A 71,079-nucleotide genomic window follows, 5' to 3' on the forward strand; every position below is an offset into this window, starting at 1 on the left:
AAGAACATGCTTCCCTGAAAGGAAAACTATCAGTCTCCCCATGCGTGGCCACAGGAGAGTGTTCAGTGTATTGTAGTGCACACTCCTGGCTCACCTGTGGTGAACCTTAGCCTCAGAAAGCCAGAAAGGTGTGTATGAGCCTTCAGTGCCTATCTGCCATGACCACGGGTTGCATGGGAGGTCGGGTTGCCAGCCCCCAGGTCCGGGCGGGGGTTCCCTTGCATCTGGGGGTGTCAATCCGCCCCCAGCCAGCTGGCCACTGAATAGCTGGAGAGCTCTTTAAATCTAGCAGAAGGGAGGAAGAGGGGCAGTCGCAGGCCGCACGTTCGGCTTGCTAAAAGACCCTTTAAAGGGTCTTTTTGTGAGCAGGGTAGGGCCGTGGCGCACGGGGCAGGAGGGGAGGGAGAGGGGTGGCCAGGCAAATGGTTGTTCAAATGGTTGTTCTTGGGGGTGGGGCTTGGGGGGCATCCCCCCACCCCCAGAACACCACCCCCCAAATCTGCCCACCCCAGAGCAAGGTGGGGACCTGGCAACCCTAATGAGAGGTGTGAAGTGGGTCCTTGCTACAGACCTGCAAAGAGCTCCCTGAAGATTGAAACGTTTGAAAACAATTGCTCTGGAGTGCTCTTTTTTTTTATTCTCTTTCAAACACACTTATCTTATTTCCTTTCCCATGTACTTTGGAGGGCCTATTGCTGAATGGAGAGCTTGTGTTGTATATACAAGAAAGTCCTAGATTTATATTCCTAGTATCTCCAGTTAAAGGAAGTGCTGGTAGCTGGGCTGAGAAAGACCTTTGCCTAACACCTTGAAAGAATTGCTGCTAAAAGGTGTTGGGCTAGCTGGACCACTGCTCTGACTCTGTAAAAGGCAGCTTCATTTGTGCTTTCTTATTATTGTAATCGGAGCTAAATATCCATGGTAGGCTATAACCTCCCCACCCTGCCCCTGCTCTGAAATGTATCTGAACTGTCTGACAAGCCGAATATGCCATATGTCAGTGCTGACACATCAATATCAAATATTTATATCTCTTTGAGAGTAATATGAAGGGGTGCAGCAGTCGACACAATAAACAAAATATAATCTGTTTAAAACAGCCACTAATATCCTCACATAATTATACAGGTGTGGACTCATCCTTTCTTCTGGTTCTTTAGCCAAGTAGAACATTGAGACCCCGAGTTCTTAATATTGTAGAGGTATCACTTTCAAGCAGTGTCTGTCTTTTTCTTCCCTCCCTTTTTTAAAGAGGGGGAAATGGTGGAAGCAGATTGTTTAAAGAGGCCTTGCTGTCCTTCCTTTTGCCAGCTGCAGGGTGGGATAGCCACTGAGAGGCCCTGGTCTGGGAGAAGACATGCCCCAGTAGACTTGTGGAGGGAGCATTATTGGGTGTCTGTAACACACTGCCTTCCACCACCGGCATTCTTTTCCTTCCCCATCTTTAATCCCGGTGTGGTGTGCAGAAGAGATATCTGCCTTTTGAAGCACAAATTATTTTGTGGAGTGTTGTGACACTGGCTCTCTCTCCTCAACCCCAGTGCAAGGAGAAGTTCCCAGAACAGTGTCATAAGGTTTTGTCTCCTTTTAGGTGAGAGAGTCTTGCAATTACCTTGTTTTCCCCTTTCCCTTTTGTCTTTCTAGTGCCTGATGATGAGTCGTGGATATTCTGAAAACAATAATTTCCCATATGACAATAATCAAATGGTTTTGGACATGATCCTCTGCTCTTTAATTGGGGTTCCTCAGCCTATAAACTGGGACAGCGTGGCAAGGCTAGTGCCGGGCTATTCATCCAAAGAAGTAAGTTTTCTTTGTCTTTTCCTGGCTCCAAATTCTTACACAGAACAGTAGAAAGTTGCTATGACGCTGAATGGGGTAACCAAAGAAGACAACTCCATGATATCCCCAACATACTTATTACGTTGCCAAAGTTCTACCAGAGTTGGAAGGTTTTGCTTAACTTGAATCTGTCATCCTGAACCTTAAACATACTGCTTGAATGTGAACTTGAGGTAGAAATCTAATCGGACAAGATACTATTATCACATCAACAGTTAGGCGATATTTTGATACTTGGACAAGATACTATTATCACAACATCAACAGTTAGGCGATATTTTGATACTTGAGGTTTAAGATTAAGAAGTTCTGACTTATGGCTGGGCTGTCAAGCATGCACCCTGCTCTCAAAGGCTTTTTGCAGAGCAAAGTTGCACAGTAATTAACGCAAGGGTGGAAGATGAGATGAAGACTCTGCAAATGAAAGCCAGTTTCAGTTGAGCTCAAACTATGTACCACTTGTGAAGAGAATACCCTGCCTTCTTCCTATCTAATGTCGTCTCCATCAGAACATTGTTTCTGATTTTTAAGACTTTTGTGTTGCACAGGAATGCATGAGAGCAGTGTTCCCTCTAAGCTGAGTTAGTGTGAGCTAACTCACAGTTTTTTAGCCTCTGGCTCACACATTTTTGTCTTAGCTCAGGAAGGAGGCTCCAGAGCAAACTAATTTATGCAGTAGCCAAATCGCTCGCTCACATCTTTAATGCCAGTAGCTCACAAAGTAGAATTTTTGCTTGCAAGACTCCACAGCTTAAAGGGCACTGCATGAGAGTGAATCAAATGTACATTGCAGCCAGGGCAGAGTTTATATTCATGTTAGGAACTAATTGAAAACAAATTTTAAGCATTGCTTTGTGACAGTGAGCTTACATTGACCCTTCTTCAGCACTGAGTTTCTGTAGTTACCAGGCTGTTGTTGTGATTTCTAAAGGGAGAGAACTAGATGAGTAGGGAGGCGGCGTAAGCCATCCACTGTGACATCACTGGGCTGCCTTGTCTACTTCTAGAGCTGACGTTTATGGAGTGCTGTGATGTCATGGTGCTATAGAAGGATGAATTGAGCTCGTGCTCCTTCTCTGCTAATGTGCTTCCCCAGCAACACTGAAGGAGACTTTGGGTTACATTACTTTTGCTAAATCCTCATTGGTGGTGGGTACCTGTTATTCCGGCTTCCTGTGAGCCTGTGAATTTGTGGTAAGAATACTGCTTAGACATCTGACAGGGTCCTGGTTTTCTAGCTGTCACCGCAGATTTGGGCCTCTTTCTGTGACTACAGCCCTTTCTTCCCACCTGCCTTTTCATAACAAAGTGAAAAGAAGAGAAAGACTGATGCCTCACAGGATCCTGGAAGTGAAAGATTCTCTGCCCTTGCCTGGCAATCTATGGGAAAATTGGTGTCGGTGTGCATTTGCAGAGAGTGTGCTGGGAAGGACGATTGCCACTGAAGGATTTCGCTCTGTGTACTCTTCTGTATAAATGCTCAAGTGCCCTCCAGGGATTCTGATATATATTTGACTTGGCATAACTAGGACATAGTTATCAGATGGTTCCAATTTGCAAACTTGTAGTAAGACCTGAAGGAATGGTACAGAGTGCTTACCTTTGTTGCCTGAACGTAATATTTCAAATTATGATGTTACACTTTGGACTTTGGGCAGGACCGTAGCTTAGAGATGTGCTGAATTTGTGTGCTGAAGGTTTTGGTTTCCTCCTCTGCACTGACATTTTCTTTTAGAAGGATCTTGTGTTGTATGGATGGGGAAGACCTTTCCTTGGGAGATTTGAAAGCTGTTGCCAGAAAATAGCAGGCTTGAGGTACCGGTTGTTTGGTGGGTTAGCACAACTCCCTTACTGCCAGTACTGCGGGTACATAGGCTGGTGCAAATATTGTGGATTAGCATGTTCGTGTCACAGAAGCAAAATGCGCTTACAGATTTTGTGTGCAGATTTTGAAACAGTTTTCAGATTGGATTAGCATGTTCGTGTCACAGAAGGAAAACGTGCTTACAGGTTTTGCTTGTGTGCAGATTTTGAAACAGTTTTCAGAATCTCAGTTGCAGGTTACATGAAAATCTTGTAACCTGTGTCAGACAGTCCCAGCATCAGGATGAGAATGGTTTTACAGCACTAGAATGGAGGTCCAAACCATAGCTGGAGGTGGGTGGGTTCAGCCTTGTTTTGGGCTGCCGGATCAAGCACTGAGCGCTTCCCATGTCTTATCTTTTGACAGTGTGCAAAAAGGTTTGATGAACTGAAAAGCAGTGGAAATTCTCCAGTTGATAACCATTATAACCCACTAATGGCCAGTGGTGGAAGCCCTGTTGAAATGCTAGCCACTTACATAAAATCCTCGCTTCTTGATGCCCAGGGAGAGTTACAGGACCCTCCTAGTGAACAAGATGCCATTTCCACGAATGGTAGGTTTTCAGATGGTTCTTCTCTGGAACATATCAGATGAAAAAAATGGTATAAGCAATGCTATGGCAAACCTCCTCCCAGCAACTTCAGTTGCTCATCCTCAAAATGCAGGTATTCATTTTTTAAAATATTGATCCATCTAGATATCTTGATTTTTATTAGTTGGCCTGGTTGGTGTTCAAAGTACCGAAATGTGGTTGCGTGTCTTTATCCCTCCCACTGTTGTTTTGATTCCCTTGTAATTCTGTTAATAAGGGTTACTTTAGAAAGTTCTGACAGCTTTATAATCCAGAGGGGTTTCTTTTAATAATTCAGAACTTCAAAGGCTTTTTTTTAATAAAAGAAGCAAGTTGGTGTTTGTGCATAAACTTAGCAGCTGCTGGTGCTATCATCCTGCAGAGACCTCTATATATAGTTTAAGTGAATGAAATGTCATGTGACGTCTTCAAGATTAATGGGTTTCTTGTAGCCTGAGGATTTATGGCTTGTGCAAGCTGTTTGTGAGGATTAAGCCTGCAGTAATAAATCATAAGCCAGTTAAAACTGCTATAAGGGTGCTTCATTTTGGTACATGTGAGAAGGGCGATAACGACTCTGATAGAGCACATGCTTTGCGTCTCAAAGGTTCAGTCTCAAGTTAAAGCCGCTCAGGCTGGACTAGGGAAGACCTCTGCTTGAGACCCCGAATGGGTGTGAAGCTGTCTTCCACTGAGGGACAAACTGCACAAGATGTTCCATGGACACGGCTTGCTTCCCCTGCTGCCTCACAGAAGCGGTAGGCAAAATCCAGTTAAAACCCTGCAGGGTCCCAGTTCGGCCTCTGGACTGGGGGGGGAGGCTCCTGCGCCCTCCCCCCCCGTGTGCTGTTATCCTTAAACTGAAACAGCCTCAGGGGAAATTATTTGCCCCTTGTTGTTGGAGCTGCATGTTCAAATCTGACTTTGAGCCTGACCTTTGGCCAGTCTAAATATTGCTCTCCTCTGTCTGGCAGCGAGTATCCTCAGTTTCAGGCAGAGACAGACCTCTCTGGGCTTTTGCTACCCAAGTTACTTTAAGTGGAAATGTCATGAAGAGCATATGTATTGGCCTAGAAAAGCAGAGAAAAGAATGAAAAAGTGACGGGTGGCAGTATTTATTCATTCGTTTGAAATGAATATCCTGCCTTACCTCTGTGGACTCAAGGTTATTAAAGAGAACAACAGTTGCAAGGATACCAAAACACTAGAATGCGATAAAACAATGTACAGGTTAAAAACTCAGTCATATCTATTTTTTTTTTAAGTTTACCCCCCCACCACCACCAGATTGGCACCAGATACCTTCCTGTATGCAGGGAGTGAAGGTTTCTTCTGTGCCTATTCTTGGTAGGCCATTCTAGAGGATGGGACTGACCAGAGAGAAAGACAAAGCCTAACTTTTGCCATACACAGACCATCTTAAGAGCAGTATAAGATAGAGACATGGCTGTTGACACAGCACTTGTGCTGTATCAGACCACTGGTTTGCCTAGCTCAGCGTTATGTGCTGTCATTGGCAGGAACTCTTTAGGATCTGAGGCAGAGAAACCTGCTGTCTGAGAGCTTTAACTGGAGATACCAAGGATGGAACCTGGGATTACAGAGAAACCTGCTGTCTGAGAGCTTTAGCTGGAGATACCAAGGATGGAACCTGGGATTTTGCATGTAGAATGTGCTCTACCATGGAGCCGTGGCCCCCTGCCCAAGAGACCAAGAGAAGACAGATGGACGGTGTTAAGGTGAGGTAGCTAGGATGGCAGATGCTGGGAGAGGAGGAGATGAGTGATATTGAGAACATGTAGTAAAGGGGCTTCCAGGGCAGGAGAAAAGACACAAAAGAGAGAATGAGATTCTCTTACAACCTGCTGAATAGGTAACTAGGTAACACAGGATTTGTTGTAAAGTTGCTGGCCAAAAGGAGCTGCGGTGGCTCAAGTGGTTAAGACGCTGAACTGTGGGCTGTGGAAGGTCAGTAGTTCAGCAGTTCGAGACCCGGGTGCCGCATGATGGAGTGAGCTCCCATCTCTAGTTCCAGCTTCTGCCAACCTAGCAGTTCGAAAGCAAGAAATTGCAAGTAGATAAATAGGTACCACTTCGGTGGGAAGGTAACAGCGTTCCGTGCACCTTGGTGTTTAGTCATGCCGGCCACATGGCCACGGAAATGTCTTCGGACAGCGCTGGCTCTTCGGCTTGGAAACGGAGATGAGCACCGCAACCCTAGAGTCGGATTCGACTGGCTTTCAAGCAAGGGAACCTTTACCTTCTGGCCAAAAGGTTGGCTGCAGGTTTTTAGCTATAGTGGTAGTTCCTGGGCAGGTCCTAATATATAGCTCTAGTAATAAGGAGCCCTGACCTGGATGGCCCAGGCTAGCCTGATTTCATCAGATCCCAGAAGCTAAGCAGGGTCGACCCTGGGTAGTATTTGGATGGGAGACCACCAAGAAAGTCCCAGGCTGCTCTGCAGAGGCAGGCCATGGCAAACCAACTCTGAACGTCTCTTGCCGTGAAAAGCCCATGGAGGGTCTCCATAAGTCAGCTGTTGCTTGACAGCACTTTCCACCATCGATAATAGGGAGCTAGCTCAAGGTTTTTTTGTTTGTTTGCTGTAGATATCTTGTTGACCTAATAGATCCTGGACTTTGTCTCAGTGCTGTCAAAGAGATCCCATCACTATTTATTTGGAACAGGAGGGACGTTTTGAATAGTAAAGGGAGCATAAACTGGTTTGTTCATGCCACATTTAAGGGCAAGTCTACCAGATAGGAATTTCCTTGCCTACCCCCCCCCCCCTTTAAGCAAGAAATAGGCAGTGCATGGAATTATATTTGGGGAGGAAAAAAGGTAGACAACCAGGCTGAACGGAGTTAACTGATAGAGCATGCGTGCGTGTGATTCTTTCTCTGTGTGCTGTGGGCAGAATGCATGGACATTGTGCTTGGAGGCAGGGGTTTGCCAGTGTTAGAAGGTGCAGCAGCCTATTTTCATCTTCCCATAGAGAGGATAGTTCAGGAGAGAGAATGTACTTAATAGGTAGCTAAGATGTTTCCTGTGGTGCTTTTATTTCTCCCTACCTTTTTCTTTTTAAGACAAGCCACTTGAAAATGATTTGGTTTCGTGTTATTTTTTCCCCTGGAGTGGATTCAATTGCCTTTGAAAAAGTGTGCAAAAGGTTTCCTTCTGGCAGTGTCTCCCTTGCCTCTGGGCATGGGACCACCAGTTGCAGACACATATGAGAAACACCATCTCGCTGTCACGATGTCCTAATGCTTTTTCTCCCCCCTTGTATTTAAGGAAGGCCAAGTGTAGCTTCCTCAAGGAATTGCTCTTCAGAAAGTGAGAAATGCCCTGCACATAAAGGTGGAGAAAATGCTGATGAAACACAAGGGTAGGAGGATGGTTGTTTGCTTTTGGGAAAGCTAGGTAACGCTGAGATCTGTGAAATTCTGGTTGTTATACACATATCCCCCCCCCCCTTTGGGATTTAGCATAGGCATATTTGGTGGGTTGGGGATATGTGGGTGCTTGTGGAAGGAGTGGGTGTTGTTGGCCTTAAGGGAAGAAAAGGCAGTGTATAAGCGCATTCCCTAATTAGTTCCTTGAAAACAAATGTACAAATCCGGGGAAAGCCTAACTATTCAAGAATTTGCAGATTCCTCCTTATTGTTGCAATTTGCTCCAGCTCTGAAAATCTGGGAGTCTTCAAGTGTCCCATACTTCTCCCATCTTTAAACAGTCAACATAAATGGTCTGGAGAGGACTGAGATCTCTGAACACAGTTTGGGGGTCTCCCCACAATCTGGGGGGGGGGAGAGTTTAGTTGTGATTGGCTGGCACAGCATTCTTTTATTGCAGCTCTACATTTACACTGAGGAAAGAGGGGCATGTTTCCATATCAATTTGCTACTTTTTGCAGTTTCAGTAAGGACAACCTTTTACTTTTTATTAACAGACCAAAGAACCGCACCATGTTTCGGAGGAAGGGGGTAAAATGCCCTTATAAGGGTGTCTGTCTCCCCCCCCCCCCCCGTGCCCCATGTACATTGTGCCAAGCTTTTTAAGATGTTGCTTATGGGAAGGATATGATCAGTGATATCACTTCTACCTTTGTCCTGCTGACATTTGTACTTTGAACCCTGAGAAAGCCAGTCAAGAGTTCACAGACCTTTTGTAGAGCAGTAATGTTCAGATTTTCCAGGCTGTTCCTCAGTAAAAAGGCATGTTATGGCTATCCTTCCTTGCTGAAAAGCTGCTTGTTTACCAAACTAGGCCATGGAGAAGTATGGAATAAGTAGTTTTGCTTTTGGTTCATGGGATAAGGGCCAGTGCTTCCCGCACAGACTGTGTTTATATGCGAAAGGTGCCCAAGCATCCTCTGTGACAGGCATGGGGTATGTAACAGAAAGGCAGGAATTCCTGAGCATGCGTATAGAGTTCTTTTTCTTGCAAAACATTTCCAGGGAAAGGGTCTATATTGTAAAAGCATCCTCTTTTGCCTGTGTAAAACTTTTGGATTTTGGTTCCCTCCCCAACCTCTTCTGAAATCAGAGACAATATGCATTTCCATGCCAATAAAGGCTACTTAACTTAAACATGCACAGGATATCTGTGTGCGAATTGCATTGAGTCCAGGACATTGTTGGGGTTAATGAACACAGGAGTTTTATCTCAGGGGTGACTCTCTGCAAGAAAGAGTAGCGTGAATTTACCCAACGTCCTCTGTCTTGGAGCAAAAGCCTCTTGCAGCCTGTCTTTATATCCTGCTATCAAAGGAAACAAAATCCAGAACTTGCACAAAGTTGCATTCCTCAAAATGTGGATGAGGTTACATTTTGTAGCAAATAGTTGCTCATGATTTGTTGAGGACAATTACAGTGAAATGGAGATGAAGCAGCTCCTAAAATAATATATTGTTAGTACACACATTGTCTTCACATTGATACCAGGGCTGGGTATAATCCATGCTAAAGGAATTTAAACAATTTGCACCCCTGCAATCCAAATTCTCCACCAACAAAAACCAGATTTTTAATCTGTTTAATATATACAATTTAAGCGCATTTTATATAGCTCATACTGTAATTTTTTAATTGTTGTTTTGCATATATTTTGTATTTTTGCCAACTATGGTGATGGGCAAACAGTTATGCTAAAGCTGCCCGCCAACAGTGGACTGTATATCCAGTCATTCCTTTGGCTCTGGAGAACTCAGCATGCATTTCCCATGCATTATGAAGTGCATCCTTCTAGACTAGACTAGAATTATGAAGTGCATCCTTCTAGACTAGGACTAGAAACATAGCAATGTTTGTAAAACTTGGAGCCAAAATATACATTACAGAAAGTACATGTAACAGTGTCCTGAATCTTTTTTAAAAAAACCCTGAAATGCTGCTTCCAGTGACTGGGAGCTGAAGTGGCAATATGGCAGCGGGTTTTTGTGTTGTTTTGCACTTAACCCTTTGGCTCACAATTGTCTCTTCCAGGTGGGTTTCCACCAGCAGCTGATAGAGAAGCTGGATAACAGTTCAAGAGTAAAGAGTTAATCGGCCCTCCTTCCTTTCATTCCTCCACTCAGACCTGCACCTTCTTTTGGCTGCTTTTCATTAAAAAGAAGAAAAAGCAAACAAACTGGGAAACTCTTACATGGCAGACTTGTAGGATCTAGTTTGGCTCTCATTCTCAGAAAGTGGAAGTTTGCACCTGTGGTCATATTCTTCCTGCTTTCTGTTGTTTTTGTGAAACTGTTGCATATGTACAGTCCTGATGAATGCCCCCCATTATTAGCTGGAGATGCCAAAACTGAGAGACAGGGACTTGCCCAAAGCCTTTCTTTCGCTGTGAGTTTTTGGAGAAGCTGAGATCTGATACCAAATTTTGCAAATTCACCTAGCACGCTATCCCACCATGTCAAAATTATTCCAATTTAGTCTGCATTCTTGTCATATTTTAATCTTCCTCCTGCAAACATACTTAATTGAAGTCTTAGTTACATCTTCAGATATCTATATAATTACCACACAAATGTATGCCGAAGACACCATCTGTTTGATTTTTTTCTCTTCTGGATGTATGTTTCACATAGACTTAAAACCTAATTGAGGGGTAATAGAACCATTCCTGACAATAAAGTTAAAATAACGTTCTTCCTTGTGACTTTTGTTTCTTTTCAAACAAAGGCCAAATATGGTGATCCATGTATGTGATGAAGCAAAAAATCTGAAGGAAGATTTTGTTTGCCCACGCGATCTTTTGATTTCTGAAATGAAGTACTTTGCTGAATATCTGTCAATGGATGCCCAGCGCTGGGAAGAGGTGGACATTTCTGTTCACTGTGACGTTCACATCTTTAACTGGTTGATAAGATATGTTAAAAGGAACACTAAGGAGTATGAGGTGCATGAAATCCCCGCCTTAGGTAAAAGAAAATCTATTCATTTTTGCTGCAAGATTCCCTTTCTGAAAAGCCTGACTTCTTATTCAGACTAAAAGTCTGTAAGCCAAATTATTTTGCAAGGTAAATTTCCCTGCCCTGTTCTCTGCTGGATAGTAAAAGCCCAGTGTGTAGCAGCTGGGGAATCTGATGTTGGCTGGAAATATTGGGTTTGTTAGCCTGGTGGAGGAGAAGCACACTGTCTGATCTCCTAAGGATGGTTAGGAGATCAGGGATGCCATGTATGTTTGCACGTACCAGAATTTGCAGTCTGGTTCTCACCATGGTTGCAAGTGCTGATTTGCAGCTAACCATGGTTTATGCAAAACAAACAAAATGTTCCTGTGTAATGCTAACCATGCTTAACTCTGAAAAGAAAGGGGAAAATCCAAATTCTGGAAGGTAGAAGGAAGGCAGTTAACTATGGTTGAAAGACTGAGGAGTTTCTGTCCAGCAGCCTGTTATGAAAATGATGCAGTCCTTTGGACTCACAGTAGCATGCAAACTAGAGAAGGTTCAGAGGAAAACAGCAATGTTTATAAAAACCAATTAGATATATAAGAAAAGATTAAAAGAAATGGACACATGTAGATAAAGAGATATAGGTTATAGCCTGAATGCTGGATGCTTCATTTTATCCAAGTTTGGGATTATTGTAAAATAATCTAGAAAGCCTTCTTGAGTGAGAATGTAAATAGGTTTACGTTTTGAAGGATTACACAAAATCATCTGAAGCAGTGAGCAGTGACTCATGAAAGCTCATACCCTGCCACAGATTTTGTTATTAAGTTGCTACTAGACTAGTGCTCTTTTCTACGTAAAATCTTAGTGTTGACACTTGGTTGCAATCCTGAAAATACTAGAGGCTTGTATTTCTTACATTGATTTCAGTGGAGAAGAACATGCTGAAATCAATGGCATTTCCAAGCGCTCAAGGCTGGGTAAAAATCTGAATGAATGAATAAATAAATTTTCAGTTGCTTCCAATCCTGTACTTACTGTTCTTCAAAAGTTACATTGTTCCATAGTGAGTTCTTGACATCTCATGGCCAAACTAGGTGAGACGGGCACACTTGCTGCCGCTGTGTTGAGATCCCAGTCTGCCCCAATTGTGTATAAGTCGTGTTTGTCACTAGATGGACCATCAGCCTGATCCAGCAGGGCTCTTCTTAAGTATGGATGTAATAGCATGCTAAGTATTAAAATGGTCCAGTGTGTTCTCTGCTATGCTGATTTCCTACTGGCAGGAAGATTTTGATGAGGGCAGCACTAAAAGTAGGATTTCCCTCCATCACCCCAGCCTATCATTCAATATGAAGTGGTTTATCCGTTCTGATGCCTCAGAAGTCTTTCACATCATTGTGCTGTGTATGTGGCTTGATTTGCCTCCAGGAAGTGAGTTTTTAGAACAGGTTTTATGTTAATCCCCTTTGGATGACTAGGGATGGTAGGGGGGGAAATAAGGAGGCAGAGAGCTATTAGGGCTCAGATGTGGCCTGAATGCAAAGGACTGCTTTCCTTTTCAGAAAACACCATGTCAAGATATATACTAGTTCTATAGAAGGGACCGAATCCAATACCCACTCCCTCTCTCTCTTGCCTATTCCTGATTTATGGAATGTGGATTTTGCGATGCAAAGAATCTCTTGTAGTGTTTCTTTTTACAAATCATGCAAGTAAACCTTAATTACTCTTAACAAACTTTTTACCTTGTTCTTTTGATTCACTTTTTAGAGCCAAGCAATGTTATTTCAATTCTCATTTCCTCGGAATTCCTGAAGATGGATTCCTTGGTGAGTATATGCAGACAGACTGGGAATTCTGAGGCTCAGAAGCGCCACTTAACATTGCGGAAGGCAGTGCATTCCCCCTATGGCCCTAGTCCAAGTGATCCAGTGTTTCCTTTAGCATCCATGTATGTTACCTCTGCGATGGTGCTGTCCTTAAAGGGACACTCATTTCAGAAATGATGGGCACTTTTTTTTAAAAAAGAGTATTCCTGTCTGGTTGACTTTCTTTTAATAGCAGCATTGTTGCAACTGAGATATGCCAAACAAAACCCCAAAACCTAAGGGAAAAAAATTAATAATATGGGAATAGTTTGAATGTATGTGTACTTAAGAATTGTAGCTGGAGGACTGAACCTATCTGTTCTGGCTTCAGGGGTGCTTTAGCGCCCCCCCCCCGCCCCCCGTGTTGACATTCCGTGTAACAGACATTCAAAAGAATGTTAGAGGAGCCCTGCTAGATCAGCCAGTTGGTCAGTCTAGTCCAGCATCCTGTATTGCACAAGGGGAAGGGCAACAAACAAGGCACAGAGGCCCAAGGCTTTCTCCTTAATGTTGCCTCCTGGCCCTGGGTATTCGGAGATTTTATGCCTCTATTTTAAAAGGTTTTTTATTAATCATTTCAACAAATACAACAATAATACAATAATAGTAGAACAAAAACAAACTTTCACTACATAACACTGAGTTTTGTCATTATATAGTTCTCTGAGATTTTATGCCTCTTGATGTGGAAGTTCTGCTTAGTTAATCTGGCTAGTAGCCATTGATGCACCACTCCTCCGTTAATCTGTCTAAACCTGTTTTAAAGCCATCTATGCTAAGGGGAGAGGGAGAAGAAGTTCTCTTCACTTTCTCTGTTCCATGCAACATTTGATAAATCTGTATCATAATTCAGGTTCAGTCCTTACAAATAAGCCTGTTCAAACTTGAAGATAATCTGCTCAGTTTCTTCACACATGACTGTGCTGATTATTTGTGAACGAAACGAGGGATCAATTTGTGTAGCTATTCTTTGCCAGGCTGTGTGTGGATTCTAACCCAAGTTAATAGTTTTTTACAAACCTCCTTTGCAGCACTTGAATTCCAGGCTTTTGAGCCCCTGCCACTTGTGAAGGCCTCCCTCCTCTATTCAATGCTTCCCCCCCTCCCCCCGTGGTTATGCCCATATGAATATCGCCATCATGTGTTTCTGTGGCTGTGTGCCTGGCTGAGGAGGGCATCTTTGCACTGCTTTCGTTTACTTTATCCAGATCCACCCATGTTATGATCTCAGGCCGGGTCTCACTTTAGGCCACTACCTTGTGTCATCCACAATTTTGTTTGTCTGTTTTTCACAGGTGGAAAAATGTATTCACTATTGCCACAAAAATATGAGTGCTATTGTAGCCACACCATGCAACATGAACTGTATCAATGCTAATCTCGTGACATGCATAGCTGATCTCTTCACGCATAATGAAGTGGAGGAGGTGAAGGACAAGAGAGATAAATTTAAGAGGTGGTACTTTTTAATTCCATTGCTGTGTACTTTTTCACACAGCAGCTTGTCACCTGCCCTTTTGTATTCCATTAGCATCGTTCACAGCCACCTGTTGATTAAGTCTTATGATGGATTGGTGACCAAAATGTGGATTTTGAATCCTTGTGATATTAAACTGATCTGTGAAAGTGTTTGTAACAATAATGGTTGCAACATATAGAGGTGCAGCTTGGCTTTGGACTTGAATGTCTGAAAAAAGCAGACGCCTTCCTCCATGCTGTATGACCGCCAGAATGGTGTAGTGGTTAGAGCGTTGGACCAGGGTCTAGGAGGCCCAGGTTCAAATCCTCGTTCCCCAATGGGGAAAAAAAGGGGTATAAACATCATATGCCAATAAAGGCTTGTCAAAGTAAGGTATAAATGTCTCAATAATTGCTCTTGAAGCTGTTGTACCCAGATCACGTATGAAGAGCATAAGAAGAGCTCTGCTGAGTCAGACCAATGGTCCATCTAGTCCCACATTCTGTCTCAAACAGTGGCCAACCAGTTCTTCTGGTGGGCCAACCACAGAGCACAGAAGCTGAGGCCTCCCCTGATGTTGCCTCCTGGCACTGGGATTCAGAGGCTGGCTTCCTCCAAATGTGGAGGTTCCCTTTAGTCACCATGACTTGTAGCAACTGATGGACCTGTCCCTCCATGAACCTATCTGATCCCCTTTTAAAGCTGTCTATGCCTGTGCCCATCACTACTACTACTACTACTACTACTACTACTACTACTACAATTCTAGTAGTAGTAGTTGGAAAAGGAGGAGGCCGAAGTGGGCAGGGTAGGAGTGAAGGGGAGGGTGCCAGCTATGATGGAAACCGTTGCTGTCCTCAAACCAAAAGCCTGGTGGAACATCTCTGCCTTGCAGGCCCTGTGGAATTGCATTAAGTCCCGCAGGCCCCTGATGGAGGTTGGCAGAGAGTTCCACCAGGTCAGAGCCAGGGCTGAAAAAGCCCGAGCTCTGGTTGAGGACAGCCAGATACCTTTGGGGCCAGGGATCACCAGCAGATTATTCTCAGCAGAGCACAATGCTCTCCTGGGGACATACCAGAGGAGACGGTCCCAGAGATACGCAGACCGCTCAAGGCCTTAAAGGTCAATATCAACACCTCGAATCTGACTCAGTACTCCACTGGAAGCCAGTGTAGCTGGCACACCACAGGTTGTATATGTGCCGTCGTTGGCGTTCCTGTCAGGACTCGTGCAGCTGCATCCTCTGGCAGCGAATTCCACATTTTAATCACTCTCTGTGTAAAGAAGTGTCTCCTTCTGATTAAAGTCCGCAACACTTCATACATTCTGTTGTGCAGGTGTTTTTCCTTCTCCCTCACCCTTTTCATTTTTGGATGTCTCTTTGAACCAGCATTTCTGGCCCATCCAGTGTTGTTTACTCTGACCGGCAGTGGCTGTCTGGGATCTTGGGGTAGAGAAGAGCACGCGCACACAGACATGCTCACCTGCCGTCCGAGATGTTTTATCGAGAGGTGGCAGAGACGAAACTTGGGACCTTCAGCATGCTACGAGTTGAATCCAGACTAAGTTTACTGGCCGTGGAATGGAACTTTCCTGCCTCTCCCCCCTCAGCCCACTGATCTCTACAAAGTGGCACACCTGGGGGATAGGGCCCCTGAAGGGGTAACATGAGGGTGTCTGCAGTGAGAAGGGGGATCTGGTGGAAGCTGCCAGTGGGCTGCAGTGGGAAGGGGGATTGGTGGAAATTGCCAGTTTTAGTCTGGATCCAGCCCCAGACATGTGCTTCACCACTAAGCCAAAATCTTCCCCCAGACAGCCGGAGAACTGGTGGGTGAGTGGGAAAGAAATACTATGTTGGTCATCCCCGAGCCCATGGTTAGTAACTGTTTTTTCAATTCGTCCAATGGCCACAACATGTCTCTTACTTCCCTGAGGCACTAGGACTTATGTCTTTAATTTCATAACTGCCCCATATTTTGGGAACTGAGAAGAGACCAGAATCTCTGCAGAGACTCAACGTTTAAAATTCTCTTATTTTTAGTTTTATTTATTTATTTTACTTTATTTATAGCCCACCTTTCTCCCCAGTGGGGACTCAGAACTGTTTATATCATTCTTCTCTCCTCCATTTTATCCTCACAACAACCCTGTGAGGTAGGTTAGGCAGGGAGTGCATGGCCGGCCCAAGGTCACCCAGTGAGCTTCCATGGCACAAGTAGGGATTTGAACCTGGATTTCCCATATCCTAGTCTGACACTGTAACCACTACACCACTCTCGCTCTCTTACTTGTAGAGAAGTGCTTCCTTTCTATTTTCTATATAAAGCAACACTTTAATTTTGAGCAACTTGTGTTTTCCATTTTTTAAAAAATCTTTCTTCTCTTGTTTGTTACTGACAGCAAACTTTTTTGCAAGAAGATAGAAAGGTTGTTTGATCCCGAGTACCAGAACCCAGATTCTCAGGGCAGCGCAGCAACACTATATAGGTACAGTGCTGTCCCCCCTGTTTCGTCTAGGCTTGGCATGCTCCTCTTTTCCATGGTAAAATCTTTAGTTCCAACTTCATGCAGTAATCTCGTATTTTTGAATAGGTGCTGTTTATGTAAGAAACTTCTGATTAAGGAAACTGAAAGAAGAATCCCATGTATTCCTGGAAAGATCAACGTGGATCAGCATGGAAATATTATCTATGTCCACATAAGGTGCAGCATAAAACACATTGGGATACTGTATAGGATTATGGCATTCTGCTTTTTAATTTATGTTGGAGTAGATTCTTTAACTTGTAAACTCTTCAAGCTCTCTGTGTCAGATATTCTAGAGACCTCAAAGACACCTGCCATCCCCCCCCATCCACTGGGTGTTACTGGCTTTAAAAACATAACTGATTATTTCTTGAAGGCATTTAATATCCAGTCTTTCATTTACCACTTAAAGCAGTTTCCAACAATAATGCAAGACAGTGTACCCTAAGCTATTTAAACTCTAAAACAACCATTAAAACTAATAGCCCATCGGAACAGCTGTGTTACAGACTCTCCTAAAAGAAAGCAGAGATGGAACAGTGCTTCCCTTATTGGGCAAATTGTTGCAAAAAAGTGGAATTGCCCCCCCCCCAAGCCTTTGTTAATGACTGAGCCATCTAATTTCCCTCAAGCAGTGTAGGTATTGCTGGTCAGGAGTGGATTTGTTATGTGGGCGGAGGGAGAGGCGGTCTCTCAGGTATGTGGGTTGTAAATTGTGAAGGAAGATCAAAGCCAGTTCTGTGAATCGAACTGACTTCAGAGACATATTGGCAGCCTATGTGACTGATCTAAAACTGGTATACTTATGAGTGCTGTAAGAGATTATTTGCTCCAGTGAGTAAACGGGGTACTATACTTCGTACCAATTGCTGTTTTCAAGGGCAGCCTCATGTAGTTGAGTCCCAGAATTAGAACAGTTTATGAGCCAGATGTAATGGGGAAAAGCACTCCTAGTAATAGCACCAACTTGCTCGTCCGGTAGCAAAGTCAGGTCCAGGAGTACTCCCAGGTACTTGAAAAGCTAGGAGGCAGTGCATCGAAAGCTGGCAAAGCAGCCCCCTCCAAAAATCAACCTTACCAAGCAGTGTCACCTCCATGTAATCTGGCTTCAGTTTTAGCTTGTTTTCCTTTAAGCACCTGATGGTAGCATCCAGGCATCAGCCCAGGACTGAAACAGCTGCTTCCAGAGGCTTCAACGAAAATATATAGCTGGGAGTCATGAACATATTGATGATGCTGAATTCCACAGCTGATGTCTGTCTTGCTAGGTAGTATTATATAGATATTAAATAAGCTGGGGGAGAGTACAGAAATGTCAATTCCCAAGGTACTGATTTAGCTTCTCCCCCCACTGCTCTCTACAAAAAGGACTGAAACCAAGTGTAGAAAGACTCCTTTCCCCTATTTGGTACCCTCCAGTGGTCGAGACAATGGAGTGATCTCCCACTCCTCTGCTTTGGAAGGACGTTCTTTACAGAAGAAAGAATTGACTGGGGCTAGACTAGGAGGCACCTCTCGCTTTATCCTTAGATCAAGATGGGCAGTCATGTTAGTCTGTCTGTAGCAGTAGAAAAGAGCAAGAGACCAGTAGCACCTTAAAGACTAACAAAAATTTGTGGCAGGGTATGAGCTTTCATGAGTCACTGCTCACTTCTTCAGATACAGCTAGAATGTGTCCATCTGTCCTATATTTTGAAGTGGAGTGATTTCAGATGCTGAATGACATTAGCAGGCAAATGACAATAGCAGGTGAATTATAATAGCAGGCGTGATTGGATTAAGTGTGATATGCTGAGGGGTAGTTGGTGTGGAGAAATCAGTATTGGTAATGAGACAGGAAACCTAGGTCTCGATTAAGTCCAGGAGAATGCATTGTCTTGAGCTTCTTTATAAGTTGCAATTCAGCAGTTTCTCTTTCTGATCTCCCTTTGAAATGTCTTTGTAAGAGAACTGCTACTCTTAGGTCAGCAACTGAAAGTTCTGCAAGGTTAAAATGTCCCCCCACTGGTTTTTGAATGTTGTAGTTTCTAATGTCAGACTTATGTCCATTTATTCTTTATCCTTAGAGGCAGTCTTTTCTTTCCTGCCTCTTGTCAGTTCATGGTTACAGATTTCTCCTGGTCTGTCCCCCTCTGGCTTTAGCCAGCTGTCAGGGACTATTACTTTCTGTAGGCCAGGATTTCTAAGGAGGACGGGATAAGTTATTTGCTGCTTAAAGCTGTCTGGGGCAACGAGACAGCCTCATATGGTTGTGTCTTACCTTTCCCCCTCAGTCTTAAAATCTGAGGAGTGAGTTCTGGGCAGTCACATGACCCTCCTTGGCAGCTGACGCTTGGATTTGCAGAACAATGGAGTTCTGTAGAAGAAGACAGTATTAAGGTCTGTTGTTAGGGAATGGTTGGCACTTGGGGACCCTATTTGTATCTGTGGGACAACCCCTGGTTCCATTTTGAGGGGTTAGACATTAGTTGCTTTAGCAGTGGAGCATTTGGTGCTAGCTACTTGCGCGTTCCCTAGGTAGGCATGGCCTCTTCTACCTCCTATGTTTGGGGAAGTTTCTTCAGACTATTGGGATGTTTTTGAGGGGAACTTGTTAGTCAAGTTTTTCCCCCAAGCTCTGCATAGCTTCTCCCCTGTTCCTCATGGCAGCAGATGGGGCTTCTGACATTTTCTGACTTTACCTGTCTATCATCCGAGGCCTAGAATGGATTTTCTCATTTTCTTTCTGCCTCTTTTTTCTGCGTACAAGAAACTCACCATAAGAGGGCAGCAAAATGCAGTTTTCCCAAAGAGCTTTTCTGAGCCCGCCTTCTTTAAGTATGCAGAAAAGATCTGGAGAAATTAATGCTTATGAGGCTGAGCAGAAGAGGTGACATGGAATACTCTGCTCTCCTCACCACATTTACTTTCCTTCAAGAGATATCAAGCTGGGAAATGGATGCCCTTCATCATCAGTCTCTCTCTTTTCCCTCTGGTTTGTATTTTCTCCCTTGCTCTGTGTTTTTTTTCCCTTCCTCTTCACAGAGACAGGATAAAGAAAAATTCTAAGATGAAGAATGCGATACCTCAGAAAGGTATGGATCTGTGATCATACCCTGAAGGCATAATTCAGTCTACTTTGATGAGAGAAGCATTCACAGCTTCTGTCAGGGCATTGAGACACCCCAGCCTGTCTGTCATTTACCACAATGGGGTTTCTTCACATTGTTGGCAAGACCAAAAAGGTGGTTCCTCCTCCTTGCAAATAGCCATCTGCAGCCTTTAGAGCAGGAAGATGTCAGTTTCTCCATTTTCCTCATCACCAGGCACACAGTAGATTTCGGTCACACAAATTACATGTCCAAATACGTGTCTAGGCTGAAGGCCTCCGAGCAGTTAAACTCAAGGCACAGTTTTCTAGCAAATATTCTAGCTCATTCCTGCCTAAAGGAAGTTCTGAAAACAATCTTTCTGACTGCGCTTTTAAATAGTTGTTGCTTATCAGAATTGGGCGTTAGTTACGGGAAGTGTCTGTAGCCTGACCATACCAGATCAGTGGTAGGGAAGACAGTCTTGGATACTCTCCAGAGAGTGCCAGGAGAGAGGTTGGTGGCCTCTCCCTGCTCAGCAACCACACTGAAACACCCATTGGACTGAAGCAATCCAGAGGCTGTTCTGGATAGGTTCTAATGGAGCCTGTGTCTCCCAACCAGTGATGGCAGGATGTATATTTTCATATTTTCTTGACTCTAGAAGAGAATAGAAGGACAAGACCCATTCTTGAAGAGCATCATCAAGTTCCTCATCTGTCATTTCCATGTGGAAACCATAGTGCATCTTCACTGGCTGTCTCCCCTACTAGGATGACCTCTCTTGAGCTCAAGGATCCCCTGTCTACGTGTCCTGGCTCAGGACCCTCCACAACAAGTTGTTGATGTTCCTTTGTTGTGGCAAATGCTGTCTTTTTATGGACTGCTCTCAATTCACAAGGTGTAATCTTTGAGAAAGGCAAACGATAGATACAGTGAGGAAAGTGGATTATAAAGAAATATGAGTACTCTGTGTCGTCATTGGACTTGTCTAATTGCCCATATCTTTTTCTGTGGCTCTGGTACTGGTGGTGGTACCCCCCCACCCCATTTACATGGAGTTGGGGGCAATCCTGTGTAGATGACAAGCTATTTTGGGAGGCCCAAGGGGATGTGGGAGGTGCCTCCTAGTGCAGCCCCAGCCAGTTTTTCCTTCTATAAAAAACCCCCTTTGCCTCTTAAGGGAATTCACGACACAAGCAGATTCTCCCATCAGGACCATCTTAGGCAGGTCCATTAAGAATCCTACTCATGTTCTGTGGGGCTTCCTCTCTGGAGAGGATTCTTAGGGACGGCGTTGTTCAGACTATTTTGTCTTAACTCCCCCATGTGTGTAACTTTGGTAAAAGGGAAGGAGGGCAGAGAACTGTTACTACTGACAATTTGAGGCAGTCTGGTCCATCTGACTGGTTGCTTGTCTCTGTACACAGAGACAAATCTTGGGATGTCCACGAATACTTGCTGAGTCTTTTTGAAGAGTTGAAATCTTGGCGAGACGTGTATTGGCGTCTCTGGGGAACTATCAATTGGCTGACCTGTTCGAGATGCAATCAAGTGAGTACTGGGGTGTGTGTGTGGGGGGGGGGGGCCTTCCCCTCCTGATTCTCCTCCTCCCAAAACTGTAGAAAATGGCACTTCTTAAATTTTGTAGAATTAAACTTTTGAACACTTGGCAGGATTGAATAACAGACAGTGTAACCAGTTTAATTTTGCAAAACTGTTCTGTGATCGTACAGACTATGGTTTCACCGATATTGCATTTTCCTCCATTTTAAGAGCTACTGCTCTTAATATGTACATCGGGGTGTCCAGTCATTAGCCACCGCCAGTGTTCCCTCTAAGCTGAGTTAGTGTGAGCTAGCTCATAGTTTTTTAGCCTCTGGCTCACCCATTTTTGTCTTAGCTCAGGAAGGAGGGCTCCAGAGTCAACTAATTTATACAGTAGCCAAATCGCTCGCTCACCACTTTAATACCAGTAGCTAACAAAGTAGAATTTTTGCTCACAGGACTCCACAGCTTAGAGGGAACATTGGCCACCGCATATCTCCATGATTAGGTGCACTGCATTTCATGTTTAAGCAGGAAAAGTAGAGCTCTTGAGAGTGGTGCTGATGTTTTTCTTAATGCATCTCTCTTACAGACATTCCTGTGTACTGAATTCTCACATTGCCAGTATCACACTCAACCAGTCCTCTACCCAGGCATTGCAAGTGCTCTTGGTTCCCCCGGCATTGGAGTCTATGCCTGCTGTAACCAAAAGGTTCTTAGGTTTGATCCTGCTCCACTTCCAAAAGTAGGTGTTTGGGAGAAGACTGTCAAGACTTGCATTTTGCACTATGTAGAGGGAACTGCCAGAGCCAAGTTCCAGCAAAGAGGGGGTGGTGTTAATGCTTTGATGCCTGTCATTGAATGAGTTGGAGCAGATCTCAGCATTTTTTCCTCCTGTGAAGCTAATCAAAGAAAGTAGTAATATGTGGTGATTTCATCAGATCTTAATTTTACTGTCCTAAGAACATTAAGACGAGTTCTGATAGATCAGACCCAGCCTTCTACTTGTATTAATAGCTAGCCAGAGGATGACTAAGATGCAGGTGAGGGTCACACCAAGGAAATATTTTAGGGAGAGAAGTTGTCCCAAGTTGTGCTCAGGGTCCTCTTGCCAGTCTTCTTGGCCGGCATTTCATGGTACCAGGACAATGCCATTGCTATGTTTTGTTGGCAGGGCAGATGCAGCCTCCGTGCTGCTATCAGTTTCTGGTGCTGGTGTCACTGAGGTCCCTGGTCTGGAATTGTGCACCCTGCTCCTCTGTTCCAGTTGATGAGCCACTTGCTTGTAAAGGTAGTGGGGGCTGTCGAAGGCGACAGCCTCCTCTTCCACTGGTGGGTTCAAAATTTGCAAGCAATGATTTCAGAATAATGTGGTCCGTACAACATGCCTGCCAGCTGTGTCTGTCTTGACACTTTCCAAGGCCCATTTAAAATGATATGCAAACCTGTATGTAAAGTAACTGTACTTGCTTCTTCTGTATGAAGCTAGAACATAACCATGGTTAGGTGTTGCTTCCAAATGTTCAAACCGGGATTGGCTGCCTTGAGCCCAAAGGAAAAGCGGGGTACATGTTCTAATAAGTAAAAGAATGTGAAACCGTGATTTGGGTTAACCGTGGTTAGTGATTATGCCGGTATTAAGCAAAGCTGTGTAACCTGGTACCTCTCTTGTCTCTCTTGTCTAAATGAAAGGGGTGTAAAGTGAGGGATCATGTGATTGGCATCCCTGCTGGAGGCGAAGGTGGGGATGCAGTGCCCTATCAGACCGCCAAGATACTGAATGACCTGTGTCAGCACAGAAGTGTCATAGTAGTGCCTTTTGAAAAAGATCTAAACAGGTAAGATGTAGATGTATATTAGGGTTTCTCATGCAATTTTAATCTCTCGGATGAAATAATTCCCAGACTGAGACATCGGCAGCTGTGCAAGCTTCTGTGGTATCCATACAACTGTGGTCCATAACCTTCCTAAACCGTTGCTTCTTTTAAGTGATTCTGGAATTGGGCTGTGTGAAGAGAAGAGTATTGACTGTGATGTGCTTTTGGAGCCAAATTCACCGTGGGGTCCTAAAACAGGAGAAATTAATGCGGTGAGTAACTCTTCCCCCCACTTTCTTTTATCCTTGTCACTTCCCAGTAGTTCCAGCACTTGATTATGGGGGGGACCCAGGCATTTGCCTGTATTTATTCATATGCTACTTTTCTCCCCATTTTGAACTCAAGGCAGCTTGTACAACATCTTTTTCCCCTCCCCCATTTTCTCACAACAGCCCTGTGAAGTAGGCCAGGCTGAGAGTTTGTGGTGGGCCCAAGGTCACCCAGTGAGCTTTCATGGTAGAGGTGGGGATTCAAACTCGGGTCACCGAGGCTCCTAGTCCATCGTGCCATCCGCCACACACAACACTGGCTCTCAAGCCCCCATAAATGGAGGAGGTCTGTGGAAAGGGACCTTTCTTTCCTTCTCCAGCAGCTCCCCAGCATCTCGAAAGCTGCTGCTGAGAGTTAAGGGGCAACATATTGATTTATTTACAAAATTTATATCCTGTCTTTCTGCCCTCACAGGGCCCTCCAAGGTGGCTAACAAATTTAGTAAACAAGTATAAAGCCAACAGTCGTGATAGTCTGACCCACAAATCAGTCATTAAGACTTATAAAGAATGCTATCTATGTATTGCAATTTGAAGCACTACAACATGATAAACAAATCATAAGAAAATCCTTGAACCAAGGTACATAATCTACGTAGTCTCCGGATTATATAACAACTTTTCAAAAAATGGATCTTCTTCCGGAGATATTCTGTAGTGTACAAAAATACAATTTTTAGAATACATGCTACACCAATAACAAGAGACAATACAATAATCTTAGTGCTTACTTACATAATGGTGCAAAAGCTCTCTGTTTCATAAGTGTTAGACAACAAGTTTTAAGAAATCTGTAATATAGTAATATTCCCTTTGTTATGAAAACATACAAGATATTTCAAATTACAAAGTATTTACAACTAATCAACCTAGTAGTAACTTACATTAAATTCAGATAGGACGCTGATCTCAGTTAACATTCAGGCTCAAAATATGCTGCTATGTTTCTAATGGATCCCAGGCGTCTCTCTCTGGTGATTGCTACCAGAATGCAATTAAAGGGATCTTGCCGATTGCTGACAGGTGGTGGGTAGCACCTCGAATTGTGCCCAGAAACAGATTGGGAGCCAGTACAGATGAGCCAAGACTGGAATGATTTAGTCCCTACGACACACTGCAGAACATCTCAGCTGCAGTTGAAGGTTCCCAAATGTTTTTCAAGGGCAGCACCATGTAGAGTGAACCGCAGTAATCTAATCTAGCAGTAGTAGCAAGAAGTGGCATTTGGGCCAAATAAATACACACAGAGACTTGTGTGAGTGAAGCAGCCTCTGAACAGAGACAAATTTGCACACGTGTGTTTGTGTGTGGGGGTACCTGATTTCTTGATGCAGGCCCCCAACCCGAGCCTTGATAACATGGACACAGTTGGTTCTAGGCACAGCACTGAGATTGCAGGCCGTGCTGTGTCCACTTCTGGACAGCCTTGCATAGGTCACACTGTAGTAACTTAACCTCAGTGTGGTCAGATCATAGATAACCGTGGCCAGATCTTAGTTTTCAAGGAAAGGCTACAGTTAGCACACCCGCTGAAGGTGGTTAAAGGCGCAGCATGACAGAGAAAAGCCCCAAGCCTCCGGTCAGTAGACGCACAGGTAATAAGTCCCCTGAGCTGCAGACTTGCTTGTTGATGGATGGCTGTGTGTGCATAAAGCCACTCAGGCTGACTCCTGGATTTTCCAGCAGCAGCTCATATGTATTTATTTGTAGGCTTTCTATCCCACCTTTTTTACTAGAGTCCCAAAGCGGCTTGCAATAGTCATAAAATGCAATATTAAAAAAGAACACTTCCCCTTTAAAAAAAATTAAAACCATGAAACAAACAGACCTGTATCTGTGCCTGTTTCCACCCACCTGGCTCTCGATCATGGGGAATCCATCTTACATGGTTACTGTGGTTGAGAAGGGAACAGTTTAGCCGGGCCAGGGGCAGACATGTTGCAGTGTGACCCCTGTCTGGATTGAGCTTCAGTTTATTCAGTAAAGCTCATTTACTGCTCAGTCAGTCTTTGAGCCATCCTTCTATTGTGATGAGTTTTTAAATCAAAGAGAAGGGAGATGGGTGAGTGGTGGATGCCGCTTTACTGCAAACCAGTTGGCCAAAGGAAATCCACTGCCTTGATCTGGTGGCCTGTTGCATTAGAGGAACTGGCTACATTCAGTAGTGCTCACTTTCATTCTTTTTTTTCCTTTCAGTTTCTTTCTCTGAAAAACTGGACTCTGCAGCTGGTATGTTTATCCCAGTTAACCATATTCTATAGGGTGTGTGTGTGGGGTGTGTGTGGATCCTGCAGATCTCTTCCACTAGCGGTGTCCCCTTCCCCAGTTCTAGGAGTCTTCCCTTGACACAAGAAATGGCACCAAGAGAAGACTCCTTGCGCCAGGGGGAAGGCCCTGCCATAGGCAAGAAAGAGCTATGGGATCCAAACCACTGCCCTTTTCAATTTTAAGAAGAAGAAAAAGAAGAGATTATATTTATACTCCACCCTTCACTACCCGAAGGAGTCTCAGAGTGGCTTACAATCGCCTTTCCCTTTCCCTCTACACAACAAACACCCTGTGAGGTAGGTGGGGCTGAGAGAGCTCTTTCGAGGACTGCTCTTGAGAAAACAGCTCTGAGAGAACTTGTGACTGACCCAAGGTCACACCAGCAACTGCATGTGAAGGAGGAGGAGGAGGAGAAAGAAGAGCAGGAGGAGGAGGAGATTATATTTATACCCCACTCTTCACTCGGAGTTTCAGAGCGGCTTACAATCTCCTTTCCCTTCCCCTCCCCACAACAGACAGCCTGTGAGGTAGGTGGGGCTGAGAGAGCTCTTTCGAGGACTGCTCTTGAGAAAACAGCTCTGAGAGAACTTGTGACTGACCCAAGGTCACACAAGCAGCTGCATGTGGAGGAGAGTGGAATCAAACCCAGTTCTCCCAGATTAAAGTCCACCCTCCTAACCACTACACCAAACTGGCTCTCATTGTAGCATATTAATTGATCATTTGCATCACACTGATTTTTGTCCTGGGTCTCTGGCTTCTCTTCTTCTGATACAGCAGCTCTCAGGGCTGTGTGTTGTGTGGATGGTGGTGTGTGCCTGTACCAGGCCAGGGGGCTTGAGCCTGACGGGAAAGGCAGCCCATAAAGTAGTAAGGAAGCACTTCTGCAGCCCTGGAGCCGTGCATAAATGCCAAGTGGGAACCCAGCTGGTAGTCTGAAGGTGCATGATGCGGGGAGTTGTTTCTGCAGAAACAGTTCCGTTCCCAAACGTGCAGGTCCAGGTCTGAGCTGAAACGGCTCTGAGCTCTCCGGAGGAACGACAGGCTCTGTGTATGATAGACAGCACCTTGTGTGGCGTTTGCAGGATCGGGGCGGGGTCCTATCCAGCCTTTTGGTGAGGCATCCTTCTGGGTTTTTGGAGTCCATCAGAGATGACTGCAGCTCTGAAGAGGCTTCAGGAGAGGTTCCCTTCCGCTTTTATTTGCAGCTTTTAAGTCCTTGTTTAGTCTATGTGTTCAGTTTATGCCCCACTCCAACCTAAAAGCCCTGAACAGCTTGCGCGATATTTTATTTCCTGTAAAAACAAAGTTTAATCTGCACAATAATTATGATCCTAAGATTGTCTGGCAGCTAGAAGTTCTACTTCTTCTAGCAGTAGGCACCACTAGGTGGCGAGCCGGACTTAGTTTTTAAGGCAAGAGAGGTTTCAGAGTTGGTTTTGCCACTGCTTTCCTCTGCGTCATGATGACCCTGGTATTCCTTGGAGGTTGCCCTTCCAAGTACTAGCCGAGGAATAGATTGGAAATAATGGAAATATACATGGAAATATATTATGCTGAAGTATTATCTTACCATATTTTGATTTGTTATGATATTCTTTGCTATGATACTCTTTCATGTTTTATATTCTTATATTATGCAGCGTCTTTAAAATGTGTTTAACGAATAAAAACAAATACTAGTTGAGGCTGACCCTGCTTAGCTTCCTAGATCTGATGAGATTGGGCTAGCCTGGGCTATCCAGGTCAACACCAGCACCTTAATCTGCACAAAGAAGTGGGAATTTCCTTTTCTAAATATCCGTCTTTAAAAAAGATCTGTTGCCCAGGCGGCAGCAGCAGCAACTTTGATGGCTAGACTCGGAAGATTTGTGATGTGGATCTCTCCCTGCCCCCGCCCCTTTGGGTCTCTTGTTAATTAGCAGTTGCAATTACTTACACTGTGTGTTTTTTTTTTCCTGTTACAATAAGATAAGGAAAAAGTTTCAATAAAATATATTTTTTAAAAAATTAATTAGCAGTTTGGTGTGGCTGCTTTGGAGATCGGTGAGGTAGTTGAGGGTGGGGAGTAGGGGAAGCGCATAACCTTTCCCCCAGTTTCAATTACCTTCTGCTAGGGCAGGTACCGTTGCTGTGCCTGCCTGCCTTTGTCTTCTGCTGAGCTAGTTGCAGCTTGGAAGGCGGGGGCAATGGAGTTTGGGAGGAAAAGTTCAGCCGGGGGCGGGGGGGGCAATCTTTTTTGGCCCAAGGGCTGAAAAATGCAACATCTGCCTGTCTGAAGATGTTGGGGTGCTGGCACACAAAATTGGGGGGGGGGGACAGGGGACAATGAGGGTTATACTTGTCCAGGCACCAAGCCCCAGTGGTGCTGCCAGCATCTCAAATCTGGGCGGTGATGACTGGCCTAAGCCACGCCTGTTGCCTTCTCCCAGCTGCCTCATTTGCTTGGGCGGAGATCTGCCCCTGGGTGCCAAGCAGAATGGTCTGGCTTGCTGCGGTGAGCATATGCCTACCGGGATTGCCCTTCCCTTTACAATGCTCTTTCCTTACCTGTAGCCACTTCCTGGATCTTCAAAGCCAGCCATGTGACCTGCCAATTAGTAAATCCAGGAAAATCTTCCGAGTCCACCCGAACTACAGATCCTTTGAATTGCATCTGATTTGGCTACAAAAAAAACTATTTTGTGCAACATCGTCTTGCGACCCCAGGCCCGAAAGAGGCCAGGCTTGCCGCCACAAGGGCCAGGTCCTTCTCGGTGGCGGCTCCTATCTGGTGGAATGAGCTCCCAGAGGAGATCAGGGCCCTGCGGGACCTGTTGCAGTTCCGCAGGGCCTGCAAGACGCAGGGCCTGCAAGGCTTTCGAATAGGAGCCGCCGCCGGCACCACTACCACCAATGAGGACCGTTCAGCAGCACCGCCGGAGGCTGAGTGGCAGAGTAACATCAGGGGGCCACAGCAACCTCCCCTGGAAAGAAAGGGCATGTGCAATACGGAGAGAGTGTTTTAGTCACGCGAGATCCTTGGGCGTTGCCCATGTACTAACTGTTTTAAATTGTTTTTATTATGTTTTACTGCACTGAGTGCCATACTGCTGTAAGCCGCCCTGAGCCCACACGTGGGGAGGGCGGAGTATAAATACAATTAATTAATTAATTAATTAATTAATTAATTAAATCTTTGCGCTTGGAGTTGATCAGCCAGTGGCAGGGTCCCTTTTTCTCTGGTGCCAGCAGGAAACTTAACCAAAGCAGCAACATTCTTTCTGGGAAGTGGGGGGGGGGGGGGGTGCAGAAAGCTACATTAGAAATGTATCATATTTCCCCCCCCCATATTTTGGATCCCTAAAAGCTACATTAGAAATGTATCATATTTCCCCCCCCCATAATCTGGAATCCTGATATTTTTCAGCCAAGTATGTTTGGCTAAACTTTAGGAAGAACTTCCTGACAGTTAGAACGGTTCCTCAGTGGAACAGGCTTCCTTGGGAGGTGGTGGGCTCTCCTTCTTTGGAGGTTTTCAAACAGAGGCCGGATGGCCACCTGACAGCAATACTGAAGAAGAAGAAGAGGAGAGATTGGATTTATACCCCGCCCTTCACTACCCAAAGGTGTCTCAGAGCAATTTACAAACTCCTTTCCCTTCCCCTCCCCACAAGAGACACCCTGTGAGGTGGGTGGGGCTGAGAGAGCTCTTGACAGAAACTGCTCTTTTTCAAGGACAGCTGTGCCGGAGCTTGTGACAGACCCAAGGTCACATCAGCAGGTGCAAGTGGAGGAGTGGGGAATCAAACCCGGTTCTCCCAGATTAGAGTCCACGCACTTAACCACTACACCAAACTGGCTCCTTCACACTGATTGTGTGAATTTAGGCAGATCATGAGAGGGAGGGCAGGAAGTGTTGCTTCAGTGCTTAGTTCTCGTGGCCCTTTCTTGCACGCCTTTCTTACCACTTTATTTATTTATTAGATTTATTAATCGCCCCATCTGGGCGATGTACAGGACATAATGTCATAAAATACAAAACATTAAAATTTATGTGCAACATTAGTAAAAATTTCAGTATAGATAAAAAGATCCAGATGGCGATTTCCCTGTATTATTAATATGTCCAATTCCGGACTGCCATCCCCCCCCTTTTTTTTTCCTGGGCTGGGGGAAGGGAGCTCAGAACATGGAGGGAAGAAGAGGGGAGGAAGGAGGGTTGCCAGCTTTGGGGGTCAGGCAGCAGTTTTTCTCCAGGCCAGTTTGGCCGGGAATCCTGGAGGGTTTTTGTCATCTTCTGGGCATGGAAAAGGGGTCACTGGGTGTGTGGAGGGGGGGTATTTGTGAATTTCAATTTCCTGCCTCGTGCAGGGGGTTGAACTAGATGACCGTGGAGGTCCTTTGCAACTCTATGATTCTAGTGAAACTACATGAGTTCTGACGACATTGGCTAATGAAGAGACAGGTTTTTTAAATTGTTTGAATATTGCCTGCTTTAAAAAGCCAAGCTGTCTGGCAAGCCTGAAAATATTTAATGGTGGGCAGCAGAGAAGAAGAAAGAAAGGGTCTCTCACATTTAACGCTTCCTCCTTTATGATGATAGAAACAGCAGTTGTTGCTCTCGGAAGATGATGAATATACAACTGGGTCTGAGGTCACGGAGGATGAAGTAGGCGATGAAGAAGAAGTGTACAAGAAACCAGGTGCGTCCTTCCCTCTTTGTGGTGGTGCAAGTGGTTTCTGCCAGCCACTGAAGAAGACGGGTGAGAGAGGGGGGAGGTTTACCTTCCTTGAAAACAAACCCCATCACAGATTGGTTTCACAAAGTCCAAGTGGGCCATAGGGTTAACAGGCCTGCTGGATAGAACTATTTAGTATTTAAATTGGCATCGATCTGCACAGAGTGCAGAGAGCATGAAAAGTGCTGATCTATATAAGGACTGTGTGTAGTTTGGTGTGCTGTTTCTGCATGTTTGAGATCCAAAGCACAAGATGCCCGTGTGGCTTCCCTCTGGGACGCTTGTGGCTGGTGTGTGAATGTTGCATACAGAGGATCAGTCCACTTAAACTTAAATTATCTAGGGTAGGCCAAAATGCCTAAAGTGACCCCCCCAAGGTCATATCTGCTCAAACACTGCCATCCTAACAACACTTTCATGAGAACAAGCCCATTGAGGAGACTTTAGTAGGACTTTGAGTAAACCTGCTAGGATTGACTGGATAACTGGGTAAACCTGCTAACCCTGTGGAACACTCTCCGCTTTGTGCCGTAAGTCCTGAAATGATGTTGCCAGAAGCACTCCCCGCTATGATGTTTAAAACTGCTGGTTAGTTCTCAGCCTCCTTTGCCAGAATGCCAGTGTGGTGTAATGATCGGAATGGTGGTCTAGCACCAGAGAGACCAAAGTGCAAAGCCTTATTTGGCCTAGAAGCTCTAACTGAGTGATGCTGGGTTCTCCGTTTAACCTGATTTGCTGTGCAGCTCCATGAAGATGACAAATAAAAATTGCAGCATGTCCTTTCAATTCCAGCATAAATTTAAGTTGGCAGACAGCGTTGTTTTGTGGGACAAAATAGGAAATGGAGGAGAGAGGAGGATTGTCTTTGCCCAAGTTTTTACAGTGGCTACCTTTTCATGTTAACTCAAAAACATTCTTCTCATTAGCAGGAAGAAAAGAGAGGCCAAAGAAGTTAATCAAACAGCCAAAGAAGCAGGGGTCTTCTCCCAGCATCCAAAAGAAGGAAAAAGTATTGGAGAAGGTAAATTGGAGGCATTAAATGATTTTCCCCAAGTTATCAGTGAAGACTGAGGCCTCTCAACTGCATCTGAAAATACATTCATCTTTGGACTTTGCTCAGTACTACATGAAAGCCTATTTAATTTAGCTTTGAATCTGATCGTATATATGCTTAAAAAGGTAAAGGTTCCCTTGTTCGAACCAGTCAAATCCAACTCTAGGGTTGCGGTGCTCATCTCCGTTTCAAAGCCGAAGAGCCAGCGCTGTCCGAAGACGTTTCCGTGGTCATGTGGCCGGCATGACTAAACACCAAGGCGCACGGAACGCTGTTACCTTCCCACCAAAGTGGTACCTATTTATCTACTTCTTGCTTTCGAACTGCTAGGTTGGCAGGAGCTGGAACTAGAGACGGGAGCTCACTCTGTCATGCGGCACACTCGGATCTTGAACTGCTGAACTACCAACCTTCCACAGCCTGCAGTTCAGCGTCTTAACCACTTGAGCCACCGGAGCTCTTCAGCTTACTCAGAAGTAATTCCTTTGGCATCGGAGGAGTTTTAATCCTTAGTAAAGTGCATAGAATTGTAGCAGCTTTCTCTGTTGAAATTTTGTGATAACATGGCCTTGTGATATAATGTCTATACAATCCATTCCCCCCCCCTTCCCATTCTGTCTCAGGAAGAACTTTCGAGTGATTAAACACCCTGCAAATTTTAAACAAGTAGCACTGAGCCATGAAAGCTTTAAAAATATTTTACCTTATTTTGCGTTTCTCTCTCTTTTTTCTTTTGGCAGTCTAACTCTCGAGATGCATCTCCTTTTGTGTAAGTATTAACCCCAAATATCTTTAAAAAGCACACGGGATGTCAAAGTGAATTTTAAACATTTTGGTTGGCTTAAAAAAAGTGAACCTCCATGTTCAGGGGCAGCAAAATTTGAACCATACAACTGGGGAGTGTTGTTGCCTTCCTGCCCTCCTTGTAAGCTCCCTGGAAGGCATTTGGACAGCAAGTCTGTAGTTAGATCTTCGGAGATCTTATCTTATCATGCAGTGGTGGTATTATCCTCAACGAAGTTTATTTGAAAATCTGCAAATGTGAAAGTTATATACATTTCAGAATTTGGGGTAGATAATAAAGCTCAGAGCCCAAATTTTACATGAGAGGTATATATGTCCATATATAGTTGTCATAATCAAAATCTGAGTTTTGGCCAAAAATAATCAAAATCTTTCTGGCCAAAAATACATTTTGTATTAATTGTGGTTTCTGAATAGCCCCACATAGAGCACATTGTAGTAGTCAGGTGTGAACGTTAATCCGTGCACAGATAACCATGGCTGAGTACTGCCTCTAAAAGAAAGGCTGTAGCCGGCTCCCCAGCCATAGCTTGGCAAAGGGACAGAGGACATTTAAAGTCTCCGTCTGCAGACCTGATCTAATGGTGCCCCCCCTCCCTCCACCCCAGTCTATGAGCCTGCTCTTTTCTGGGATTTAAACTGCATTCATAAGAGGCTGACTAAGTAGTCTTCCATTTCGCCCTATTGTTGACCAATGGCTATCTTTCTTGAGTTTTGGTTTATTGGTCCTTATTCAGCTGATTTCCAGCTGCTTGTTCAGCAGTCCAGTTTGTCCAGTCCATTTGTTCAGAACACCCACTGCCTCATCTTTGTTTCATTAGTGTGAGCATGCAACAGAGTAAATGGGATGCTTCCAGATCACTGAGGTTCAACCAAGATGCTCAGAGAGAAGAAGGTAAGACTATTTAAAAAAACCTTTTTCTTGGCTTTATATGTGTGTGTGCGCGTGCAATTTTAAAAGTTTATTTGTATATTCTTTTAAGTATTTGCTGCCTTGAGGGCGCTAATTGGGCGTGAAGGTGGGATTCAGATGTTTTATATCGGGGGGCACCCAGCATGGTTCCTGTGGGTGCATGGTGCTCACCAAGAGTTTGTAGAAAGTGGGTGGGGCCAGGTGAGGCACTTGCCTAGCAGCTACTGGAGAGCCAATCAGATAGGCAGATTAAAATAATGTTGTTTCAGTGGCTGTTGCCACCACAGTGTTGCTTTTATTCTCCCTCACTCCTCTTTCCCAGTGTATTTTTAAAATAACCCCTCTTCTCCCCAGCACTTGGGCTTCCCCTGTGTGCGTGTTGCTCCGCCTCCTGTGGTAGCCACTTTGTGGTTGCCTTTACCTCCCGTGGCAGCCATTTTGTGGTTGGGCCCACCATCCTGTACCAGAATTCCAGAGGAGCCCACAGGCTCAAAAAGGTTGGGGACCCCTGCTTTAAATGAATACCCAGACAGCCCTTGATGTGTGCTGCATGCTGGCTAATGCACTTAATCATAACATCCTTACTGTACAAAAGAGTGCTGAACAGTTATGTTTTTGGTATAGATACAATCTTTCCCTTTCCTCTGGTAGCTTGGAATTGTTCAGGTTAGGGCTTTCATCCCAGCATCCTCAACAGTCTGCAATTTGCAGGATTCTTTGGGGGAAGCCATGACGGTTTAACTGGTGGGTGGGGCAGCGGGGGGGGGGGGGGGAAGTATGTGTTAGGTCCTGTGTGCAATTGTGCTGTGAGAATAGACGTGGCCATGGCTTTTAGCAGAAGTGAAGGGTGTAGCCATTTGTCTTCCTCTTATAGGGAGAGTCTAAGGTGTTAATTTGGTACAGGAATCGCCTTTTTTCCAAAATGGCAGTTTTGTGTTTCTTGCAGATCAACGGAGAATGGCTGAGATAACGGGGCACCTAATAAAAATGAGGCTGGGAGAACTTGACCGAGCAAAATCGAAAGAGAACAAAGAAGTGAGTTTTACTCATTAATGTTACAGATGGATTTTGGCCCAGGATGGGGAGCCTCTGGTCTTTCCTCTTCACCCCCTGCAGTTCTGTGACGTAAGGATGTGTTGCACAGGCCTGAGTCTTGGTCCAGTTGAGTAAATCACAAAAGGTGCACTCCACGAAACTCGTTTGCTCCAAGGAAGAGCTTGTGGTGTACTATAACATAATTTAATAGTGGATCCCTGTATGCATCCCTGCGTGATATTTTGCCTCTGGCTGCCTGACACTCTTCCTTCCTGAGCTGCTTTGGGCATTTGGTGCTGAAATCCCCCCTCCCAGAACTATCAGCCTAAGGATCTCCAGTGTCTATGCAAAGGTCTTGCTTTCTGATGCTGCTCAGGACTTCATGGCCACCATGGCAACCACAGGGCTGTCTTGGGTAACGTCTGATCCTTGAACACAGCCAGGCATACCTTCAATTTGGTGTTCTGTTCAGGGTGCGTGTGTGTGTGTGTGTGTGTGTTATCTGATTTGGCATGGAGAAGATTAATTTAACTCTATTGTGGGCAGACCATTACCTGGTGGCATTGAGACTAAACTGAAGGAGGCTCAGAATCCCTGCAGGAACGGGAGACCAGTTAGGCTGCACTGACTGCTGAGGGAGCCTAGATGGAACAGGCCTCTTGCGACCCTGAACAGCATCGTTGCCTGGCACTGTGCAGATGGCCATAGCAGCTGAGATGCTGGTTTTCTTCACTGCCACAAAAAAGGGCTCTCAGATGGGCTCTAACGTGTTGGGCTCGGCCAGAGTCGTCTTCATTGTCTCCCCAACCCCAAGAGTGACTGTGTCTGGGTGTGGGTGTGTGGGGTTGGGGGGTCAGGATTTAGGAGTAGCACAACTGTTTAAAAGTGCAGAGTAGTAAGCACCCAAGAATGGGGCTAAGACTCATCCCTATGTTGTTCCTGTTCCACTGTTTGCTAGCCTGGTGGTGGTGGAGGAAGGTGCCATTAAGTTGCAGCCAAATTACGGGTGATCCTGTTGGGTTTTCCAAGACAAGAGACGTTCAGAGGCGGTTTGCCATTACCTTCCTCTGCTTAGTGACTCTGGACTTCTGTGGTAGTCTCCCATCCAAATACTAGCCAGGGCTGACTCTGCCTAGCTTCGGAGATCTAGCAAGATTAGGGCCATTCAGGTTGGGAGATCTGCTGGCCCAGAGAAGAAATAAAGGAATCTTCTCTCCTCTTCATACCCGACTTGGGGCCAAAATGGATGGAACACAGAGAGATCTGTGAACAGGTCTTGCCAGTGGCTTTAAATAGAAATCTCTTCTGTGTCGAGTGCCAATTTGGATTGGTTCTAAGATGCAAGGGAGGGGTTTGTTTGGATTTCCACCTGCAGTTACCCTACTACCCTTTGCCCCAAACCTGACGTGCTGAAATGTGGAGGGGTATGTGTGTGAGAGAAATCAAATATAGATGATATTCGTATTGGATGTACTACCCCTTGTTCTAGAGCCGCACACTGGGTTTGACCTGCTCTTCTGCACCCTGTCCCTTGCCAGCAAGGCTGTATCTCCTCCCCACCCACCTGCCTCTGTGCTGTGCAGTAAGAACAAAGTGCTTGTTGGTAGCTGATTTCCCTGACTTGGCTTCTGTGGCTTACAGTCTGCAGCTGGGATTTATGCAAGGCTCGAGGCTCAGATCAGGGCAGCGGCACAAGCCAACACCCGCCAGAACATCCCAGAAAAAAATACAAGGTAAGCCATCACTGAGACAGAGGAGGCGAGAGAAATACGTTTTAATGACTGCTGATCGGAATGTTCCTTGTGAGACAGAGCACGCACAGATTTTTCTACAGTTAAGAGTGAATTGCACCGGCATGCTGTGTTCCTGGGCATCTGGGGAAGCGACACAGATGCATTCTGTGCAACTGGTGTAGTAAACTGGCATAAATCTGCACTGCACAGCATCTTTAAGCACCTTTAGTCCCATCAAAACCTTTTCCTGCCACTCCCTTCACATACTGGTTGTTCTAGGATTTCATCTGCCCAGTTAAAGTTTAAGAAGAACCATATTTAGTTCTGTACTGAGCTACATTTGACTCTAGAGCTAAGTTGTTGTGGATAACTTAGCACCAATTGCCGTAAGTTAATTGTGCATTGGTGGTAGTTTTTCTGTCCCATTCTAAATGTAGCTGTCAATTTTGTTAGATCTCTCAGTGCCCCAGGGTTGGCAGGGTTTTTTTGCCTGTTTCTCCATGATCCTCTTGCCAGTTTCTTATTCTGTGTGATTATGGCAAAGGACTAGTCTGCTAGGACTCATAACTTTTTTTCTTTCTTTGCTTTTTATGTTGTTTTTCGCATGGGGGTGAGACTTACTATGCGTTTTGCAAAAGTTGACCTTCCTTATCCATCCTGAGGATTCAGTGCTGGTAAAGTGCCAACATCCATAAGCAAATGTCCGTCTCCACCTTGTGTGAGCTGTTTTCATGCAGTCAAGTGGGCTTGGCTATCATTGGCGGTAATGGCCTCTTCAAGGATGATGATGGCTGCTCAGAATGTGTTATGTTTTCTCTGAATTCAGGACTAAAAACCGCTTTGGCCCAGGCCGTCCAACGTAACAAACAAACTTGCTCCAGAACAGAAGCCAAAGCACTTTTCTGCCTCCTCAGACCGCAGCGGACTTCTGCTCCTGGGGACCCATCTTCCGAAAACTTTTACTTATTTATTACCATATGCCATGTAAATTTATTATTCTGTTTCAGTGGGTGAATGCTGATTTTCTTGTATGCTTAAGTTGTAAATACACCATTTGTTTGAAATAGAATGCATTTTTTTGCTAAGCAATGGTACATTTATAAAATCCTGCGAAATGATTTTTAAACCCTCAAGTTATTGAGGAGAGCTGGGAGTGACACTAAGGGTGGTGATTATTGTATGCTGCTGTGTTTTGAGTTACACGGCTGATACTTGCTTACATCGGTCTGCATTACGTCTTGTGTTTGTATTGAAGGGCTAGCCCCTGAATTGGCTGTGCTGGAGCTCCGTTCAGGTCAATGCTCGTGCAATCTAGTTAAAAGTTTACACCGAGTTGGACTTCTCGGCCTCTGCTCTTTTTCTCAGCCTGGGGAGATATTCTAGACTCTGATAAGCAAACTTCTTTGCCACTTTATGCTGTATTTTCCTTGAAACTTGATTTATTTTGGCAATAAGCTGTGTCCACTGTATGATGCATGGGTGTTGCCGCACCTAGGCCTTGGGGGATCATGTTAGTGATGTTGCAATTGCCAGCTTTGGCATCTGTAGAGCTCAAAACAAAGAACATTTCTGGAAAAACGGAAGCTGCAGTCTCCAAGGCAACATGCAATGTAACGGAGCCCTGTGCAGGTCCTGGACCAAGCAGTGTGGACCAAGTTTAGGTGGAATGTTGAATATGCACATTTTATGCACTTCCAACCACTGAAAACTGGCCTGTTTTTTTAGGTATAGGACATTTTTTGTAGCTCAAGGTGGTACATGAAGTCTTTTATGATGTATTCTATACTTACCATACAAGGTTAAAACAAATCAGCTCAGCACGCAGAGACCAGATTAGCATGCCCAATTAGCTTCAAATCCTGAGCCAATAAAAATGTCTCGCGGCTTCCTCCCCCCCCCCCTTGCGAAAGAAAACCTGAATTTTCTTGGTTGAGTTGTTCTGTAGACCACTGAAATGGTGGATCTTATCCTTGCTGCGCATTCCTACACAACAAGGGTATTATCAAAACAATGGCTGCAAAGGGAGCAGCAGTCAGGCTGGTACATCCTAAACAAGTTTAAACTTGGAAAGCAAACACTGGACTTATCTGTGTGAGCTTCTCCGTGGGAGACTGTTTCTGAGTGAATGATTGTCAGTGGAAGGACAGGCTTGAGTTACTCTTCCCACTTGCTCCAAGGGGCGTGGCCAGGACCAGAAAAGTATTGACAGAATTTTGATAGGCGTAGTGGGAGACGTTCTCCAGTTTTGGGATGCATCAAAGTTTAAACAGACCTGAACAACAGTCTGCTTGTAAAATGATATTTAAAATTGCATCTCAAACACTTAGCCTGAACTTGCTGAAACTCAGGGAGCTGCCTGTGGACAGTGAGATCCTGGGAGAGAAGGGGTGCTCCCCTCGCTGTCAGTCTGCATTGCTGTAGGAAGGTGCTCCCAAATGGGATGCGTTGTAGCTGTATGGATGTTTTATGAAAGTCACCTGTCCAGTGCCTAAGAAGGAACATGATGATAAACTGGCCTCCTGAATATTGCATCTGAGGATGCCTAGGTATCCAGTGGACACCGTACCTCACAAATAAGGAGGCAGCCCTACGATTTTCATGCAGTGGGGTGGTGACAGGGATATGCAGTTACTCCCAAAGGAGGGGAGGATGCTGCATTTTGTAAGCTAAGAAGATGAGGCCTTTGCTCAGTCTGCTTATTCTCGGGTGGATACTTTTCTGCCCATTGGGAAAGGAGGAAAAGAGAGCCAGCTGACAGAATATGGTTTGCTGCCTGAGCCCTTGGAAAGCTACTGCTAGTCAGAGTAGCTAATACTGAACTAGGTGGACCAATAGTGCCTCTCAGAAGGTAATTTCACATATTCACAAGGGAAGAGCTGCAGTGTAACTCTCTGGATGAATGTGCCAAATACAAGCAAGATGCAGTTGTCCAACTCTGGCATATCTCCTCATGCTACCAGAGTGAAAAGTTGGTGGCAGAGCAAAAAAATTGTGGTGCATTTTCATGGGCATGTGGAAATTTTTTTCCAGTGGGCATTTAATTTTGCTCAGCCACTGCGACTGCAGAACATGCATGCATACACTTTGCAACTTAAGTGAAAATCAACCCTTGATCCTGTAGTCACAATACTAAGGGAAGTGCTAATGTTACATACCAAAATCATCACTCAGTTTGACATGTGCTTTTTAAAATATCTGTACATCTCCCATGTAGCAGAAAGTCCTAATTACTAATGGGCCTTTCCACACCTAATGTTTTACTTTATCCTTTATTAACTGCTCTTTGAATTCCTGTCTCTTTGAAATAAATGCCTGATAAATAAATATTTTGCATATGTGTAGCTACAAAAAAGCGTCTCAAAAATATTGCGTTGGAGCTGATGTGGGGACATCATTAGTTACGTGCTTTTTAAATCCATAGGTCCACTGGAGGCTTATTTTAGGGACTCCCCCCTTCTGGTGTGTTTTTCATGTCATGCTGGAAATCTCCCCCAAAATACAGATTACAGAAGACCTATATAAATTGACTGATTTCTGAGTAAGCTGCTGTTCAGAAACAACGACTAATAATCACTCAGCCTACCCAATGGCTGTCTCACAGGAGAGTGCTTTATTTGCCTATGAACAGGTAGAAGTAGGCTGTTAGCTGCGTGTCGTTCCCCCCCCCCCCACAATAACCAGTGATAGTATTCTCACTTATTTTCCCCATTAAGAGAGATTTCCCCACTGCTGTGTATGCTCAGCTGGAAGGAAGAGGGACAGTAAAGTTGACAAGGGCATGAAGAGTTGGGTGGCAGGAACAGGTGCTGGTGGAAAGGCCTACAGAATGTGGAGGCCACTGCGGTCTGGTAGCCACTGCCAAGTAGGACTGATGCAAGGTCACAGAGCAGCTATAGAAACTAGGGACGTGCGAGGGGGGGGAATTGGTGTTTTGAGGTGTTTGGACCCTTAAAAATTCAGTGTTGCCTTGAAAACCCAAATTCCAGTATCAGTATTTGTAATGGCTGAGGTGGGGTATCACCTGACGCTGCCACCACTCTGGTTCCAGGCTCCCTTGAGAAGGCCCAGAGCACCCTCCCAAAACCTTCTGACCTCCCTTTTGGACAAATAATAGGCGTGAGGACCAGGCAAAGTGAACAATGAAAATAATTTATTTTATAGGAGGTTAAACAAACGAGGTGCAGAATTATATCAGTAAGTGGGAGAAAGGAAATCAAATGCCCTAACGTGTCTGAATATATACTGTCCCTAGCTCCAATTGGCACTAGACCACTTACCCTTCCCTCAGGATGAGGGTCTCTTCCCCGCAGCAGCCTCTCCTGGCCCTGTTCCCTGGGAAGAACAGCTTTTCCTGCTGCACCAGATCTTTTATTCCAAGCCCTCCTCTTTTCCTATTGGTCAATTTTGATTCCAAAACCTCTCAGGGGCTTCTGGGAGTTGTAGGCCCAGCCTCACCTACTGCTAGTCAGGCTCCCTGGGCCTAGTAGGTCTCTGGTGACATAGCCCAGATCATGACAGTATTGTATTGGAATCTGAGTAAAATTCAGGAATTTTGAATGTTTTGGCTCCATTATACCCTATGGCAAGGGTGTCAGACATAGGGCCTGGGGGCTGGAGCTGGCCTGTCCAGGGCTTTTATCCGGCCTGCAAGCAATTGGTGTGAGGGAGGAAAGGCAAGAGGCTGCTTGGGGGGGCGTGCACACAGTGAGGTGTGTGTTCAGGTCAGGAAATGGCTAGGTATGGTATCCCTTGGAGAAAAAACTAGTCTTGCATATGATTAATACATTTATGGGGGCTTTTCTGGATTCCCCAATAAAACAATTCACTCCTAGGAGTCAATTGCTTTTGTTTGTATTTTGAGTAAAAAAATATCATAACTGAGTTTGCCTGTGTCATTTATAAAGTTTGTATCTCCAGTACCTGGCATTACACTTTGTGCTAGACATGGCCTGGCCTCAAAAAGTAACATGTCAGATCTGGCCCTTGTAACAAATCAGTTTTGACACCTCTGCCCTATGGGGTCATTATAGTTAATGGCAAATCTCATAGGGTGGGGTGTCAAACTCATTGTTATGAGGGCCAGATCTGACATAGATGAGACCTTGTTGGGCTGGGCCATGTGTGTCATAAAATGTAATGTCAGGTAGCAGAGATATAAACTTTATAAAGGACACAAACGCAATTAAATATTTTTTTACTGAAAATAAAAACATGCTTAAAACTTTAGAACTCTTGCAATATTTTATTTCACAGTCTCTGATAACTGACATCTCTTGCTCTGAATTACTGCATCAAAAATGTCTGTGCTGTAGCAAACTTGAGTATGCTGTTCAGGTGTGTATCTGTAAGCTGCAAACCTACTTTTGATGTTTTGACATTCATTACAGATATCTCATGGTCAGTGCGCCGAGCCTAGGACTCAGGAAAACATGAAATGACTGAGCATTGTGAGCTTTTGTACATAAGTTGCTTCAGGTGCTGGTCAAGAACATGTGAAGGCATTATGACACAGAGTGAGGGCTATGCATCTGTCTACAAAACTAGTGTCTTCCCAGAAAAATAACTGCAACTCCTATGAGGCAGTGCAAGAACAGAGAGACAGCCATGTATAGTGGTCAGTATCAGCCTACTATCTGGGAAGTCTATGTTCCAAACCCCCAGTCTACAAAGGAAATGTCCTGGGTGTGTCACATGTATGACTATCTGCCCACTGGGCAGAAGTCTTGGGTGTGTCCTCGGTGCAAGGAGCTCCTGGTTCTCAGGGAACGTGTGTGCTCCCTTGAGGCCAAGGTGGCTGACCTGGAGAAGCAGAGACAGTCAGCTAGGCGCACAGAAAAGACTCTCGGGGACTTGTTAGCTACGTCCCACTCTGGATCTGGCAGCCCCGCTGCTGTCAGGGAGCATGAGGGTCTAGGGGAAACAGGGCACCATGCTGAGGATAAGGGGAATGTGCCCTCAGAAGGGACCTCTTCCCCAGCTGGTGAGCGGCTCTCCTTTTGCACCAAGGAACCATCCCTGAGCAGGGTGGGAGGGGGGCTCTTGGTAGTGGGTGATTCGATCCTTAGGCAGGTAGACAGCTGGGTGGCGAACCCGCGTACTGACCGTATGGTGACTTGCCTGCCTGGTGCGAAGGTAGCGGACATTACGCGTGTTTTAGATAGGCTGGTAGATAGTGCTGGGGAGGAGCCAGTGGTCGTGGTGCATGTCGGCACCAACGATGTGGGGAAATGCAGTCGTGAGGTCCTGGAGGAGAAATTTAGGATGCTGGGCAGGAAACTTAGGTCCAGGACCTCCAAGGTAGCCTTCTCAGAAGTGTTACCTGTTCCACGCGCAGGGCCGGAGAGACAGGCAGAGATCAGGAGTCTCAATGCGTGGATGAGACGATGGTGTAGGGGGGAAGGGTTCAGGTTTGTTAGGCACTGGGATACTTTTTGGAACAAGAGGGAGCTGTACAGGCGAGACGGTCTCCACTTGTCCCGAGAAGGAACCAGGCTGCTGGCACTTAAAATCAAAAAGGTGGCAGAGCAGCTTTTAAACTGAATATTGGGGGAAAGCCGACAGGAGATGAAAAGTCTCTGGTTCGGGTTGGCTCATCTGAGAGAGGTGAGGGGGTACCGGTTGCTTTTCTACAGGGAGGTGGATTGAAATTGTCCACAGAGGCCATGGCTGGTGACATGGACTGCCGGACAACGACTCGAGATAGCAAGAGGAAGGATGCAGGCTTAACTTGTAAGGGAAATTACAGCTGTTTCTATACAAATGCTAGAAGTGTCCGAGGTAAAATCGGGGAGTTGGAGTGCTTGGTGTCGGAGGGAAAAATAGACATTGTGGGTATTTCTGAAACTTGGTGGGATGAGGAAAATCAGTGGGACACAGTGATTCCCGGTTATATATTATATCGGAAGGATAGGGGGGGAAGGGTTGGAGGTGGGGTAGCTCTGTATGTCAGAGAGGGTATAAAGTCTAGAAAGATTGAGAGGCTAAGTGAATTGGATTCGCTTCTGGAAGTTCTATGGGTTGAAATAGGGGGGCCAAAAGGAAACTTAACACTGGGAGTTTGTTATCGCCCACCAGATCAAAAGATAGAGGAGGATTATAAAATGATGAATGCCTTAAAGATAGCAACTAGACAAAAACACTGTGTAATAATAGGTGATTTTAACTACCCACACATTGATTGGGTCAATATGTGTTCTAGCCGGGAAAAAGAGATTGAGTTTCTAGACACTCTAAATGACTGTGCTATGGAGCAGATGGTCACGGAACCTACCAGGGGAGAGGCGATCCTTGATTTGGTCCTAAGTAACACTCAAGACCTGGTGAGAGATGTAAAAGTGATTGCACCGCTTGGAAACAGTGATCATAATGTTGTTGAGTTCATCATTTGTACAAATAGAGAATTGGCCAAAAAGACTCACACAACCATTTTTAACTTTAAAAGGGGTAATTTCTCTGATATGAGGGGACACGTGGGGAGGAAACTGAAAGGAAAAGTAGAAAGGGTCAAAACAATTGGGGAAGCTTGGGATCTATTTAAAACTACGATCCTAGAAGCTCAAAAAATATATATTCCGCAGGTTAGGAAAGGCACAAACAGGTATAGGAAAAAGCCTGCATGGTTAACAAACAGAGTAATGGAGGCTGTAAAAAGTAAAAAGAATTCCTTTAAGCAGTGGAAAGCTAGTCACAGTGAGGCTGATAAAACGGAACACAGGCTATGGCAAATAAAATGCAAGTCTGAGGTCAGGCAGGCAAAAAGGGAATATGAGGAGCATATAGCAAAAAACGTAAAAACCAACAATAAAACTTTCTTCAAATACATTAGAAACAGGAAACCAGCCAGGGAGGCAGTGGGGCCCTTGGACGACCAAGGGGTAAAAGGAGTATTGAAGGATGATAGGGAAATGGCTGAGAAGCTAAATGCATTTTTTGCCTCCGTCTTCACTGTGGAAGATGAGAAGTGCTTGCCCACTCCAGAACCACTGATTTCAGGAGGGGTGTTGAAAGACCTGAGTCAGATTGAGGTGACGAGAGAGGAGGTCCTAAAACTGATAGACAACTTAAAAACTGAAAAATCACCAGGCCCAGATGGCATACATCCGAGAGTTCTGAAAGAACTCAAATGTGAACTTGTAGATCTCCTGACAAAGATATGTAATCTTTCCTTAAAATCTGCCTCCATTCCTGAGGATTGGAAGGTAGCTAATGTCACTCCCATCTTTAAAAAGGGTTCCAGAGGAGATCCGGGAAATTACAGGCCAGTCAGTCTGACGTCGATACCGGGTAAATTGGTGGAAACCATTATTAAGGAAAGAATTAGTAGGCACATAGATGAACAAAACCTATTGAGGCAGACTCAGCACGGTTTCTGTAAGGGAAGATCTTGTCTCACTAACCTGTTAGTGTTCTTTGAGGGGGTGAACAAACATGTGGACAAGGGGGATCCAATAGATATTATTTACCTTGACTTCCAGAAAGCTTTTGATAAAGTTCCTCATCAAAGGCTCCTAAGTAAGCTCAAAAATCATGGGATAGAAGGACAAGTCCTTTTATGGATCAAAAACTGGCTAGTTCATAGAAAACAGAGAGTGAGTGTAGGTGGGCAATTTTCTCAGTGGAGGGTGGTAAGCAGTGGGGTACCGCAGGGATCAGTACTTGGTCCACTGCTTTTTAACTTGTTCATTAATGATTTGGAGATGGGAGTAAGCAGTGAAGTGGCTAAATTTGCGGATGATACAAAGTTGTTCAGGGTGGTGAAAACCAGTGAGGATTGTGAGGCACTCCAAGGGGATCTGTCAAGGATGGGCGAGTGGGCGTCAACATGGCAAATGGGGTTCAATGTGGCCAAGTGCAAGGTGATGCACATTGGAGCCAAAAATCCTAAATATAAATACACATTGATGGGGTCTGAACTGGCAGAGACTGAGCAAGAGAGAGATCTTGGAGTTGTAGTGGATAACTCACTGAAAATGTCGAGACAGTGTGTGACTGCAATAAAGAAGGCCAATGCTATGCTGGGGATTATTAGGAAGGGTATTGAAAACAGATCAGCCAATATAATAATGCCCCTATATAAATCAATGGTGAGACCTCATTTGGAATACTGTGTGCAGTTCTGGGCACCACACCTTAAAAAGGATATTATAGCTTTGGAAAAAGTGCAGAAAAGGGCAACTCGAATGATAAAAGGGTTGGAACACTTTCCCTATGAGGAAAGGTTAAAGCGCTTAGGGCTCTTTAGCTTGGAGAAAAGACGACTGAGGGGTGACATGATCGAGGTTTATAAGATTATGCATGGGAAAGAGCAGGTAAAGAAAGAGGTACTTTTCTCCCTTTCTCACAATACAAGAACTCGTGGGCACTCCATGAAACTGCAGAGCGGTCGGGTTAGAACGGATAAAAGGAAGTACTTCTTCACCCAAAGAGTGATTAACACATGGAATTCACTGCCACAGGAAGTGGTGGGTGCTACAAGCATGGACGGCTTCAAAAGGGAATTAGATAAGCATATGGAGCAGAGGTCCATCAGTGGCTATTAGCCACAAGGTATAGCTAGGGGCTCTGGGGCAAGTGATGCTCTGTCTTCTTGGTGCTTGGGGGGGGGTCAACAGTGGGAGGGCTTCTAATGTCCTGGCCCCACTGCTGGACCTCCTGATGGCACTGGTATTTCTGGCCACTGTGTGACACAGAGTGTTGGACTGGATGGGCCTTTGGCCTGATCCAACATTGGCGTCTCTTATGTTCTTATGTTCTTATTAACTTGGTCTGATAAAGGAGAGGCAAACCCAGTTACACCCAGCCACAGTATAATGAGCCCAACAAAACACAGCATAACGAGCCCAACAACATACACACACACACTGTGGCAAGGCACACAAAGCTCATACCTCGAATAGAATTTTGTTGGTCTTAAAGGTGCTTTGTATTTTTCCTGTGTGGTGTGAGGTAAGTTGAGCAAAGGGGAGGAAGGGGAGGAGCCTCAGCCAATGGAAGCAAAGAAAGGCTTGCCTTTGTTTCCTGTGTGTCTGGCAAAACAAGCTGCAATGCAGCAATAGCAGAACTGGAGAAGGAAGCAGGAGAGAGACAGTTGCTCAAGGGCTGGATTAGGAGTCCTGCAGGGGCCAGATCTGGCCTGCGGGCCACATGTTTGACACCCTTATCTTAGGGTATATTCAGTGGGCTGCGGGGGAAGGGGTTTAAGGTTGGAACACCAAATTTGCAGTGTAGCTGCTGGAGCCCCTCCCTGAAATACCCCCCAAGTTTGGACCAAGGAGTCCAATTCTATGAGCACCCAAAGAGGGTGCCCCCCTCTAGTTTCCAAGGGTGGGAAAAAAGCAAGGCAGGCAAACAAGCCCAGCAGATTCTCCCAGAGAATCTCTGCAGTAGAAAGTGAGGTGGTGTGGGAAGGGGGCATGTTTGCAAGGCCAGCAGCAGAACCAGTGCCACTCTGGCAGTGCTAAAACCCAACAGATTTGACAGTCCTCTTGGGTTTTGGCACTGTTAAGAGTGGCATTGGTTCTGCTGGGCACATTGCCCTGCAGTTCCAAATTAATCTGGGATTCTCTTATGGTAAACCAGATCAGAGAATCTAATTCGGCTTAACTAATGCCCGAATCATGCTGGAAAGGCATGATTCAGGTATTCGGCTTGGAAATGCCAAATACACATCCCTAATAGAAACCTACTTGGAAGAAAATCCAGTTGAACTTAATGGGACCTATTTCTAAGTAAACATGAACCAGTTTGGACTGGAAAGATTCTGGCTGCATAAAGCCAAGGGTCCGTCTAGTGCTGTTTCCAAGAGTGACCAGCAGGGTTCCCTCTAAGCTGAGTTAGTGTGAGCTAGCTCACAGCTTTTTAGCCTCTGGCTCACACATTTTTGTCTCCGCTCAGGAAGGAGGGCTCCAGAGCAAACTGATTTATGCAGTAGCCAAATGGCTTGCTCACGACTTTAACACCAGTAGCTCACAATGTACAGTTTTTGCTCACAAGATTCCACAGCTTAGAGGGAACATCCAGCCAAAATCCCATAAGTGGGACATGTCTTCAGCATCTAGTATACAGTCACAGAACACTGCGATTCCATGGCTTAAACCTACCTGGAAGGAATGCATCTAATCCTCTTGTAAAACCATCTAAATCTGTTTTATAAAGGGGTAGGGAGATACCACTGCTGGACCTCCTGATGGCAACTGGTATTTTTGGCCAGTGTGTGACAGTGTTGGACTGGATGGGCCATTGGCCTGATCCAACATCAGCTTCTCTTATGTTCTTACTACTAAGCCTTTATTGTGTTCTCTGCCCATACAAGCCTGCTATTTATTCTGTGAAGCAGTTTAGCATTCAAAACTAACCTCAAATTATGATTTCCAAAAAAAACATGATTCATTCAAATAAAGGACATCCTATGATACTGCTCCTTTCTTGAAATACTGAGGAATTGAAAATTAGCAAACAGCTTTTTAGAAGTTTTCAGTGACTGCTTGTCACTGTCTGCTAACTCTCCAGGAGGAGGCTTGGACAGCAGCACAGAACTGGAGAGGTAATCCTGAGGGAGTAGCAGAGTTAGTAAGGCGTTAAGGATATATGCAATACCATAGATCTTTTTTTGTTCTACTTTTGTATTTTACCATGTAATTTCTAAGCAAGGACAGCTGTTCTGGTGCCCGGGGCCCAGGCTGTGCAACCAAGCCACACTAGCCAATGTTACACACCTGCTCCAAATCATGTCTGGGACGGGGGGGGGGGGGGCCTTTGGCCTTACCCCACACGGCTGGTAGCCGAGGTTGCTCCACAGTCCCAGGGCTCAGGCTCCCTGCTGAGCCGCTCCGGGATGCTTCAGCTGTTCCTGGAGTTGCCCCTCTCTTTCTCGCTTTGCAGGGCAGCTCCATTCCTTGGTGGCATCTCTTTGGGGAGGGGGCGATAGCCCTTCCTGCTCCCGTGGCGCCCTGGGGAGAGGGGGCGGGCAGATCCGTCCCTCTCCTGATGATCCTCCCGGGTGCCTAAGGTGATTCTGGTCACCCGGGACCTCCCCTGACGAATGGGAGAAGGGAAAAATTCAAAAGGAAAATAAAATTTTAAAAATGTAAAAAAGGGAATTGCTTTGTTCCCCCCGAGTGTGGCAAATGGCACGGCTGAAAACGGGCTGTGATCCCTCCCATTAGGGATCACAGACAAAGGCTGTTGACCGTGCCTGCCCAGAGGGAGGAGCTTTCCCCAAACACGCAGACTGAACCACTCCAGGACTACTGGAGAAGAACAGTTCTCTCTTGATACTATTCACACTCCTGCCAGCTAAATAAGACCTGGGTTGAGCTTTTGCCCTTCCTCTTTTTGCAGGTGACTGATACCTGGGCTGGGTCAGAGGGTCAAGACTCTTGGGCTAGGGCTTGCACAAGCCATGCCAGTGGAACCCAGCACAAGCTTGGGACATCCTTGCAAGTTATTTCCCGCTGCTAAGACTCTGCTGGCACCTGTTGGGTTGTTGGTATTGTTTACATTATATTTTATGGGGACTTCATTCTGTAAGCCATTTTGAGCTCCCACAGTGGGAAATAAGGGAGACTGTATGTCAAAAAAATCTGTTTTCAGAGAGTCCAAAGGGAAACAGATGTGTATTAGTGTAAAGGTTTCAACAACATAGACTTAGGAACTCTGAGGACCTGTTGACTCCTGCTAGTGATGTTTAAATCAGTATCTCAGGATCAGACCCCAGAGCCTCGCTGGTCACCCTCATTGCAGTGATGCTGGGCCCAAACAAATCATCGGCAAGATCCCACTTCAGTGACCAAGATGAGACTCAAAAGTAAAGTAATTCAAGGGATTCAGGGTTGGAATTTCTTTAATAGGATGGGTTTACTAGGGACTTGCAAGAATATTTGGTAGAGCTGTTACAGAATGCTAAAATGCTTTGTAAAATTCTTCACAAAGAAACAAATGGGCTCCAATCAAAGCAGGAGTCATCAGAGGACTGCGGTGAGCACGTCTGCACCTCTTGTCAGCTTGCATCTCTGTTGAGAAACTGGACCACTGAGGCAACATATATAAAAACGAATGAAAAGTTGTCACAATCAGTTTAATGAAGTGCACAGAATAGCAATCGGTCATGTCAATAAAAATAAAACAATTAATTTTACATCAAGTGTGCTTTATTTCCTCCACAGGTATTCTGTTAAATAAAGCACCATATATATATATTTATATATATATATATATTTATATTTATATTTATACTGTCAGGCCACAGCTAAAGAGGATTCTTTACAGAATCAAATTTCTTGTGGTTGTTTAGTATACAAGTAAACTTAATTTTGATAATAAGAACCACAGCGATTGGAGGCTATCTGCCTCTATTTTAAGGTACAAAACTGGCACAGAGGACACCATATTATACACAGTAAAAATGCCATCAGTTTAAATTACATCATACAGGGCGAGGAGACCCTGATCCTCCCAGACAGCCGTATTAAATGAAAGCCACTACAGTGAACTCTGAATTACATAAAACATATCCATTATCTGATTGCCCTTTAAGAAAGTGTATGGTAGAAGCTAAATCTTTAAATCTGGAGTTCTGCCTGACCAAGAATTAAGCATATAAATTTAATCTTGCCATTCAAGCAGAGCGCACTGGACAAACTGAAGCACAAAACAGAAATAAGCAAAACTTATACAAACAGCATTTATTGAAGGAGGAGGAAAAAAAGACTTTAAAAGCAGACATGCTCCTCTATTGTCAAGAAGCAGCTTGGTTTCCTTTGCCAGATATCCTTGTGACCACGTGAATTGTAGACTCAATGGTCCTGCAGAGGATGTCTAAAATGTCTTGCTGCTGCTGCTGCATGTGACTCAACAGTCCTCTGGAATGGCTGCAGCTAAGCGACAAGCCAGACTCGGGGTCCTGCGAAGCTTGACCTTCACAGTTTTTCAAATCGGTCAGATCAGACAAAACAGCAGAAATAGACGTGGAGGGAAACTCTGTGTCATCATCGCCAATGTTGGAATCCTTGGAACTTGACGGCTCCTTCAGCTCTTTACAATCTTCAAACCGGCTACCTCCTGTCTGCTCCTCCCCATGCTGTGACCGCGAAGCCAACATCATGTCTTCAGAGAATGAAGATGGTACTTCCATCCGGTACTCCTTAATGGAACTGTTTTCAGGGGAAGGCAAGTCCTGCTCAGTGCCTGGATCAATGATCGATGAGTCTCTTGTCTCATTATCTGAGGTGCTTGTTGGTGTCAAGGCCTCTCTAGGTTCAGTTTTCAGATCACTGATGCAGCTGTCCACTGTGTGCTCCTCATCACTGCTAACCCGTCTTCTTTTCACTGGAGTAGCTCCTTCATCATCTGTAAAATAAAAACAGGGTATTCTGAAAGGTATCAGTTTGATTTGCTGTAGGCATCAGTGTTTTTTGAACTTTTCATACCTCAAGCACACATTATTTCTGGATTTAAAAGGCAGGCATGCTTCCCCCCCCCAAGATTCATCCAGCCATATATATTATGTGCTTCTCTCAATTGCAAGTCTTGCTGTTTACTAAAGGAATCTGGCCTAAAGAACCAGCACTGTGCTTTCTGGGCCAGGGTGATACATCTGGGATTCCACCACACCGGTTGGTTATAATGTAGACTATGAAAATGGAATCCAAACGCATGCCTTTCTCATCTGGAATGATTTAATTGCCATTTCTTGGCTGTATGACAGACTCTCCAATAGGCTCAGAGTATAGGATATATTTATCATGGTGGCTAAACTTTTCACTTCTAGAGGGGAATAGCTGCAGCAAAGAAGTCTGATGGTACCTTGAATTCTTAACAAATTTAGTTTAACAAGTTTTAATTCCAACAGCCTTTCACAGACAAGCCTATATTTCAGCCCCTCGCACACTGTATACTGAGGTATCGAAACTGACGTGCTTGTTTCTTTCACATTTAAGATGAACCAGGATGATCTTTTTTTCATTTAAAGAAAAAAAAGCTAAAGGTTGTTTTTAACTGACATCTGAGGAATACCAAAGCCCACTGGACAAAGCACCTGCATGCAATGCTCTAAGCTGTGGAGTCTTGTGAAGAAAAGTTCTATTTTGTGACCCCGTATATACCCCAGAGAGCACTATGGTCGGGGTCCCAAAATCGGCTGACCCTCCCTGGCCGGAGGGAGGCCAAGCTAGCTATCACCAGGGCCGGAGCCTTTTCAGTGGTGGCCCCTACCTGGGGGAACGAGCTCCCAGAGATGTTCAGGGCCCTGTGGGACCTTTTGCAGTTCCACAGGGCCTGTAAGACAGAGCTCTTCTGCCAGGCATTTAATTAGGGGCCGCCACTACCGCAGGCTCTTACTGCAGGCCGTTACAGCAAGCCTGCCCGTGGTCTTAACATCTAACTGATTATGAGCAGAAACAACGTGGAACATCTGGGTAGTGGAAATTTATTCCGGTAATATACCATCTCGATTAATTTAATCAGCCGCCAGCACTTTGTATTTATAATGTTTTATTGTTGGTCAAATATTGTGTATTTTAATGTATTTATGTTTTTATGGAAGCCGCCCTGAGCCCGCTTGCGGGGAGGGCGGGGTACAAGTTTGATAAATAAATAAAACACTAGCATTAAAGCTGTGAGCGAGCAATTTGGCGACTGCATAAATTAGTTTGCTCCAGAGCCATCCTTCCTGAGCTAAGACAAAAACCTGTGAGCTGGAGGCTAAAAAACTGTGAGCTAGCTCACACTAACTCAGCTTAGAGGGACCACTGCCTGCAAGCAACCGAGAGAAGCATTTATTGGCAACTAGGCACGCCAGGGAGACTGAAAGGCCAAGATGCCACTTTGGACAGCACAAACCTTTAGTTTTTCTTTCTTTGGCTTCTTGTTCCTGCAGTGAGTTCTTCTGTTGCTGACAAGTCCTGCATTTGTTGAGCAGTTCTTGCAGAGTTGGAATCAGAGCTGAATTCAACTGCTTTGGGGTGTGCACAGAAAGCAGCAGAGTGAGGGCTCGGAGGTCCTGCCAAGAAAAGCCACAGAATACTTGCTGAAACAGAGAAGGCTCACGCCATGCATGTTACTGAAAAGACCCTCGAGTGTCCCTGCCCCAGGAGAAGTCTCATGATACTAATTTAAAAACAAATAAATAAATAACATCTGACAACAGCACTACAGATAAGATTAGAATTTCAACAGCCAATCCACATGCAAAAGAACCTCAGGAAACAGGAAACCTCCTCAGGAAACAATCCATATACAAAAGAACCTCCTCAGGAAAGCTCCTCCATTAGCATGTTCATAGCCTGGGGAACTCCTGCAAGTGAATGACTCAGCCCTACCCCACCTTCTGGAGTAGATATAAATTACCTGCCTACCATTTTCTTCTCACCTTGATACAGAGAGTACTCCATCTTTCTGTGTTATACTGAGGATGCCAGTCACACCTACTGGTGAAACGCCAGGTCCTACAATGCCAAGACCACGGCCATACAGCCCAGGAAATCTACAACAGCTAAATAACTTTGTCTTTATCCAGAACTGTGACTGAGAACAGTGCCTTTCTGATCACATTAAGGTTTACCATCTTCTGAACAATCGCTTACCTGAAGGTAGCCCTGTTTTTACAGTCCACAATGAGTCCGTTAGGAAATGTTATAGTATTAATTTTCTATTTTAAATACCACATAAAACTTTTATATGGTTGCTTTTGTACCCACCCACTCCCTGCTCTGTTCAACTGCTGTTTGTACATGCCAATAAAGGTGACTGACTGAGAACAGTGGCTGGCCCCATGACATAGATTTCATTACTTGCATGGGGATCAGGACTTTGCAGTCAGAAAACGGCCCAGTTTTACTTTGACAGTATTTATACATTATTGTTGCTAATCATTACCCTGTTAACACGCTGCAGCAAATGCATTCTACCTGCAAGTGCATATATCTGTTTGCAAGAGCCAAAATGCTTTTACTTTATGAATGAAATCAGGGACCAGTATCTGGATAAGTGTGGGGTTTGTATTGCACAATCAGTTGTACATGTGCTGACTGTTACATGTATCTTGTACAAGGATTGTACATGTATTCACTGAACCTTTTGAAGAGGACAAGATGTTCACTGTAATGTGTGAACAGGGCTTGGATCCATCAGTATGTCAAAGCCTTTATTACAGTCATAGACCAGTATAATAGATAACAAATAAGTACAGATAAGGAAGCAATAAAATTCTAAAATATTATAGGATCTAAAATTATAAATAAGAGCTAAAAATTTTAAAATACAGACATGATAAAATCAATATTAAGATCAGAAATTAGATTTAGGCCTATCTGTACTTTATTTCTTTCCTAGTTTGGTATGCCAACCAACCAAATTTGGCAACCATCCTAGTCAGCTTTTGGTTATCCCCTGCCAACATAGTTGACAAAAGTATGCTTCTATTACGACCTGGAAAGGAGTTAACTAAAGGCTTGATCAAAACTTCCCTAATATTTTGATATAAAATACAGTCAAAAATTACATGTTCCAATGTTTCGTCAGTTCCCAAGCCACATATACATCTTTTCCTCTGTGATCTAGTATATCTGGCCTCCATTATGGCTGAGGGTAAGGCGTTGTATCTTAATAAGGTAAAAATTCTTCTATGGTTGCAAATATCTAAATATTTGATGTAAGATCTCAAAGTTATCTTGTTAAAATCCATCAGTAACTTTCTTGCTTCCTCCCTTCTGCTGCAGCCCAAAATGTCCCCTGAAATGCCGCTCCTGGGAGACAAGAGCAGCAGGGGGGAGGGGGACCAGAGACCTACAGCAGAAAGAGAGAATGAGCAACCGCCCCCCCCCCCTTCAGTTCACATAAATCCTGCAGTGGATCCAAACTAATGCATTCTAAGTCATTAAAAAATGTAGTCGTGGAAAAATTCTCCACATATCTCAGCTGAAAGACCATGATGATTGACCAGCACAACCCCAATTTCTCCTACATTTGGTAAAACCTGCATGTCTGCATAAGATTCTGGTCAGTGAGGGATGGTTCTATGAGTTGTACACACATGCACACACACCCCTCCCTCTCTGCACACTACTAAACCACCGGGACAGCCACATATTATAAACCATACTTTAGCGGCCTGTGAAATCACCTGCTCTGAAGAATTCGTCAACATTCAGTGATAGCAGCTAAGCACCACAAGATGAGACTGAAATAAAGTCTCCCAAATAATAAGTAATGACATGAAAAAATATCTTGTGGTCATCTATTAGACAGGTGATTTTTAAAAATTACCAAAAAACCTGACCAGAGGGTGGCCATGACATTTAGACGTTCCTCTGCCATCTATGTCATCCAACTGTGTGCTGGGCAGGGCTGCCCCCACCAGGGTTTAACAACCACTATGCAGTGCCTCACCCCCATGAATCTTTTTTAGATGCCCACACTAGGGACATAACATCAGGCAGAGCAATGAAAAGGATTGAAATTAAAACAGCAGATATTATACTTGTGTTGTATAAACCTGTACATGTTGAACGTGAAATGTTCTACACAATTTTGGCTGCCTGTCTCAGAAAAGATATTGTAAGAAATAGTATAAAGGCAAGTTTCTTTTCGTCTCAGTGACCATTTCAGGGAACATACTAGCGGAGTGCCAAAATGATGAAAGAAAACGACGATTCGTTTTTAGATGGAAAATTAACTTACCCCATTTAAAGTAGAGCTTGCTTTAAAAATTTCAACTCGCTGGTTGGCAAAATCTGATTCTAGGGTCTGATATTGGTTGATCAGATTTGTAACCAAATTATTGATTACTCCAGCACAATTCGCCTCAGAAAACACCTGCCCTTGTACCTGTAGGGGGAGAAAAACAGGATGCTGATTTTCAATACAACTCTGCACCATCTTCCTGTAGCCAAGGCCAGCAAAACCAGGGTGGGTCTTCCAAATACCATGATCCATTTTAATGGGCTAGTGAACTGCACTGGGAACAGCACTGTGCTTATTCACATGCACTCACAAGAGTATGCACATATAGTCTGGCATACAGAATCAGAGGAAGTCAAGAGCTGCAGCCCTCTCCCTACATGCCCTGATAAAACCCACTATACAGCAACTGCCTTTTTATCTGCCACGGTGAGTTCATTACCCGCAGGCCATCAGCAGCCCAGAAGCCTCCCCGCAGCATCCTCCTATAAGGACCCCTGCACTCAGAAGTCCATAATACCATGCAAAGCTTTCCTGGAAGCCCCTTCAAAACACAGTTTGCCCACATGCACTTGATGTCTGTTTAATGGGACACACTGAAAAGCTGAAAGGGGCCATAAGGGCATTGAGGGACGCTGCTGATCTGGTCCTCGGACCAAGACTCCCCGAGATTCCTCATACCTTGAGAAGGAAATGTGTTAAGAAGGTGTACACAATGTTGTTGTTGAGAAAGGTCCTCTCATCCATTAGAATGCATTTGATGTACTCTGCAAACACAGGATCTTCACATAGGAGCTTGATGCAGTTCTTTGACATGGCGGACTGAAAAGAAGAAAGCAAGGCTTCGGAATGAATATCACATTTTGGTGACTGCTGGAGACATTGACCGCAATCCAGCCAGCACTGCTGCTAGGCAACACTCAGGTGTTCCAGTCCCCCCCCCCCCCAGAGAAAGGAATCACTACGGTATAAAGTTGTAGCCATTCTGGAAACCCACTACATCAGCACTAAACCTTTCCACAGAGCCAGAAGTACACACTGCTCCCAAAGCTGCATTGCTTAAGATGAGAGGACCAAGCAACCAGCAATTGGGGGGGGGGGGGGCAGGAGTAACACATCTGAATGGGGATCCCTGTCTGGCCTCTACATAGAGAATGGTGGTTGACAAAAGCTGCCACCACTGTGTGGCTCACACATCTGTTTTTGTAGCTGTGTACCTCCCCCATAGGGTACAGGGAGGAAGAAATCCCATTTTTCTGTTATAATCTGTACTGCTGTTTTCATTAAAGCAAATATTCTGGTTTTTTCCTCATTTACCTGAGTTTGGCAAAGCTCAGTCCAAAGTTTGGGAAACAAAGCTAGATGAAGAGGCAAACCTTCATAAGCAACAAGGACACCTACAATGTAAGAAAAAAAGATACACAGTTTTTTTCCATCTTAGAGTGGCATCCCCTCCCCCAATTTTAAATATAAAATTATACAACTAAGAGGAGGGATGGCTGTTCACTGTTATTCTAAATCATGCTAAAAGCCCTGACGTCATCAGCCAGCCGACAAGAATACAGCCGTCAGAACACGACTGATCCAGCCCGCAGATGAAGCCTCCGGCCAGCTACAAGTATGTGTAATTAAAATACTGTATGTTGTCTTCCCTATCCCTCACGAATATTGTTAGTCCAAATGTCATGAGTATCTGTAAATCGTTCTGAGCCCGCAGGTGTGTGGGAAAAAGCGATCAATAAATCAAACATTAAAAAAAAAGCTTATATAATTGAGCTCTTTAAAAATAAGGCACCTGTACCTATAATAATAGCAGGATTAAAATGCCTCACAACATTGTTTTATAAACCACTTTCAGATCCAACATGATTTTTATCACAATACCACTAGGTTATTTATTTGACCTAGGGTGCATTTGCAGCTACGCTCTCAAAAATTAGCACTTCACTAACAATAACTCACTTCAGTTCTACTTGAATTGATATCTCAGTCTACTTCCCAAAGAGCTCACTGCATGGACACTACAAAGTACTTTACTGCTGAAATAAACTGATGCTGTATGGAATTGACTTACATTTGTTACTGTAAATCAGAATTGTTATGGACCGCTATTCCCATTTAGTTCTCTAAATCTCATTTTTAAAAATTCAGCTGGCACTACTAGTGGATTGCGTGCTGCTGTGCTTGGCCCCCAACCAATCTCTGTTTCTAAAGCGGATCACAAAGAGGCTTTCAGTGGGATGTAACTTTTCGGGGCCAAAAGAGATGCCTGCTTCCTTCACTGCTACAAATGCACCAAGTTTTGGCAAGAGGTTCAAAATCCAGAGGACCAGAATTCAAGAGTGGCAGTAACATAGGACAGGCTGGTTTTCTTTTGCTCCAAAGACAGAGTGGCAGCCTCTACTACTATGCTGAGGTTCATGGGAGCTTAAATAAAGCCACATTCAGGCATTAACAGCAGGAGCTGTCTCAGCTTAAATGGTTCCCACCAAACGCCCTTTCCTAAGGCAGAGGTCTTTCAGACAAGGCTCTAAGCTACATCTCCATATACTCACTCATCTTTACTAAGGTCTCCGTGAATTTCTCACAGTTGATGGCAACACGGCACAGCAGATGGATGAACTGGTGATACGAGAAGAAGTAATCTAGCAGCATACGGTCATAAACATCATCTTTGCCCTGAAGATTTAAGGAAACTGTTGACTGAGATTGCTTGAAATAAATCAGGCAACAGACCTAAAAGCGCTCTCAAAAGGCGTGACTGCCAATGTAAAGTATTACACACAGGAAACCAGCTGGTACAAAAACTGCTTTTTTTAAAAAAATGCCTTACTAAACATTACAGTCTGGGTATAAGCTTTCGTGCACATGCCCAGAATGAAACTTTGTTGGTCTTAAAGGTGTCACCGGACTGAAAATTTGTTTTATTGCTTCACACCAACATGGCTGCCCACTTGAATCTAATCATTACAACTGTATATAATAAGACAATAACTGGCTTCAAGAGGAGCCCGTTCTGGGGCAGTAGAGCAATGGGCTCTGTCTGCTTTAATCTTTCTTGTAGTCTCTGCATTAACTAAACAGCGCCTGGCTTCAAGAAATGTTTAAGACCTGAATGAAAGAAGTTTTGTATTTATTGTTCTACTGTATCCCCCCCCCAACCCTTTAAAAGTCTTTAAAAATCACTCAGTTTTGTTCCCCTCCTCTTCTAAGACATGAAACACACGTTTTGAAGCTCATGGGAAGAGGGGTGGGTGGGAGAGGTGACCTGGAGCACAGAGCAGGGTGGCGAGGAAGAGAGTTTCTGAACCTGTAGAGAGCAACTCCAAATAGTCCTCCTCCTCCTCCTCCTCTTAAGCACACAAGCAGCAACAAAAACTGGGACTTTGTTATATGCACAAATGCATCAAAATGCACATCTTTCTCCTCTCAACTTTCAGGGCACAATTCATACGACATCAAGAAAAACCCAGCCAAGAAGCCAAAGGTGCTCCAACGTACCTTGCTGGCTTCAACCATTGTAGGCAAGAGGCACATGTTGAGTTCAGGGCGCGGTGGGCGGATATTACTTTTACCTCCTATCAATTTCAGGTTTTCACGGCATGGGAAGTAAGGGCCAAGGGACACTGTGATGGAAATCAGAACAAAGCAGGCAGTTGCCAAATGGACACACACAGTACAGTATTCTAAAAGAGGCAACCAAGCAAAATGCCATACATATTAGTAATGAAATAAAAATACTAGACTGTTGATGGTATAAATTAGCAATTATCATAAATAAACCATTCAGCTGTTCTTCCCCAACTAGACTCAGAACTCTTGTTTTGGTCAGGCTGGTGGAAGAGGCTGCAGCAGAAAATGGCAAGTGGGGAAGCCCCCCCCCCCCGGCCAATTGCATTTCCCTTTCCAGGGGCCACTTCTAAGTTCTGCAAATGAGGGACTGTGTGCAGCTGAATTTTCACCAATAACTCAGTGCCTGTAAAATCTACCTGCCCCAAGGGCAACTGTTTCTGAAATCCACTTTCCCCATTGCTACCATTAACCCCAGAACTGTCATCTTGCACGCTCACCCGCCCTCCACCCTGTTGTGCCACTGTCCCTTCTCTTTTCATCACCCTACTTCTACAGAAACTCTCCTTAAATCCTCCTCCAGCCTAACTCAAATACGTCAGTAACTGCACTGGATTCCAACACTGCTTTCTAATATTATCACTTCTACCTCTTAATGGCCTTGCCCTCTGCCTAATGATGGGTCTGAACTATGAATATGCTTCCTGGAGTGGCCATGGCTCAGCAACGGTGACCTAAAAGCATTAAGACACCCATGACCATGAATAATCATGTGGTTTCTGCTCATCTTCTCCCCACACCCTTCCTGTGCTGCAAAGATTCTTTTACCATAACTGTACCTGTTTCTTTTTCTCCAAAAAGTAACCACTAGCTTTGAGGGATGCTGGGAGCCACAAAACAACTTAAACTGGCCACACTCTTTGATGGCCACAAGAAGAAACCCCCTTCCTACTTTCTGCCTCAAAATAAATATGAAAGCTCAAAGCAATTTTTCTGCATTCTTTAAAGTGCTAGGCACGTAACCTGAGCTACAGGTACAAACGGTATCAACAGATTTTAATCGTCTGAAAATACATACTTGGGATGTTGCTGTGGTGGTATGTGCAGTGGTTGTGCTGCAGAAATGGAACCAAAGTATGCAGGAAGTCGTGAGGACTTAAAAGCACCAGCTCCTTGAGGACATCTACAAAGACAACACTTAGCTTGGTATTTTTCCCAGGGACGGGACAGTGTTTGTAAACTCTACACCCTGTATAAATTACACAGACTGCACATACTTGCATAATTGCTCTCACTCTACATGTGTCATTCTTCGTAGCTTACTACTTTACAATATTAATTCTAGTTACTCTAATCAAAAGGAAAACCAAGGAGATATGCAGGATACTAAAGTTGTGCCCCCACACACTGTAAATTAAGTTCAGCCATCCCCTCTGGCTCTTTGAGATTTCAGCACACAGCAGCAAGCATTATCTCTGCATCCCACTATGGCTAGAAAGTTGCTTCTGAAGCAAAGCGAAAGCAGAATTCTGTATGCTTTATGCACTCCTAAGGAGTAACAGCATGCATTTGTCAGCTGTATGAGACTGTTTCCCAATTTCCTTTCCCAACTGCAGCTCCTGGTGCTGTGTTGGAGGCTGTTCAGGAAGGATCCCTCCCCCCACACATACTTTTTAGAAAGAAAGCAGGGCAGACAGCCTCCTGGACACATCGTAGACATTACAAGTGGTTCTTGGGGCAGAGATGTAAAATTTCCGGAAATTTTGAAGCTCGGAAAAAAAACCCAGTTTTTTCCCCGATTTACCCCGGGGAAAAACGGAAATTTTCGGAAAAATTGAAAAAAAAAGTTGCTACATTAGCACTTTTTTCTTTCCCAGACTGAAAGTCATTCTGTTACTTTAGGAACATAAAATATGAATTTGGACATTTTAACTTGGTATGAAATTACAACTAGCATATTAAAAATATAGTGTATCCAAAGAATTATTACAAACAGAATAACCCACCCACATGCAAAAACAAAACTGAAACCTTTTTCTTTTCTTGTGACAATAGCACCTCATAAAGGAAGAAATGCATCTTGTTCTTGTATTGGAGAGTTCAATTTGTAACCTAGGACTTGCTTGTCCTCAGTGCACAGAAATTAGATCAATCTGATACCATATTTTTTTTTAGAAATGATTTGGAAAACATTTGAACACCTTGTCTTAAAATATTTTATTCATCATGTTAAAATAAAACATTCCATAATCATTTTTTTTCTTTTCTTTTTTCAATTTTTCAAAAAAACCCAAAAAAGGCTTCAGGAAAAAAATGGAAAAAACCTTTTTTCCAAATTTTTCCAGTTTTTTCCCGGGCCTTCACATCTCTAGGCACAGCAAGTTACAGATGTAGGACTTATGGCTAGACCTTTGTCTGAGCTCAGTCGCTCCCTGTGCTTGTGCAATGAGAGCCTGCTCAAACACACCCCACCCCCCAGCCGCCAACTGATCACAGGGAGAGAAAAGAAAGACGGGCTGAGCTTGGGGAAAGTGGTGTGAGGACCACGCTCACGAACAGCCCTTATTATCCGGGATCGTCCTAGGGAGTATGCAGGGCTGTGACCATTCCTAGTTTTCTCCAGGCAGAGTATCAGTCCCATCTCCCTACCTCCAACTCATTTTTGTGCCTTTAACGCACAGTCACTAAGCTTAGAAAATAAAATGATTAATATAAGGCCTCCTTAAACATTTCAGGTCAGCAGCCCCTTGGGGACAGCCTAATGCGTCTTACCTATACATGCGTTTCTAAGCTCTGGTGGACTGTATGAATTTAGCAAAGTTAACAGCTTATGGGCAAATTCTATTCGCTCCTGCCACTGGATCAGCGCTTGTTTCACATCTGCAAATATAAATCATACCATCATTATTTAATTTTTTGTGGGTATTTTGTGTGTGTGTGTGTATGTGTGCTTGCATGCCTGGAAGTCATGGCGACTTCTGGCAACACCATCATTATTTTATTTATTATTTAGAAAATTTGTACACTGCTTCTCCAGACCTGCTTGAGGCAGTTCACATTAAAACATTATTATTACCAACATTAACACAGAGTTTCTCAGCAAATCCCCAACAGGATTTAAGTAGGCCTGAAACAAAGCAGAAAATAATCTCATCCTGCCTATTTCATAAAACGCATCTTCAATGAAAGTCGGAGTAAAAGATTATGCACACCCTGTAACCATTACATTTATTTATTAAAAGTGTTTGCCAACTGCCCTTCTCTTGCAGTTTCCTAGCCTGCATTACAGCCAAGTCTCAGTGCAGACAACAGTATTTTCCTAGGGCCACTTCACAACTAAAATTTTTCAGGTGTACACTAAACTGCAAAATGTGAATGTGGCAAACAGGCATATAAAGACCCCTTAATCATTCAGGCACTTTCTTCTGGCTTTGGCGGCAGCTGCCTTCTGAGGACAAACTTTGTGGCAAACCTGGCTTTGTTGTTCTATAATGTGAGCATCAGCCCTTTGGCATTAATCTTTACAGAGCTGTAAAAGTAGGTTACTAATCATTTTATGGTGGAGAAAATATGCCAAGCCACAGCAACCTGCCCATGACCACTCAAGAGGTATCAGAATTGACCTGGGATTTGAAATCAAGTTCTCCCTTCTTCCTGCTACCCAGGTACTTATAAAACATGAAGAATCCCACTGGTGCACCATATAAATTACTAATCCTCCACCATGTAAAACGAACAAACCTTTTCTTTGTAGATATGGCCGGGTAGACTTGAGAACAGAGAGGAATATGGAGAGAAGCTCCACTAGGTCTCCAGTTACATGACAAGCTGTGGCTTCATGGTACATCATGTGCAATGTGTTGAAAGACTGCCAAAATTTTCAAAAAAAGAAAAACAGTGAAATGATGTACCAACATTTCAAAAAATCAGTCTCTATAAATATCACATGCATTTACTTTATTCCAGGGGTGGCCATTTACTTTATTCCAGGGGTTGCTTCATGTAAGAGTCACACAGACGAAATGTCAGATGCTTGAGAGCTGCAAGGTGACTTCGGAGGAAGAGGTGGGAATGGGGGAGTGGCCTGAAAGTGACATCACAGGAAGGGGTGGGGTTTTGGTGCAAGATGTAACATCATCAGCAGGAATAGCCCTGAACAGCAGGGCCAAGGTCACTAGATGGCCTGTATGACCCCTTCCAACTCTATGACTCTATGACTTATTTATTTCTATACTGCCTCCTTGGAGTCCTACCTAAGAATTTAAAAGGGGAATAATGACCATTTCCACTGCTTCCTCTACCCCCAGTAGACCCCACCACTGTGCCATTCTTTGCACTAGAAGACTCAGACATGTCCCTGGTCTCCAGCAAGCCAGCTGCCGCCTCCTCCTCCTCCTCCTCCTCAGCCTTTCCTGTATTCAAAGTAGCATAGGCAGACAACTGGCCTGAGAAGAAAGACGGTTAAGGAAACCTTACCCTTCCAGTCAAGAAGCCTAAGAGCTTCTTTTTTTTTAATGCACCTGCATAGTTCCTTAATTATGTTTTACAACATGCCTTTGTAAGAAGGTGGCTAGAAAGTAAAATCAACCTATGAGTTTCAAGTATCTAATAAGGGCTTTGAGTCAGGGATGGATGCTTATCTTTTTGTATATCCTTCCACAAGGCAAAGTTTTGTTGTTTCTATTGTTTTAATAAAAGACCTACATTTTAACTACAAAAAGACTCCAGTGATATGCCACAGTGCATTAAACAATGGGTTCATAATAGCTGTCCATCAGCCACAATTAGTCTAAATATTAGCTTAAAATAATTAGCACCCTGCTTAATATCTCAAGGATGTGCTGGGGGTAGCCATGCCAGTTTATTTTGTATGCCGCTTGCAAAGGTAAACCTCTTTTTCACTAGTTAGCATCTCTTCCTCCACAGAAGCAACAGTAGAAAAACCCCAGAGACTGAAAGAGGGAACTGAATTCATATTTTTTTTCCCAAAAAAAAGGTGATTTTCACATTGAAAAATAAAGGTAAAATTTCACAAGCAGGCAATTTCAGATATGTAATGTTACAGAAAACATCCCGCAGATAAGGTAGTGTCTACTTGTAATAGAACAACTTTTCACATACATGGATCAGAAAACGACATCTCATAATTTAAAACCTCATGTAAGCACAGCTGGGAGAAAATGCTTCAACTATCAGTACCCCAGTCATTTCAAACTACAAGGAAACCAGCTGGCATCCTTAACAAGCTTGATTGATACCTTTAAAAATGCCCAATAAAAGTGCAATAATGAGGGCTTCAGAAAAGTACTCCTGGGTTTGACCAGAGATCCATGAAATCCAGCATCCTGTTTCATAAAAAGAAATAAACGAACAGGGCACAGGGACCAAGCCCTTCTCCTGATGTTGCCTTCCAACACTGGGATCCAGAGGTTGACTGCCTCTGAATACGGAGGCTCTCCTGAGTCAATGTATCTAGTAGCCACTAATGGATCCTCCCCTCCAGGGATCTGTCTGACCGCCTTGGAAAGCTATTTGACCATCACTACCTCCACTAGGGTTGCCAATCTCCAGTTGGGGTCTGGAGTCCATCTGAAGGATTCTGCAGCATAACGCTCTCCTAAGGTCCCTGACCTCCCCAGGCTCCTGCGGCTCCTACCAGCCACTCCACCGGACCCCAACTCTTTGCTCTTCTCCCTTGAAGCCCTTCCCCTTTTGCTCCCCTTCGCTGTTCTTTTCTACCTGCAGAGAGAGGGGCTGTTTCTGCTGCTTCCCAGCCTCCTTCATTAGGGGCAGAGAGAAGGAGATTTTCTTGGCTTAGAAATATGGTGGCGCAGTGAAGGGATGTGGGGGGGAGGTGCATTTTGGCGATAGGGCTGGTTTGATGTGTGTTCATGCAGTAGGACTGTTTTGCCTTGCCTGCTTTTTTCTCACTTGCTGTTCGCCTCCCACCCCCACCCCCCATTAGAGAACAAGCCAGCTCCAGCAGTCTGCAATGGACCTGACAACTTTTCGAGTTAAAGAGGAGGGAGGAAGGGGAAGGAGGAGGAAATGTGGGAGCCAGAGAGCAGAGCGAGGCAGCTGAGGCATGGATTATTTTAGGGGAGCAAAACACACACAGACACACATTTTAAGAAATAACCCAACCCAAATATCCCAACTGCATCTTTCACTGTGGACTTTCCAACCACTCCAACCATTAAGCTTAGAACATCTTCCATGCCCCCCAGCTGCAGTTTTCACAAGGTTTCTGCTCACCCCCCACAACCCTTCACTCTAATGAGGACAGTGTTTGCATAAAGCACATGCTGAGGTGTGGGGGGGTGTTCCCTCACACTTCCAGTGGACAGAAGACCCATTAACCATTTACTTGCTGATTGTAATGTAGAGATTTTGCATAGGAACCTGGGAAGTTCATAGGGCAGTAAGGCAAGAAGTTATTTGCAAGCCTCCCAGTCAGCGTGGGGGGTCCAAAGCCTTTGCAAGCGCCGCCAGCAGAATCAGGGAAGGGCTTTGTCTACTCTACTGCCTCAAAATACTCCCCCCCCCCGAACCTACTTTTCCTCTGCAAACAGCCACGGCTCCAAAGAAGAAGATGCCAACCTTGCAAGACAAATGGGGCTTACCCTTCCGGTTCCCAACAGCGGCAGCGACAAGAAGAGGCAGCACATGCTACCCCCAGCTTGTCCTGGCCCAACTGAGGGCTACTGGGAGCTGGAGGCAGGGCTTAGCTGCCAGTGAGCAGGCCCTGGCTGCCCACCCACCCAACTCTTGGAAAGAAAAGAGAAAAGAGAGAACCCCTCAGCTTTCAAAGCAGGAGGGAGATGCCAGGGTGGTGGTGGCAAGACTCGGGAGCTGCAGGAGAGGGCTCCAAGGACTGCATGCACTCCAGAGGCGCAGTTTAGCCACCCCTGCCTTATTCTGTGACACATCACCAGCAATGAAGTGAAAAAAAAAAGTTAATATCCTTACCTCTGTCATCAAAATTAAGCCTCTATTAAACACAACAAGAAGCCGATCTTCATCAGTTTCTAATAATATTCGGAAGGCACTAAGGGAAAAACAGGGTTTTTTAAAAAGTCCCATTCAGAATGAATAGGAAAACTGAGAGGAATAACAGAATGGGCATCAATTAGGGAAGGGGCCACAACTGAGTGACAGAAGCACATGTGTTGCAAGCCGAAGGTCATAGATTCTGTCTTGGTATCTCGAATAAAGAGATTTTTGGGTAACGGGTGTTATTGATACAGGCTTCCCTCTGTTCCACCCAGGAACGCTGCTGCCAAAGTAGGTAATACTGGGGTAAATGGCCCAAGATCTAAAGCAGGGGTGTCGAACTCATTTCTTATGAGGGCTGGATCTGACATAAATTGGACTTTGTCGGGCTGGGCCACGTGTGTCATAAAATATAATGCCAGGTAGCAGAGATATAAACTTGGACACACGTGGCCCAGCTCGCCAAAGTCCAATTTACATCAAATTTACTCATAAGAAATGAGTTCGACACCAGTTTCATATGGTCACATAAGGAAATGCCAAAATAAAAGTAACTTCCCCAGCATTTAAAAATATGCAAAAAAGCATTACTATAGAATTGTGAATCAGTAAAGCACTATTTCAGAATCATCACTTCAAAGATCAAATTACAACATAATTTACATCTTTCTTACCCCAGAGACACTCTTGGCCTGATTTAAACATGGTGCCAGAAGGCAAAAATAGTCTCCTATGGGACTCTGCAATCAAACAGCATCTTGCATAAACTGTGCTGCCACCTGTGCAAAGCAGCTACGTGTGCTCTGTTTGCATTCTGTAGATGTAGCCCTTATGGATATTGCACTGGCATGCTAATGAAGCCCCTTGACCTGAGCTGCAGCACAGCTTTAACAAGACCCTGATTGTGAGCAAAGTCGTGCCAGGAAGCTCTTTGCCCTGCCAGCTGTATGTTTCAGTGGGGGCTTTGCCTCTTTCCTTGAAGTGGGTCAGGCCATGGCAGCAGGTTTAAGAGGAGAGGGTGGGAATGGATCTCATGGCTGTGCATATCACAGAGACTCTAATGGATAAGGAAGGTAAGGCAGACAGTCCCAAATGCATATCCCTAAATGGAAGGGACATTCAGGGCAACTATTGCCAGTCTGCGCTGAGAGCTGTTAGAGCAACCTCAGCACCCTTTATAACAACTCCCACCCTCCAATACATTTTTTTGGGGTGTATGGAGAACATATTCCAAGATTTTTATAAATCAGGGGGGGGGGTCACTTTTTGGTATCTCATACTGCAAGAACTATAATTGTCACCATAGCTAGGATTAGCTTTCTATATTAATAGTCTAAGTCTCATGTACCTTATTAAAGTAGTCCAGCATGACCGTCCATCTAAGCAGCGGAGGTAACAGCTTATGGTAGTTTTCTTAAATTGCTTAATGTCTTCCAGTTCCTCTTCTCTCATATCTGGCCTCTGTGCTACAAATAGTTGCATGAGGTTAAACAGCTCTTCCACTGCCTAAACAAACAAAACAAGCACGAGGATAAACCAATCATCTTAATGGACAAAATCTCAAGTCCTTTTCATTATTTCACAGAAACTCTACACAAGTATATTTTGTGAATTAGAAAATCTACTCATCCAAGGCTTTCAACTTAGCAACAACATCTTAGAAGTATGTACACTGTGGGCTTCTTAACTCCTTATTCCCTTTTTTGGAATTAGGGATGAACAACAACTGGAGGCCTCAGGGCCAAATCTGGTCTCCAAGTAACACCAACTCTCCCCTTGCCCATTCAAGGGTAAGAGTGGCAAGTGATGAATGGGGTTGGGGGGCTGGCACACCCACCTTCCAATTCTTCTTCAAAATGATCCTCATATACAAGTAGTAATTACCTTGTCCAGAGTTTTACATGCTTCCTCTGCAATGAGGCCAGCTGCCTTTGCAGATGCCAGTTTTTCTAGCTTCCCTTCCACATAAGTAGACTTACCCCAGGGTACTGGCTTGCATGTGGTGTGAGATTCTTGAAGGCCCACTGGATATTCTGATGAGAAGCCAGCTGTCTGGTGAATGCAGGAGACTGCTCACAGCACAGCCTCAAAATGCCATAGTAGGCAGGCAGCATCCCGCGATTAAAGAGCACCACATCCTGGTCGTCGTGGTCAGCTAGGATGTAATTGAAGGCAATGTTCTTGGTCACCACAGGGTTCTGCACAATAAGGCGCACATTCTCAGGGCAGTCGACACAGACATTGTACCAAAAAGAGAGAAGGGCCTGTTTGTTGTGGTTGGTGGCTATGGCAGGCTCAGAAAGCTTTGGTTGGAAAAGGTTCCACAAGTCCATGAAATAGGTAGAAAACATCAGTTTTTCTGTTTTGGAAATCAAACAGTAAGTCATGAAACTAAAATAGGGCACCAGCTTAGTAGTCCCATGAACAGCAGCATCAACATAGAGCTTAGCTCGAGACAGGAGTCCAAGAAGTACGTTGTAGACCTGGTGAAGGACAACTGTGGTATCTGGGCTGAGGGGGAGGTCTCGAGTTGGGATGTGAAGAGAACGGGTGGATCGGAACATCTGCCGGAATGAATTGCTTGGAATAAGGGACACCAGAAGGTATGCTGCAGCTGCAAAAAACGAAAACAAACAAATGAAGAATAGCTGGTTTTTATACCCTGCTTTTCTCTATGCTACGGAGTCTCAAAGCAGCTTACAACAGTCATCTTGTGAAGTAGGTGGAGCTGAGAGAATTCTGAGAGAACTGTGATTGGCCGAAGGTCACCCAGCAGGCTTCACGTGGGGGAGTTGGGAACCAAACATGGTTCTCCAGATTAGAGTCCACCGCTCTTTACCATTACACCAGGCTTGCTATCTGAATGAATAGGCCAAACCTTCCCAAATTAGCATTTTCTCTCTAGAGACTGATTGTGATAAAACCTCATTCTCATTTCCACAGGAGAAATACAATTACATTGGTTCAAGAGCATGCAGTAACTCAGCAGAATTCAGAAATGGTAGGACAATTTATAAGTGAATATTTGCAAACTTTGTGATTTACCCCACTCTGAACGTGAAATAAGCAAAAAACAAACAAACCCTCATTCCCATTTAACATGTTATTAACCAAATAAAAGCAGCCTGCAATGCTTCATATCCACATAATAAATGAAACAGCAGAAAGTTATGTTTTTCTTCAACAACTTACAAGTTCTCACTCTAGGGTAATTGTGAGCCAAAAGAAAGCGTTCAACCCAGTTCTCCATATTCTGCAACACCCAACTGTGGGCAAGTTTATTTCGAGGCGTCTGCACTGCTAGCCAATCTAGGCACTGAGAAGGGTTGTATTCAATCACCTAGGAAAAACAAGGCAAAGAGAAACGTCAGTGAACAAGAAGGGATCACAGAACCATAAACCCATTTTCTTTCTTCTCTTTCGGAAGTGGACAGTCTAGCCACTGAGCTGCTAAGTGCCTTTCCAATGACAAGATCAACCTAACACCACCAGACATTCTATCCCCTCGTCTATTTCACACAGGAACACCTGGGACACATTTGGCCAATGACCAATGTCTAAATGACTTAATTGCTTTGAAAGGAATTAAATCAAAATACAGTATAGGTGCTGCTCTTCATAATGCACGATTGTTTGATAGTATTTGGTTACATGTACTCTATGAACCTCATCTAGTTTTACATGTTAAACTGCAATGGCTTTTCTACGTTGAGACACAAAGTTTTGCAACAGTGCTGAGCATCCTGTCAGATCCAGAGTCCCTTCTCACTTACTAACGAGTTTTCTGTCTGTCCCCATCACAGACAGATAATCTATTACACATGGGACTGTAGGTACAATTTTTAAATTTCTGAATTCTGCTGAGCCAACTTAAATGGCTGAAGATGACAGTGATTCTTACAGGACTGCACCACCTCAGTTCCCCTGGCGGGGAATCACTTGCTTGAAACACCCCCACTTGAAGGACTTGACCACTCACTCATACCACCTGCAATCCTTCTGCGCAGGCTGTGGGTGACCAAGGATGGGCCTGAACAGTATCTAGACAAGCAATTCTTCAATATCAAAACCACCATACTGAAAAACATGTTTTCCTCTCCTTGAAAACTCACAGGACAACAGCCATAACAGGGCTTCTGTCTAACCTACTTGAAGATCTGGAGCCAACTGGAGTTACCACGCCCCCCTCCCCCAATGAAAATTGTATTGTTTGCTTCAGCCACTTTGGGAGGAGACGGTGACAAAGAGAACACACGCTGTTTCTCCAAGTCTCAGTGCCAGGTGGTCAGAAGCTTTTCATTCCAAGCAATGGATGGCAGTAATCATTAATTCTTTTTTTCTTTACCCCCCGAAGGGGATTTTTTATTATTGCATTTTCTAAAAACTACAAAGAAACATGGTGGGGAATTTCTACAAACTACAGGATGAAGAAACAGAACCACTAAAAACCCAAGAGATGGAGGTCATATTATATAGCTTAGCATCAAGATAATAGCTTTTTAACAATTCCTTTTGGACAGTGAGAGTGATCATCATCATCATCGCCACCAAAACTGACTAAATGAAGGTTAATCTAGAGAAATAATTAAGTTAAAAGCAAACTTCAGAAAACAATGGCATCTCAATTTACAATTTTAGTTCCCCAATTACTAATATTTTTTTCTTTTTTTTAAACAAGAGAAAACAAATCTCCCTCAAAACTCAAAGGCCAGCTCCTATAATAATTAATCAAAACTGCTACTTTAATATAATGCAATTCACCAGAATAGCAAGAAAGCCAACAGAGGAAATCTGCACCTAGATGTCCTTGACTACATATCAGAGGAGAGATAATACCAACTATTTTAAAGGCTCCTTGAGAGACGGAGAAGGCTTGTCCAACTGAGCCCATTTAACATCTGAAGCACATACACTTCTTTGAAGATTGTTCTGTCTCACTGCTGAAATACCACTAAGGGCAAAGAAAACCTGAATCTCTACTTCAGTTCGACATACTGTACCTCCCATATCCTCTGCAGAATGTAAGATGCAAAGGACATTCCTGGAGGGCCACCAGCAAATTCCATAAGCATAGTCAGCAACTTGAAGAAAGGATTCGCTGCCTGCAGTGGTAAAAGAATCCCCCAAACATTACACTGAATAAGACAAGAGAAATCATATGCTGAAATCCCAGACTTGCCTTGAAGACCTTTTACTCCTGTGTGCTACATACAGCGTTCAGTAACTGTAAAATTTACAGCTGTAGTCTGTAGCGACCACAAAGCACCTCAAGATATATTCAGAGCTGTATGCAACTACTGCAGTTGTAATCAGTGAACACACTGAGCTCGTAAATCTAACTGGCTTGTCTTTCTTTTGATGAAAGTAAAATTATGCCTGTGCACACCACACAAGGTCAAACAGATGCAGCTTGTCATTTACTGCTAGTTAAATGTTTCATATTACGATGAGGAGTGCATGCATGCATGCCTATGAACGAAGGTGCTCTGTATACAAAGACATGTATAATACTACAGAGACCTGAGGGAATGAAAGCAGTTGCACAGAAACTTTGCGCACAAAAGCCAGTTTAGTATAGGGGTTAATGGACTAGGATTGGGGAAACTCAGTTTCAAATCCCCACTCAACCACAAAGCTTACTTTCTCTCAGACTAACGCTCCTCAAAAGGAGTGGAGGCCGGAGATACCCAATATCAGAGCTGGGCGGCTACAATTTTCTAATACATTTATTGGTGAATCTTTCTATGAACTGGTTGAAGTAGTTCCTGCTAGGCTAGAAAGCCAAGGATACTTCCTGTGAGTCCAAACACTGGTGTGATGGACACTGGAGTCTCAGTTGCAGAAAAAGGCCACCTACTTTATTTAATTTGACAATTTTTGTGCTGCCTGTCTAGGAACCACAGCCCAAGGAAGGGTACAAATAAAAATAATTTAAAAAGTGCCCTCAGACAAATTGTTCTAACTGTACGCCCTTGTGCCAAAGGAAGGATGGGACTATAAAACAAACTCGGATTATCAAACAAGAAA

The 71,079-nt window shown here is 44.4% G+C and overlaps 2 protein-coding genes across 2 annotated transcripts in view; one reads left to right on the forward strand and one right to left on the reverse strand.

Moving 5' to 3' along the window:
- Nucleotides 1-1,653: 1,653 nt before the first annotated feature.
- Nucleotides 1,654-36,754, forward strand: KIAA1841 (KIAA1841 ortholog). Its single transcript, XM_015425494.1, has 20 exons — nt 1,654-1,803; nt 4,073-4,259; nt 7,569-7,662; nt 10,454-10,692; nt 12,442-12,500; nt 13,835-13,995; nt 16,399-16,485; nt 16,591-16,701; nt 21,023-21,146; nt 21,733-21,885; nt 22,833-22,978; nt 23,130-23,229; nt 25,483-25,515; nt 30,140-30,239; nt 31,205-31,296; nt 32,070-32,098; nt 32,955-33,028; nt 33,993-34,081; nt 35,723-35,814; nt 36,641-36,754. The coding sequence occupies exons 1-20, from the start codon at nt 1,654-1,656 to the stop codon at nt 36,675-36,677; spliced, it is 2,157 nt and encodes a 718-aa protein (XP_015280980.1). The 3' UTR covers nt 36,678-36,754.
- Nucleotides 36,755-49,059: 12,305 nt separating this feature from the next.
- The window catches only part of USP34 (ubiquitin specific peptidase 34), a 132,353-nt gene continuing 110,333 nt past the window's right edge, over nt 49,060-71,079 (reverse strand). Inside the window, exons 66-80 of the mRNA XM_015425498.1 lie at nt 70,053-70,154; nt 68,245-68,392; nt 67,032-67,666; nt 66,401-66,558; nt 65,029-65,107; nt 61,801-61,927; nt 60,832-60,939; nt 59,138-59,242; nt 57,991-58,115; nt 57,045-57,168; nt 55,807-55,886; nt 55,171-55,311; nt 54,490-54,636; nt 51,652-51,811; nt 49,060-50,160 (exon numbers count right to left, since the gene is read on the reverse strand). Of these exons, the coding sequence (XP_015280984.1) occupies nt 49,550-50,160; nt 51,652-51,811; nt 54,490-54,636; nt 55,171-55,311; nt 55,807-55,886; nt 57,045-57,168; nt 57,991-58,115; nt 59,138-59,242; nt 60,832-60,939; nt 61,801-61,927; nt 65,029-65,107; nt 66,401-66,558; nt 67,032-67,666; nt 68,245-68,392; nt 70,053-70,154 (2,850 nt within the window). The 3' untranslated portion in view covers nt 49,060-49,549. The remainder of the gene's footprint in view (nt 50,161-51,651; nt 51,812-54,489; nt 54,637-55,170; nt 55,312-55,806; nt 55,887-57,044; nt 57,169-57,990; nt 58,116-59,137; nt 59,243-60,831; nt 60,940-61,800; nt 61,928-65,028; nt 65,108-66,400; nt 66,559-67,031; nt 67,667-68,244; nt 68,393-70,052; nt 70,155-71,079) is intronic.

Source organism: Gekko japonicus, unplaced genomic scaffold (assembly GCF_001447785.1).
Source record: "Gekko japonicus isolate JY-2015 unplaced genomic scaffold, Gekko_japonicus_V1.1 scaffold480, whole genome shotgun sequence".
NCBI classification, from domain to species: domain Eukaryota; kingdom Metazoa; phylum Chordata; class Lepidosauria; order Squamata; family Gekkonidae; genus Gekko; species Gekko japonicus.

Coding starts and splice junctions, on each gene's coding strand:
- KIAA1841 (XM_015425494.1), top strand. CDS start 1,654: ATGAGTCGTGGATATTCTGAAAACAATAATTTCCCATATGACAATAAT. Junction 10,693..12,441: donor GCATGAAATCCCCGCCTTAG/GTAAAAGAAAAT, acceptor TTCACTTTTTAG/AGCCAAGCAATGTTATTTCA. Junction 13,996..16,398: donor AAGAGAGATAAATTTAAGAG/GTGGTACTTTTT, acceptor TGTTACTGACAG/CAAACTTTTTTGCAAGAAGA.